This window comes from Myxine glutinosa, chromosome 1, assembly GCF_964187855.1.
Source record: "Myxine glutinosa chromosome 1, kmMyxGlut1.1, whole genome shotgun sequence".
Taxonomy (NCBI): Eukaryota; Metazoa; Chordata; class Myxini; order Myxiniformes; family Myxinidae; genus Myxine; species Myxine glutinosa.
Genome location: NC_136261.1, coordinates 142,810,848 through 142,882,936, shown reverse-complemented (window position 1 = coordinate 142,882,936; position 72,089 = coordinate 142,810,848).

Here is a 72,089-nt window from a genome sequence, read left to right as displayed (position 1 = left end):
ATTTCACCCCATTATCATCAAATTGCAAATTTTAGTATGATTTTATTATTGCCAAACATCAGGAATTTTTCAAGATATCAGATTGAAACTTACAGCTTATTTGCACGTATGTGTCGTATACATTTGTACGCATATGTATATTGTATAAGATCTGGTCAAAATTGGTCCAAGGTCAAGGTCAATGTAATCCAAAACATATGAAACACCTATTAGGTGGAAATTAGAAAATGTATCAAGCAAATTTGTTAAGCACAACATTCCATCACGTAAAACACTTGATAGGTCAAATTTTCGAAATTACCAAATCCCTGTTTCCATGGCAACTATTCGTTTATCTGGATTACGCAAGTATGTGCTGTGCACGACATCTTTACCTCCACCACCAAAGGTTGTGGAGATTATGTTTTCACCCTTTTTATTTGTCTGTCTGTTTGTCTGTTTGTAAACAGTGTATCTCAAAAAAGTTGTGGACAGATGGAATAAAATTGGGTGTACAGGATGGTTATGTGATAAGATAAAAATTATTTTGGTGAAAATTCTGATCTGGATCTGGATCCAATAATTTTTTTTAAGTGGGTGGGTGGTTCGTGTACAGCCACCCGGCTGCTGGTTGCATCATTTTTCTGTGGGCGCGTCTGCCACTGATGCAATGCCTCTCTATAACCAGTTATCTGGTACTCATTTTTACCAACCCCCCAACCCTCTCCCTTCCACAGATCTACCACTGTCCCTGTTCTCCACTGTTGTTGTGTTTCCCTCTCTCTCCTCCTCTTGTCTCCCACTCCCTTAATTATATGTTTTATGTGTTTTCTGTTTATGTCTTTGTGTTTGATGTGTTGCTCTTACACGAGCCTCGACTTTGTGTACAAAAAAAGAAATAAATAAATAAGTAATGTTAAAAAATTAAATTAAATAATTAAAAAGTCCCATAATAAATTAAATTAAAATTTTCATCTTTTCCATGAGTCAGATCTATATTTAACCAAAATATACACACAAATGAAACAGAATCGGGCTGCATACGAAAGACCATAACATCCCTTGCACAGTTGAACTCTGAGCTCTACCCCATGTACGCTTTACCCCCCTGCACATGTACCCAATGACACTGGTGTTTGTGGCGTATACCCATTTGCCAAAGGCACATAATTAAATGGGGTAAAAGACCATTTACGATTATAAGTTGGAGAAACACACACACACACACCCACACACACACATACACACACACATACGCACACACACACACACACACACACACACACACGCATACACACACATACATACATACACACACACACATACATACACACACACACATATACACACACACACACACACACACACACACACACACACACCCACACACACACATACACACACACATATGCACACACACACACACACGCATACACACACACACACACACACACACACACACACACATCTCCCGTATGAGCTCTTTTGACTGGTTCAAGGCAGCACTGCCCGTTCGAAATTCCGTTGCAGTAAAAGCATAAACTCGCATAAATTTCATCGACACGACAACCCCAAGGGACCATAGGTTTATCTTTAAGGAGGCCTTTGTTCGTCGATCGGTGTACTTTCTACATTTAAAGTGAAGGCAATAAATTAAATAGGCTCGAGGCATTGCAGGATGAGAGACACATTCTTTTAATTAGATTTTTAATTTGATTTATTGTGCCTTCCTAACTCCGGAGATTTCCCCACGGAGTATACAGGCACGACTGCGGAAGCCTGGACGGATTTGGACGAAATTTGGTGGACAGGTTGGGTGAATTCAAGGTCGACATTTTTTGTTGACATTTTCATGTTGGCTTGCATTGGACGAATCTATTCAATTTTGGTGAAGATCTGAATGCATATCCAAATATGACAATTTTTTTTTAAATTCTTTCAATGATTCTTCACCATGGAGAGATTGGGCCATAAACGATTTTTATGCAAGATATTTCAAAAAATTGTGAAGGAATTATAACACAACTTGGTGCATGAGTTGTGTAGGTGACGAGAACAAGCCGATTCGATTTTGGTTTAGGTCCAAATCCAGATCCGGCCTATCAGTGGGATAGAAAACATAAACTGTTCAGCGTTGCGGAGGTATGTGCTCTACCAAGTACCCTTTTAGTCATACTTTATCTGGACTTCACGTTTAATCTCCCAGGAGAGTCTAATGGCATTACTAGTTTAATTCCTTTTTTCATACTCAAGTTTATAACTGTTGCACATGATTTGTAAAATGCACCTCGATCAAATATGTAATATTACCAATATTTAACAAAACTAGTGAAACAGCCTGATGAAATTGCAATCAGTAAATAGTGAATGTGATTATTTGTTGATAGACACCAGTATTTTCATGTTGACATATCACTGACCCGAGCTGTTGTACTTTATAGACAGGATGGAAGTTTAGGTTTATTACCTCCGCCACCAAAGGTGGATGGGGGTTATGTTTTCACCCCTGTCTGTCTGTTTGTCTGTCCGTTTGTGAACAAAATATCTCAAAACGTTGTGGACGGATTCGGACGAAATTTGGCAGATAGGTAGCGTATGTGACAAGGACGAAATGATTAGATTTTGGTGAAGATCCGGATCCGGATCCGGCTACTAGAATTTTTTCAGGGATTCTTCACCATTTGGAGATTGGGCCAAAAACGATACATAGCAGGATATCTGAAAAAGTTGTGGACGGATTTGGACGAAACTTGTTGGACAGGTTGGGTGTCTGACAAGGACGATTCGATTCGATTTTGGTGAATATCTGAATATGGATTTGGATATGATAATTATTTGATTTTTAAGTGATTCTTCACCATTGGGAGATAGGGCCAAAACGATACATATAGCAGAATATCTCAAAACGTTGTGGACGGATTTTGAGGAAACTTGGTGGACCGGTTGGGTGTCTGATAAGGACAAACAGATTCGATTTTGGTGAAGATCTGAAAATGGATTTGGATATGAGAATTCTTTGATTTTTAAGTGATTCTTCACCATTGGGAGATGGGGCCAAAAACGATACATATCAGAATATCTCAAAAAGTTGTGGACGGATTTGGACGAAACTTGGTGGACAGCTTTGGTGTCTGACAAGGACAAATAGATTCTATTTTGGTGGAGATCTGAATATGGATTTGGATATGATAATTATTTGATTTTTAAGTGATTCTTCACCATTGGGAGATAGGGCCAAAAACGATACATATAGCAGAATATCTCAAAACGTTGTGGACGGATTTTGAGGAAACTTGGTGGACCGGTTGGGTGTCTGATAAGGACAAACAGATTCGATTTTGGTGAAGATCTGAAAATGGATTTGGATATGAGAATTCTTTGATTTTTAAGTGATTCTTCACCATTGGGAGATGGGGCCAAAAACGATACATAGCAGGATATCTCAAAAAGTTGTGGACGGATTTGGACGAAACTTGGTGGACAGCTTTGGTGTCTGATAAGGACAAACAGATTCGATTTTGGTGAAGATCTGAATGTGGATTCGGATATGATAATTATTTAATTTTTAAAGTGATTCTTCACCATTGGGAGATGGGGCCAAAAACGATACATATCAGAATATCTCAAAAAGTTGTGGACGGATTTGGACGAAACTTGGTGGACAGCTTTGGTGTCTGACAAGGACAAACAGATTCTATTTTGGTGGAGATCTGAAAATGGATTTGGATATGAGAATTCTTTGATTTTTAAGTGATTCTTCACCATTGGGAGATGGGGCCAAAAACGATACATATAGCAGAATATCTCAAAACGTTGTGCACGGATTTTGAGGAAACTTGGTGGACCGGTTGGGTGTCTGATAAGGACAAACAGATTCGATTTTGGTGAAGATCTGAAAATGGATTTGGATATGAGAGTTCTTTGATTTTTAAGTGATTCTTCACCATTGGGAGATGGGGCCAAAAACGATACATAGCAGGATATCTCAAAAAGTTGTGGACGGATTTGGACGAAACTTGGTGGACAGCTTTGGTGTCTGACAAGGACAAATAGATTCTATTTTGGTGGAGATCTGAATATGGATTTGGATATGATAATTATTTGATTTTTAAGTGATTCTTCACAATTGGGAGATGAGGTCAAAAACGATACATAGCAGGATATCTGAAAAAGTTATTGGATGGATTTGGACGAAACTTGTTGGACCGGTTGTGTGTCTGACAAGGACGATTCGATTCGATTTTGGTGAAGATCTGGGTCCGGCTAGTATAATTTTTTAAGGGATTCTTCACCATTGAGTGATATGGCCAACCAGGTGGAGGTGTGCTCTCTGCTGAGTGCCGTTCTAGTTGATGCTGTGATGAGATTAATGTTGATGTGGATTTGATAAGTGATATAAACTTTGTGTTCACAGCAGCCACTCACCACTCCAGCATGTTTATCTTAATGTGCGTCATGATTTAATTTAATCTGAAATGTTCTGTTCTTCAAAACAACTTCCTTTTCTAAATTACAACAGTGATGTCATATGATTCAGATGATTATATGTTTGGGTTCCTTATTTCATCTGGTTCAGTGAAGTCGTGTTTGACTTGTAGCAACATTCGTGATCACGTTTCTCCAAACATCCCAAATCTCTCGCAGAGACAGCTTGGTTGCCGCCTTCACGCCATCCATCCAGCAGGGCTGACAAGATTGCATGATCCAGGTGTGCACTTTCACATCTAAGTCGTCTAGCCTGGGTTTGAATCGTCATGGTGGTGTTTCACAGGCAGGGTGATTCATCAATGTGTGTGGCATCCCTCGGATTTGTTGTTAAACTGTTGTCCCATATCCTGACATTAGTTGGTGGCTTTTCAAGATCCCACAGTGTCATTTACGAATAGTATGTGAGCTATAACTCCGGCACCGTGGCCAAATTCTAAAGTCCTGCCCTTATCTCTAGAGGCCATTGCATCAGTGGTACAACCACAACCCATAATCAATGATGCAGCTTCGCAGCCTTGTGCTGCGTACTAATGAAGAAGAAGATCCATCCAGCACAGATTAGTTCTGCTTCTTCCTCTTCTTTCCGCAACCATTCCCAGCGTGGTTGATTTTTCCAGACTTTCGTTTTCCACATGCTTGATGTGTCCAAAGTATGACAATTTCTGTTTTATCATCAGTGCTTCTAATGTAGGCCGACATGGTGGTCTAATTTCTTCAAGCACTGATTTGTTTGTTCTTCTTGTTTGTTCTTAAGCCGCTGTCACACCTTGACGTTTTAGCCAGCGTATGCCGACGTATGAAAAATTTGGCGAATACGCTGGCACACGTCGAATACGTTATGGGTAAGTTTTGTATACGTTAAGAGCACGCTGAAGCACGCTGGCATACGTCGTAGTTCGCCGAGCTCGTCGACAAATTTTGCGCATGCACAAAATTTGTCGACGTATGCCAGCGTATGACTCACACCAGCACTCAATTTTGATACGTCGGCATACGCTGGCTAAATCGTCAAGGTGTGACAGGGGCTTTACTTTCTTTATTTTTCAATGTCTATGACACATCCATACATTGCAACTGGAAATACTTACTCCGTGATGGGAAGGGAATAGGAAGGCCAATGGTTGGGTTACCTCTTTTGGATCCAGCTTGTTGCCGCGATGCCAACTTTGCTGTTATAAGCAATCCTAGCTTTTGATACATTCAATAACGGTCATTAAATTCATACCGAAACTCTTTACGGCTGCGATTCGTAACAATACAGTAGTTACAAATAATGGCACAAATTAAATATATATATTTTTAATGGAAATGCTGCACAATCCATTGGCATTATTTCTTTATGGAGCAGAGAAATGACATGGAGAGGGATTCATGTATCCACAGTGGAAATACACTTCATGCATCATTTATTGTGTTCTCTCTCTCCCTCCTTTTCATCCTTCATGCCATCTGCCGATGACTGCTGCATTATTTACAAAACCTTGCACAGTCCTCTGCGATCACCTTTTTGAACAATGAATTGGTTACTTTCATGTTTGTGCTCAAGGTGAAACTTCCAATGCACCATGATTACCCTCGCCATCATTGCCTGGAGCACCATATTGCATCTGACTATCCTATTTTTTTACGTTTTCAAATGACGATGAACACTTTCCTTTCAATGAGTATGTGCAGGTGTTAACACCACAGTCTAGTAAGTCGCATTTATTAGATGTAGTTTATTCTCTAATCAATTTAACAGTACTGAAAATTCAAAGTTTCGTGATATTGTTTGTTTACCATTTCCACTGCACATTGGTGTGGTGAGATGTTTTGTACATTTCAAAAGTCCACGTACGAATTCAGTCAAAAGTGTACAGGTGTTTTTGTTGAGATTTTTTCACAACGGGCCATCTATAGATTAATTGCTTCTGTATTTGGGTGCAATTGAGGGGTTGAGACGTCGATTAAATTGAGAAGAGAAATGGATGGGTTAAAAATGGGGAGAAAAGGAAAAGAAGCAAAGTTGAGCATAAGTGAGATAGAAAAAGTAAGGAAGTTCGGAGGTGATGGACAGAAGGGTAGGGAAAGGTTATTGCTGAGAAAATGGAAAATGATTTGAAAAAATCCACCATGAAAGAAATGTGGAACATGATGGCACTGTATATATTGGGGGTTACGCTGGAGTGGTTAATAGCCCGTACCCTCCTGTGCAGTGGGAGACGGAGTTTTACACATCTGTGTCTGTCTGTCTGTCTGTCTGGGCTGTAACGTTTTTTTTAACCATTTGAACTTTTGTCATCAAATTTTGAAACAAAGCTTTATTATGAGAATATTGAGAAGACAAATTAATAATTTGGTCAAAAGGTCAAAAGGTCAAAGGTCAACATCACATAAAATTGTCAATTTTCATCCAATTGACCTGAAATTAAGATTTTGCATACTGGGTCACTGAATTAGTTCACCAATCAAAATATCGAGGCTGATTGTTTTTGTAGATCAAAACGTCAAGGGTCAAGGTTTTTTTTCTTTTGGGGTTTTTTTGTATACAGAATCGAGGCTCACATAAGAGCTGACACATTGAACATGAAAACATGTACAGACACATAAAACATGCAATGAAGGGAGCAGGAGACAAGAGGGGGGAGAGAGGGAAGCACACAAGCACAACAACAGAAGAGAACAGGGACGTCGGTAGATCTGTGGAAGGCGGAGGGCTGGGGGAGGAGGGAGGTGTACATGGTACAAAGCAAATGAACACTTCTAGGAATTTCAGGAAAGAGGTTGGGGATTGAAAGAGGCGGATTTGGGGTGTTTTAACGGGGGTAGAAAAGATCAAGGTTTTGTATGGGGGAAGAGAAGAGATGGTGGTGAACTGCTGTATTAAATACCTGGAGGGAGGAGAGGGATTGAAGATAATGTGGGTGTTTTTCCAGAGGCGGGAGTAAAGAGGAATGAAAGACTGAAGGTGAGCAGAGTCTTGATTTTGGCAGTTTAACCATAAGAGTGTTGCTGGCAGATCTTGTGCGTCCTGTAGGAATATTTGGGGGACAGAGCACAGACAGAGCTGGGGGAGCTAGGCCAGAGAGGAGTCGGTAGAAGACAGAAAGACCACCAACCTGCCTGCAGTGAGTGAGTGAAAGGCCCTCAGAATCAGCTTCATCGCGGGAGATTCCAATGATTCTGAAAGCTTTGGTTTCAACAGCATGAAGAGGAGCTAGATGTGAGGCAGGAGCACCAGCCCAGAGGGGAGAGCAGTATTCCATTGAGCTGCAGATGAAAGCGCTTTGTGTGTGTGTGTGTGTGTGTGTGTGTGTGTGTGTGTGTGTGTGTGTGTGTGTGTGTGTGTTGAGATATGGAGGTTGCATAAAATCGTCAATTTTCATTCTATTGACCTGAAATTTTAAGAATTTGCATATTGCGTCACTGAATTGGATCTCCAACCAAAAGCTAGAAGGCGATTGTTTTTTTGTTTCTATCAAAAGGTCAAATGTTAAGGCTGCAGAAAATATTGTTGCGGATCTCTCGAAACCCGTCGACGTACAGAGGGGGGGTTAAACCCCCTTTCCCCTCGGGTCTTCGAGTCCACGAGGCTGAGTCGCCACTCCCGTAGCGAGCATGCGGAAGGGTATCGGGTCGATTCCACACGTACCTTCGGTACCCACGCTGCCACGAAAATGGGGACTGGACCTCGCACAAGCCACGCTAATCGAATACGCCCGAGCGGTTTGCGTATCACGTGACTCGTGCCGTTACTTTTATTGAACCCGATTCGAGCGGTTTTATTCGTACGATGCTAGGCCAATAGTGAAATGACGGGAACGATCAAATAGAAGAAAGAACACGGGTTTATTTACAACTATACAAGGCGAAGAGACACAGAGCAGGCACTTCGTCAATCTTAACTTAATCCCGGACAAGGGCCCACTCACTCAGACAGGGAAAAGAAGGAAGGACAGTTCGTGCTCCAAACACGCCTTGGCACCAGTCACTCCAGGACAGCTCGCCGGGCGTGGCCCTCGGGTGTTCACGGCACGTGTGCTGGGAGCGCAGGCAGGGAGATCGCGTGTCTGTGGACTCGGAATGGATCGTCTTCACACAGCGCGTTATTCACAGGCAGCAGAGCGCAAGGCACAGGGAGAGTTCGTGCACAGAGAGGCTACACCAAGCAAGGGACTGAATTCACTCGTGAATACAACGTCTCTCTTCTCTCTCACTGAATCGTTCACTGGGGCACTCCCTCTCCGACTGTCTCACAACACTCTCTGATCTCCGACTCTGTCTCAACCACCACGACTTCTAGGGCACACTCCCTCTCACTGACTGAGGGGCTGGGCGACTCTGACTCTCACAGCTCTCTCTGATACTCCGACTGAGGCGGGGGGCCCGGGGCAGGGTTTTATGGCCCCGCCCCAGAGTCTTACCCGAATGTTCCAAGCCCCTCCTCTCGCTGCCGTTGTGAGCCACTCCCCTTGAGCGCTGATTAGCTGCTCGCCGCCTACCGGCCACTCCCCTTCAGCTCCTCCCTTCGGCCTTGCCAGACTTGTTCCAGGCCTAGCACGTGGCATTCCAGCCGAAAGACACCTAACTCACTGGCCTGCTCAACGCAAACTAACACAGGAAAGGAGACTACGCTTACATTTACTAAGAAATAACTGAACTAAAGCGAGGCTACATGTTGTGGTGCAACTACCTATGAGGGGGGTCATCCTTTATTCCGAAAACCACAACAATATCAATGTCAGTGACCCAATTTGATTGTAACCTGTGTTAAGGTCAAGTTGAGCAGGGTTTGCATATTGGGTCAATGAAGCCTAATGCTTTTGAGGTAAAAAGGTCAAGGTCGCCTAAAATCGTCAATGTTTTTATGTTTTTAAAGCTATTTTTGTCATGTTTAGCCAACAGAAGACGTCCGAATACAAAGCAGATGAGGACAAACTTTGCATTTTCAGATGCTTTCTCACTTCTTTTATTTTTTTTGGATCCTTTCTGCAAAATTGTGCAATCTTTCTGAAAATAAATTGCACATACGTGCTCATCAAAAATGTGAAATTTACTTGTCATACAGTTTTATACAAGGAATGCTGTTCTTGTCAAGCTGCTCAAATGGAATGTAAAGTGGTGGAGGGGAAACCTGCAAGTTAACGATATAGATGGCTTCATATTATCGCACTATCACTATATTATCGCACTATCGCACTTCAGGCATTATCGCACTATCAACTTCCGTAAGCTAAACGCTCTTTCACCGACCTCATTCTCATCCACCCTCTCTGAAAAAATGTCCACTTCTCCCTTCGTTGACCTCCACACCCCTTCTGACCTCACTGACTACTACAACCACACTCTCTCCTCCTGCCTTGACCAGCTTGCGCCTATAAAAACCAAAACAGTTTCTTTCACCCATTCTGCTCCCTGGTTTACCCCTGAACTCCACCTGATGAAAACTCGTGCTCGCCAACTTGAAAGACTCCGCAATAAAACAGGTCTCACAATTCACTCCCAAGCCTACAAGGACCACCTACAACACTACAAAGATGCCCTCTCCCGCGCCCGCTCCGCCTACTACTCTCAAATTATCCACTCTGGATAATGTATGTGCAGGTGTTTATCTTTTGGGAAACCCAAAAGCACTCTTCTCTACAATAAACAAACTCCTCAGCCCCCTGAACACCACCACCCAGTCATTCACAGTAGACAACTGCATCGCCTTCCTTTCATTCTTCCAATGCAAAATTGACAACATCTACAACAGCTTAACCACCACCGCACCCGCTCCTCCTCAAACCACCTGCCCCCCATTATCCTGCCAACCCCTGTCTCAATTCTCCCCAGTCTCCCCTACTGACCTCTCTGAACTCCTCATAGGAATGAAAACTGCCACCTGCACTCTTGACCCCATCCCCTCCAGCTTTGTCAAGGCCTCCCTTCCTGCTCTCTCTCCACTTATCACTGCAACAATAAACTCCTCCCTGTCTACAGGCATCGTCCCACCATCCCTCAAAATTGCTGCTGTTACCCCCATTCTGAAAAAACCTGGACTCAACCCTTACACCCTAAACAACTTCAGACCCATCTCCAACCTACCCTTTCTGTCAAAAGTTTTGGAACACGCTGTAGCCACTCAACTCAAACATCACCTCTCTGCCAATAACCTGTATGAAACATTCCAAATCCAGATTCCGCTCCAACCACAGTACTGAAACTGCTCTCCTCAAAATGACCAACGACCTTCTCCTCTCCTCTGACGCTGGCAACCTCAACATTCTCATCCTCCTCGAACTCAGCGCCGCCTTTGACACCATCAATTACACCATTCTCCTCATCCGACTGGAAACCACCTTTAACATTACCGGCACTGCCCTCTCTTGGATCAAATCATACCTCTCTGACAGACGCCAGTTCATCTCCATCAATAACTGCAAATCCCCCACTGCTCCCCTCCCCCAAGGTGTCCCCCAAGGTGTCCCCCAAGGTTCAGTTATTGGCCCCCTCTTCTTCATCCTGTACCTGTCCCCCCTTGGTCACTTAATCCACCGTCATGGTCTCCAATTCCACTGCTTCGCTGATGACATCCAGCTTTTCATCTCCACCAAGTCCATCTCCACCGCCACCCACTCTATCCTGACAAACTGCATCACTGAAATAAAATCCTGGCTTCAAATCAACTTCCTCAAACTTAAACTTCCTCAACTTTCAGATAAATCTGAAATAATCATCATTGGCCCAAAAACGCTCACCAAATCCACCCATAACTTTGCCCTCAACATCGACGGTTTCCCAGTATCCACCTCCCCTCACATCCGGAATCTTGGCATCATCTTTGACCAAACCCTCTCCTTCGACAAATACACTAAACAGATCACAAAGACAGCCTTCTTTCACCTGAAAAACATCGCCCATCTCCGTCCATCCCTCTCCTCCACGGCTGCAGAAACCCTCATCCACGCCTTCATCACCTCCCGTCTGGACTACTGCAACAGCCTCCTCTATGGTTCACCCTCAATAATCACCAATAAACTCCAATACATTCAGAACTCCGCTGCCCGTCTACTCACCCATTCCCGGACCCATGACCACATCACCCCCGTCCTTTACAAGCTTCACTGGCTCCCCATCCCCCAGAGAATCCAGTACAAAATCCTCCTCTTGACCTACAAAGCCCTCCATAACCTGGCCCCATCCTACCTGGCTGACCTTCTCTCCAGACACACTCCCACCCGCAACCTCCGCTCTGCTGGTACCAACCTCCTGACCCCCCCTCCCCCCCCATCCAGACCAAATTCAGATCCTGGGGGGACAGGGCCTTCTCCATCGCTGCTCCCACCCTCTGGAACTCACTACCTCACACCATCAGAGACTCCTCCTCACTCACCACATTCAAAACATCACTCAAGACCCACCTGTTCAACACTGCATTCAACATTTAACCCACAGCATTTAACCCCTGACTATCTCTTCTCCTTCTCCTTCCTTTTGCTTTGATTATTTACCTATTGATTTTTGTCTTTTTGCACTTGTTTTTTGTACTCTGTCAAAGCGTCTTTGGGCTTCTTGAAAAGCGCTATATAAAATAAATGTATTATTATTATTATTATTATTATTATATGTCTAATTACTTATGTGTATACTTTTATCCGATTATAAATACTAGTAAATACCCACCCAGGCAGAATATTTCCTCGTTCCTGCAGAAGGTTTCTCTCCCACCAAATTATCTTCATCTATCTATAATTCCAGTAATCTCTGTGTGTGTGTGTGTCTGTCTGTGTGTTTGTCTGTGACCGCTGTTTCTCGACAACCACGGGTCCGATATACTTGAAACTTGCCAGGTATATTGCTGGGGACCCGAGGATGTGCCTTTTCAAGGTTTCATATTAATCGGACAATTACTTACCGAGATATGTCCAAAAAACGCTTCAACCAATCAGAGAGCAGCGAGCTATCACGTGTGCCGAACCGTTAATGCAATGCAAGCGTTAATGCGTTAATGCAAGGCTTTTCGTTTTTTTCCCTCTTCTCTTTCTACTTTTCCTTGCGATTAAATTGCAAACAGCCAAAATACGTTGGCGCTAATTGAATAATTGGCCATTAACACTAAAATAATCGTAACTGCGATATGCCAACTTCCGGACAGTGCAGCCTTCCATGTTGTTGTTGTTTGCAGCAGCTGTTTGCAGCAAGGGAAGGCTTTTCTTTTTTCCCCTCTTCTCTTTCTACTTTTCCTTGCGATTAAATTGCAAAAAGCCAAAATACGTTGGCGATAATTGAATAATTGGGCATTATGTTTTACAACTAATAAAAACGAATTTGCGATTCATTCGCTTTCCTGCGCGTTTGTGTACGCGATGGCGATTTCTTTACCAAACTCCGGAAGCCGTTCGCTTTGGACCAAACCATTGCATGTAAATAGAGGGGGGGGTTCTGTGGTCGTTGCGAATGGACCAAACCATTCATGTAAATAGAGGGGGGGGATTGTCACTGTACTCGCAAGCCGTTCGCCGTTCGCTTTGGCGTTGCGAATGGACCAAACCATTTCATGTAAATAGAGGGGGGGGATATAATTTTAGATAGATATATAGTACGGGCATATATATAGTACGGGCATGCCCTAGTTCTACATAATTCCAGAGTGGAGTTTTCACACTAAGCACATGACATTTAATTTTGATGGAAGCTTAAATAACAGTAAGATTTGTAGATAGATTACACTCTCACAATCGTACTGTATTCAGTTTTGTTTTCAAATTTGTTTTCTGGAGTTGAAATCCTGATAACACTTCTTTATTCACCTTCTTCTTCAGTTAATTTTTGCTGAAAGAATTTATTTTACAAAAATTAATTTCTCTCTATTCAGATTTTTCTCTCAAAATGAATCTCTCAATATTTTCAACATCGGAATAGCTTCACCCCCATAAAATCAACCATTTCCTGCAACTTTTATTTTGACATCTTCTCAAATTAGGCTTCATCATCATTCTTTTTGAAAAATTGTGACCCACGCCCTCACCCGCAAAGGAAGAAAATGCCAAGAAGGGCAAAAAAAACAAAAACGACGTAATCAAATGAAACTTGTCCATGCACAACTTCAGGGTTCACTCATTAGTTCCAACTTCCAAGGTCGAATCCTCCAGGAGGAGTAGATTTCCTTCATAAATAATACTTTCCTCCATAATATATGGAAATATGTACAGTTGCCTGCAAAAGTATTCACCCCCCTCCAAAGTTTTCACATTTTGATGCCAGCTCAGCTTATTTCATGATTCTTTCAAATCAAACATAATATACAGAGTCCTCACAAACTACTCCATAGTGATAAAGATGCATTACAGATAAAATGGGAATAAGTTAGATTAACAGAGAAAATCAGAGGATTCTCAGTTGCATAAGTATTCAACCCCTCTGCCTCATTAATTGTAAATCGCTTCAGGAGCAAATTATTTATTTGAAAGGTTACAAAATAAGTGTAATAGGTTTCACCTGTATGTAGTCAGAGGTTTAACTTAAAAATTAACTTTAAAAAACCTCAACTCACTTGGAAAACAGCAAGGCAAACATGAAAACCAAGGAGCTTTCCAAAGAAGTCAGACATAATGTGGTGGAAAAACACTGTGCAGCAGAGGGTTATAAGAAGATATCAAAATCACTCATTATGCCTTTGAGTACGGTGAAATCCATGATAAAGAAGTGGAAGGCGTATCATAACACCCAGACTATACCCAGATCAGGTCAACCATCCAAACTCAGCAGCCGGGCAAACAAGAAACTGGTTCGGGATGTCACTGTAAATCCAACAATGACTTGGAAAGATCTGAAAGGCTCTATATCTGGGATGGGGTCAGTGTTCATCAATCTGGCCTTTATGGACAGGTGGAAAGAAAGAAGTCATTTCTGAAAAAGACATATCGCATCTAAAAGCTCGTATGGAATTGGCAAAAAAGCATCTTGATGATATTGCAGGTAGAGATAAGTGTTGTGGTCAGACAAGACAAAATTAAACTTTTTGGTGTAAATTCAAAGCACTATGTCTGGCACAAGCCTAACACTGCACAACACCCAGTCAGCACCATTGCTACTCTCAAGCATGGTGTCGCAGCATCATGTTATGGGGCTGCTTTTCATCAGCAGGGAATGGCAGGCTTTTCACAACGGAAGGGACAATGGATGGTGCAAAGTACCGAAGAATCCTTGATGAAAACCCGCTTGAGTCAGCAGTGAATCTGAAACTGGGTAGGAGATTCACATTTAAGCAGGACAATGATTCAAAGCACAAAGATAAATCCTCACTGGAGTAGCTGAATAAGAAGAAAATAAATGTTCTCGAGTGGCCCAGTCAAAGTCCTGACTTTAACCCAATTGAACATTTATGGTGAGACTTGAAGATTGCAGTCTATTGACAATCCCCATCAAACTTGGCAGAACAAGAACAATTTTCACATGAAAAATGGCCAAATATTTCACCCTCTCAATGTGCAAAGCTGGTAGTGATCTACCGAAAAAGACTCACAACAGTCATTGGTGCAAAAAGTGCTTCCACCAAGTACTCACCTAAGGGGCTGAATACACTTTTGCAACCAGTGAATTTTGATTTGTACGTTTTTGCAGGTATTCCTGACATGTAACCTCCTTCAACTATAACTGTTTTCTTTGATCTCATCAGTTATGAATAAAAAAGTTAATTTGGAAAAAATGTTTCGACATACAGTAATTTATAATTCATCTAAATGTGACAATGGTGGGGGGTGAATACTTTTGCAGGCCACTGTATATTGAAAACATATAAACACCAAGACCAAATCATGGCTCTCACCCATAATTGGGGGGAATAAACAATCGGCTCTCACCTAATTAATTACCCCCAGTTGGCTAAGATTATAAAGAAATTAACGCTCATGCTCTTCCAGCCAAAGAAATCTGCATAAACAACAATGAAAAGCTACACAAGGTAAGCCCTTTGCTATTTGAAACATCACATGTGAACGTCTGTTCCAAAAATGGAAGTAAAGAGGATAAAAAGGTAGAGATCAGGACTAAGCATGGATTTGTGTCCTGGCGAAGCTAGGTAGGTTCAGAGGCCAGAGGGAGCAACAACTGGAGGAGAGGTTGTTTAAAAACAAAAGCCAGCTACTCGTCTGCGACTGGAAAGCAGCAGACCTTGCGCTTCAGCTTCAAATGTTGTTGACAGGTTTTCAGAAACCACATTAACCTTGTACCAGATACCTAAATAGGGTGGATGCATTGGAGGAACATCCTGCTATTCAGCACCTTTGCTGCAAATTGGTGGGAAGGCATATTGGGTCTATGGTTCCTCACAAGTAAGACTTGATATTTGCTATAAATATATTTTCACATCTCACTCACTTTTACTCTCTCCAGCGATATGACGAGAATTGAAAATAGATTTGGACCCAAATCCTGCAATTTTCAGTGTGAAGTAAATAGTTTGTCAAATGAGATGACATTCAAGATTCAATGCAGAGATCAAGGTGAAATCACACTCTTGAGCAGGTGACGTTTGACTCGTTTTAATGTGACTTCACAAGATATACAAATTGCAGGATAAATACAGTATTTTCACATGCGGTTCCTGTCAAGGTTTTCCAGCACATTCTCTGGCAAATGAATTCAGCTCCGCTAGCCTTTTCCTCTCAATCCTACCCTCTTTCCTTGTGAATTGTGTTATGTCTTAAGGTGAGACATGGCAGCAGTCGTGAATGAGACAAACTCACACTGAGATAAACAAAAGCACTTTGAAAGTGACCTTCAAATGAAGAATGTAGACAATGAACCATTGAAGCCTCACTTTAACCATTCTATAAGTCCCACCATGACTTCAGTGATATTATTAATATTAATTAATGCAAATAGTAGTGAGCACTAGTGTATTCGTGTGTATTCGATTTATAGAGTAAGCTTTGGTTTAAGTACGCAGTACACAGTACAGCATATATGTATATACAGTCACGTGAAAAAGTAAGTACACCCCATGTAAAGTTTTGACTTTTTCAACATATTTCGACATACAGCTATTTGATCTTCATTTCAACAATATTGATAGATAAAGGTGATATAATATAACAAATATCATGAAACATTTACATTTTGTAGTCCATTGTATAATTTAAATAAACATAAATGCAAATTTCGCATGTGGAAAAAGTAAGTACACCCCTACATTTATCACAACTTCAAATACCTAAAATTAGAATCAGGTGCACCAGCTCAGGTGCAAATGATTAGAACATCGTTAGAGAGGATCTTGGAGGAACCTCTCTTATTTAAACCTCAGACATTTAGTTTGGTTTGCCCTTTGTTGTTGAAGTGTGCGACGTCACCATGCCGAGATCAAAAGAGCTCTCAGAGGCCTTCAGAAATAAGGTTATAGATGCTTACGAGTCTGGGAAGGGATTGAAAAAGATCTCCAAACAATTTGAAATCAATCATTCGACTGTCCGGAAGATCATCTACAAGTGGAGAAGATTCCAAACAACTGCCAACTTGTTCAGGCCAGGCCGCCCCAGCAAGTTCAGCCCGATAGCAGACCGCAAGATGCTGAAAGAAGTCTCTAAAACCCCAGAATGTCATCATGGGACCTACAGGTAGCTCTTGCCACTGTTGATGTCAAAGTGCATGAGTCTACCATTAGAAAGAGGCTGCACAAATTTGTTCTACATGGGAGGTGTGCCAGGAGGAAACCTTTGCTGTCCAGAAAGAACATCAGGACAATACAAAAGTTTGCCAATAAACACCTAGGCAAAGACCAGCACTTCTGGAACAATGTGCTCTGGAAAGATGAGTCAACGGTAGAGCTATTTGCCCACAGTGCCAGAAGATATGTTTGGCGAAAACAAAAGACAGCATTTGACCACAAGAACCTGATACCAACTGTAAAGCATGGTGGTGAAAATATTATGGTTTGGGGCAGCTTTGCTGCATCAGGGCCTTGGCAGCTCACCATCATAGAATCCGCTATGAACTCTTCATTGTACCAGACGGTGCTTGAGGATAATGTGAGGCCATCTGTTGGAAAGTTGAAGCTCAACCGAAGGTGGACCTTGCAACATGACCATGACCCTAAACATACCAGTAAATCCACCAAGGAATGGCTGAAAATAAAGAAATGGAGGGTTCTGGAATGGCCAAGTGAAAGCACCGGATCTAAATCCCATCGAGATGTTGTGGGGGGATTTGAAACGAGCTGTGCATGCAAGAAACCCCTCAAACATCGCACAGCTGAAAGAATTCTGCATGGAGGAGTGGGCAAAAATTTCTCCCAGTCAATGTTAGAGACTGATAGACAGTTATAAGAAATGCCTACTTGAGGTTGTTTCTGCCAAAGGGGGCAATACCACTTATTAGAACCAAGGGTGTACTTACTTTTTCCACATGTGAAATTTGCATTTATGGTTATTTAAATGATACAATGGACTACAAAATGTAAATGTTTCATGATATTTGTTACATGATATCACCTTTATCTATCAATATTGTTGAAGTGAAGATCAAATAGCTGTATGTTGAAATATGTTGAAAAAGTCAAAACTTTACATGGGTTGTACTTACTTTTGCACGTGACTGTATGTATATATATATATATATATATATATATGTATATTATATATATATATATATATATATATATATATATATATATATATATATACATACATACATACATACATACATACATACATATATATATATATATATATATATATATATATATATATATATACATACATACATACATACATACATACATACATACATATATATATATATATATATATATATATATATATATATATATATATATATATATATATATATATACATATACACATATAGTTACGGTTTTGGAATAAAGGATAATCCCCCTCATAGGTAGACGCACCACAACATGAAGCCTCGCGATAGTTCAGTTATTTCTTTGTGAATGTAAGCGTAGTCTTTTCCTGTGTTAGTTTTGCGTTGAGCAGGCCCGTGAGTCGGGTGGTCTTTTGGCGCTGGAATGCCACGTGCTCGGCCTGAACAAGTCTGGTAAGGCCGAAGGGAGAAGCTGCAGGCGGAGTGGCCGGAAAGCAACGAGCTGCCAATCAGGGCTCGAGGGGAGTGGCTTACCACAGCGACGAGAGGTGGGGCTTGGAACATTCGAGTAAGGGCGGGGCGGAGCAATAAAACCCTGCTCCGAGCCCCCCACCTCAGTTCAGTTGAGAGTCACGCAGCCCATGAGTTGAGAGTTCGGAGTTCGCCTGAGTCAGAGTTGTGAGTTTGAGTTCTGGATCGGAGTCGGGTCGAGGCATTGATTGAGTCAGAGTCGTGTGCACAGGCAGTGGAGTTTAAGTTGAGCTTGAGAACGCGAGTTCTGCAGAACGAGGGAATTGAACAATTGCTTATTTTCGTCAATTGTACACGAACTTTCTCTGTGCCCCGTGCCTTGCGCTCTGCGCTGTATTAATCGCGCTCGGGAAGACGACCGTTCCGGGCCACAGACGCACGACCTCCTTGCCTGCATTTCTCCTGCATACGTGCCGTGATCGCCAGAGGGCACGCCGGGCGAGCTGTCCCGGAGCGACCGACGGCAAAGCGCGTTTGGCGCGTGAATTTCTTCTCTTCTTCTCCCCGTGTGCATGAGTGGGCCCTGTGTCTGGGCATAAGTTAAAACGGTTTAAGCTTCTGCTCTGTGTCCCCTTTCCTTCATCCTGATTATTGTACATTGTAAATAAGTTGTGTTATTCCTCTTATTTGACTGTTCCCGTCCCTTCCATTGATTGGCCTCGCATGGTACGACTAGAACCGCTCGAATCGGGTTCCATAAAAGTAACGGCACGAGTCCTGTGATACGCATACCGCTCGGGCGTACTCGATTAAGCGTGGCTTGTGCGAGGTTCGGTCCCCGCTTTCATGGCAGCGTGGGTTAAAGGTACGTTCGACGTTGACCCGATACCCTTTTTCACGCTTGCTTCGGAAGTGGCGATTCGGCCCCGTGGACACGAAGACCCCAAAAAAGGGGTTTAATCCCCCCTTTGCAACGGAAATGGGCTTCGGGAGATCCGCAACTATATATATACATATTGTAACGGATTTGAGAAGTGTAACGGATTTGAGAAGTGTAACAATTTTGAGAAAGTGTAACGAATGTGAAAAGTATGGTTTTGTTGTGTGTAACACCCTCGTAATGTAAAGAATGGTCGCAGCTCGTCCTCTTAGTTAATTCCATAAACCTACACACAGGACACGATATATCCTTTTAAATAGTTAGTCCCTTATTCTCTGTGTAGGCTAAAGATGTGTTTCCCACTAGTTTGACTCTTCATTGCACTGAATTAAATAAGAGTAGGCCCTCCGATGCCCCATGGCAGCTTCCAAGTGCCAGGTTTGCACTTTGCTGCATTTTCATCTGCCGTCCACTTTGCAGCAGTTGACTCCATTATGCACGAGGCAACGCCGAAGAAGAAAGGCGGGTCTCCACCTCGTCATAGAGGGGAGGAGTAAGTCGGCCCCGCTCATCCAACCCAGAACGAGGGGTTTGGCTTGAGAGGGCGGAGAGAGAACGTTTGGGGAAGGTTCGAAAAGGGTGAAGGGCGGGGCCTATATAACCCGCTGCGGGATGCTCCTAAAAGGAGACAAGGAGAGGAGGGATGAGTTCTGGGTCCAGGAGATGCGCTGGAGACGAGCAGGTGTGACCGAGCCGCCGTGAGACGTGCCGCGCTGCAGGAGAAACGGACCGGGGCAACGCAAGGAGCGCACGAGGCAGTACGGAGAAAGGAACTTCGCCCGCGCAGTTTGGGACCAAAGCTCGGCTTCTTGACGGCGGTGCCTTCTGGCCCGACCGTGCCCAGCACCCGCTGAACCTTCCTTGCCTCTAAAAGCCACCCATCTCCAAGCCATTCCTTCCTGCCTGCATTTCCCTGTGTAAGTGTGATCGTCCGTCTGTCTTTAATGTTGTCCTGGGGTTTATTAATTAAGCTTGAATAGGTAAGCTAATGATTTCACTGTGTGTCTGCTCCTTCCATTTTCTGTATATAACCGACTGCTCTCGTTGCTTTGGCTTGTGAAAATACTTAATAAATCCTGTTATTCCTCCGTACTTCTTCTTCTTCTTCTTCTTCATTCTCGTTCGGTCGCTTTAGAGGTTTCCATATTGAGTAGCTGCGGCGCAATACGGCCAAAGTGTGGGGTGAATCGGGTTTTAGTCGGGGAATAACTGTTCGGCCGCGGTTACACCACCGCTCGGTCAAAATAACATCCAATCCGCGGTCCGTAACAATATATATATATATATATATATGTATATATATATATATATGTATATATATATATATATATATATATATATATATATATATATATATATATATATATATATATATATATGTATATATATATATGTATATATACAGTATATATATATATATATATATATATATATATATATATATATATATATATATATATATATATATATATATATATATATATATATGTATATATATATATGTATATATATATATATATGTATATATATATATGTATATATATATATATGTATATATATATATGTATATATATATATATATATATATATATATATATATTGTATATATATATATATATATATATATATATATATATATATATATATATATATATATATTGTTACGGTCCACGGGTTAGATGTTATTTTTACCGAGCGGTGGTGTACCGCGGCCGAACAGTTGTTCCCTGGCTAAAACCAGATTTACCCAAACGTTGGCCGTATCGCGCCACCGCTATTCATTCGGGAAAAGACTAAGACGACACGGATGTGAAGAAAAGGAAGACGAAGGCAAAGAAATGTTTGAAATACAATTACTATTTATTACTATTTACAGGCTCAAAGTAACCAAGGAGAAGGAAAGACAATAAAATAATATACAGAAGCTTTTAGAGACACAGGGAAAATACTAGCTTATACAGACTTAGTTACTACCCAGGACAGAACAAACAAAGACGACTCACACGGGGAATTGCAGAGTGGATTGGCTGGAAGGAGGTGTGTGGCTGGAGGGGGAGGACGGCACGGAGCTGGCTGGAGCTTGATCCCGCACGGGACGTCGGGCTGGACCTCGACGGCCGCTGATGCCACCGATCCTGTCGTGTGCGCGGGATCACGGGTCGGATCACGGGTCGGATCACGGGTCGGATCACGGTCGGAGCCGATGCGCTGGTGGGGGGTCTGGCGTGACGGGTTCTCTCCTCTCTCTTTCTTGGTCCAACCACTCTTTCTCCACCGACAACTCAACGCAACCAACGCAACCACTCAATGCAACCACTCACCACCCCTGTCAATCAACTCAGCTCTTGTCATGGACCTCTCTACGCGCTCTTGCTCTGACGACCCAGCTCTTTCCTTTGTACTCGTCTCTCCTCTGTAAAAGCTCATCTGCTTGGGGAACGCCCCCGCGGCGGGTTATATAGGCCCCGCCCCTCAACCTTTGCGAACCTCCCCCAAACGCTCTTCCTCCGCCCTCTCAAACCAAACCCCTCGTGCTCGGTTGGTTGTTCGGGGCTGGCTCACTCCTCCCCTCTATGACGAGGTGGAGACACGCCTTTCTTCCCCAACCCTGCCTCGTGGCCAATGGTGGTTGAAGAAAACCGCCCAAAATGCAGTTGGCCATTGAAATGAAACGAAAGGGGACCTATTCATATTTCACTTGGTGCAATGGAGTATTTAAATTAATGGGAGACACAGCCTTACCCTAAGACACATAATAAGATATAAGCTACTGAACAAGGGTTTTATCTGGTCCTGCAATGTGGTGTTTATGGAATAACTACCGAGACGCACTTTGACCTTTACACTACGGAGGTATTTACAAGGAATCATTATATTTTACAGAGGGTGATATTTACAACAATTTACTATACAATAAAAAAAAAAAACCATTCTCATATCCACAACACTGCACCCTCCTCCTCTTAGGCATGACCCGGGCCTACAACTTAAATTTAGTGTGACACGTAGGTGTAGTTCCCTCTACTTTTAACCTGACCCTGAGTGCGACAGTTTTAAAACATAAATAAATGTGTCCCGCTGCTCCATTGCACCCTGCCTAACAGACTTACGCCCACAGTTAACCGAATTGCGGAATGGTCTTCAAACTACACACTGACGGTAGGGAGCATTATTTACAATTGACCCTACTTTTATTTACAAAACTAACCCAGGACCTGTAATTGTTCTTTCTGGGGGGGAGACAGTCTGCTCTGCATCGACGCACCATGAAAGCACCCAAAAACACACCAATACACCCCCAAGCACCAATCGGTGCAGTCACCATTGTTCAATGAAAATAAAAACAACAACCCCTAACCCTGCAGGTGATCTCTTGCTCTTCGGCTCCCTCTACTGGCTATTATTATTTCTTCCAGTTGTCATTTTCTTTGCTGGCGGCCTATTTGTATTAAAACTTGCACCCAACGTGTCCTTTTTATTTATTTATGGCCCACCAGGCCGACTACGTGTGGTTCACCTGTGGGGCATCGGTGCCCTGTGGCCAAGGTCCGCCAGCAAGATTTCGGGCCCTCATGGCCGGTTCCAGCAGAGGGGCCATGCCCCAACCCATGGGGTCCATAAGTGGTGCTCGGCCACAGACATGTGGTCCATCACGTGGTGCATCGATGCAGACAGCTGGTTCTAAGAGTTCCGGGCGCACAATGGCCGACTCACGCACGCTCCCCTCGGCGCCCAATGGCGCACAGGTCATGTGGGAGACAAAAGGGGAAAGACAAATGAGCGAGGGGTAAGGTCACAAGGGTACACATCAATAAGGCAATGCAAGGTGAAATGCGTACGGAGGGCGAAGTGAGAAAGCTCGTCCCTACCGTACGTCACCCCCCTGTCGCCTACACTACCCTTGCACTTACCCCATATGTACAAAATCTACACATTACAAATTCATCACTACTGTCACGTCTTCCCCATATTTCCCTTATACCAAATTCGACACCACAATCCCTCTACTTCAGAATTTGCTATCACCAATTCGTCATCAATCCTCATAAGGAGGAAGAGATGGAACAACAAAGCACAATGTCACACCCACGTCATATGCGTCTCACAATCCAAAACATTTGCACATAAAAATAATTAAACATGGCATGGTGTTGAGGTACGTCATCTCAGGTGAGTGCATGCAGATGGTGCGAGGAGACTTCAATCCTAACTATCCTCTAAATGACATTAACACACTTTACACTACCCGGGGTCTTTCCCTGCCAATCCTTTGGCCAACTTACACTATGGGTTCTAAAAACCAATTCCCATTGACCAAACTGTGGTGCTTCTCAATTTGGGGTCTCACTCCCCTGATTCATCTCCCGGTGCCCTTGCACAATTTCTGGGCTGTGACGTGTAGCTCTCCCAGCAGGTCTACCCACCTGCACACCTCCACCACTGCAGTTGCCACCCGAGCTTACCTAGCTCCTCACCCTAACCTAACTAACTGGGGAAGGCCCCTCCTGGCTCTGTCACCCCTCGGTGCCCTCTGGCACTGGGCTACCTGGGTCCGTCCTCCGGATCCTCGGGCCCCATCCACAACTACCGGCTCCCAGAGCCCACCTGCGGCCTCACCTGGCCGACATCCTCACAGTGGTGGAGTGCCCAAACCAACTACACACACTAACAGGCTACACGCCCAGCCATTTCCACAACACTAATGCACCCATCCAAATACCATTCTTCCACCCGCACCACAGATGCCAATATCCAACCACAATTTACCTATACCCTCTACCTAACACTTACACTACCCGCCCCGGGTATTCGTGATGGGGGTCCATTCTTCCCCCATTCACACCTTCGCACCATCCACTCCACTCCATAGTTTCCACCATACTCACTCCACGACCATCCATTCCAATACTCCATATACTCCACACTACCATTTATTTCACACAACCATTCTCCATACACCTGTTGTTGCACACCTGTGCAATCACACCTGGTGCCACCTGCACCCTCCTCCTCTTCCTGGACCAGTTGGTCAACACAACACACATCACCATCCCTATCACTCAAACACTGCTCCATACACCTGTTCAGTTGCACACCTGTGCAATCACACCTGTTCAATCACACCTGTTCAATCCTCACACACTGCTCAATACACTTGAATACACCTCCAACACTCACACGGCATCATCTCAACTACCTGTTGCCCTGCTAACTTAGTGCTCCCCGTCTTCCCTTTAAACTAAGCACATACCACGTCATTATCATCCACACTAATCTACCTGCGTCCCCACTACAGGTATCCTTGTCACTAACTAATCTTAACGTTACCTAATGTCATCTTCGCTAGATCCCTACACACGATATATCCTAACCCTCCCGGGCTAGTTTTCACTGCCATCAACCCCATAAACTAGTGCTCCTTTGCCCCCCTTCTGTGAGGGATGACAGAGTTGCCATCCCACCACAGCGGGGCATCTCTCACTACCAATTTTGCTCACCAAATTTCAGCCAATCAAAAATTTGCCAATCGTCTGCCAATCACTGTACCATTACCAATCATCACTCTGCCAATCCTTTGCCAATCATCAAATTTTGTTTTTCTAATTTCGGGGCCAAAACACTATCCTCGTCATCACAGTCTACTATATCCTAGCCTCGGTGCGTCATGACATCATTAAACTCGGCTTCGTAAAGCCGAGCAATGAATTCGGGTGGTTTGGTCACCTGCAGGTTGAATCCGTCCGGCTTTCGGTTCAAGGGAGGTGGTTTGGTCGGGCCGAGATTCCACGCACCATCTCGGCGCGGCACCTTGCGGTCCCGGGCCCGATGGCTCAATCTCCCTCGGTCGGAACCCCGTCCCCACGAGGGGGCACCGTTCCGCTTCCTCCCACTCGCCCTTGAACCGTACCGGTCGCCTGGCCCGACAAGGCCCGGACTCGACCGTGCGGGGCGGGGCCAAGCCCGAATCGGCAACGACGCGTCGAAGAGAAACGACGCAGCTTCGATCCGCGCTGGGCCTCGCATCCAACAAAGGGCTCCTCGCACCGAGTGCTCGCATCGGCTATCCGTCGCTCCAACCGCTAACCCGGTTACCGTCGATGCTTCACCGGCATGCTCACACGCATACGCTACCCCTTTCACCCTCACAAAACCCGGCGTTCCAACGCCGTCCGTACATTCCACCAACGCTCTCCCTGTTACACACCACACCTCTCGCGCACACTCTTGCGCATACCTCGGTCCACCCCTCTCCTCCGTTACGTCCTCCGTAACACTCACCATGGGCGTGCACTCTGGCATCCACCCACTAACGCGCTCACATGGGCTCTCCCACACTCGCGCTACCACCAACTCAGGTGTGCTTCCTCGCACACGTTCCACCACCACCTTACTCTCCGTGTCACACTCCGTACACCCCGACGTGCATTCTCGCTCGCACTCGGTTTCACACTCGCGCTCCGATGTGCCCTCTCGCACCTGCGCCATCACCAACTCACTCTCCGTGTCACACTCCGTACACCCCGACGTGCATTCTCGCTCGCACTCGGTTTCACACTCGCGCTCCGATGTGCCCTCTCGCACCTGCGCCATCACCAACTCACTCTCCGTGTCACACTCCGTACACCCCGACGTGCATTCTCGCTCGCACTCGGTTTCACACTCACGCTTCGTTACACGCTCACCCCTTGATGCACACTTTTTATTGCTCTCACTCCCTGTGTCACACTCCGTACACCCCGACGTGCATTCTCGCTCGCACTCGGTATCACACTCGCGCTTCGTAACACGCTCACCCCTTGACGCACACTTTTTTTCCACACGCGTGCCATTTCCACTCACACGGGACCCTTCACCAACGCCCGGGTGCCATATTGACCCCAATCGCGCGACAATTCTTTTGTCGCCAAACATCCTTTTACAAAATCTACCCGCACAATACACAGCACGACTCACCTGGGGGATTCTTTTCTCCACGCGCACCTGCAAACTTCCATTCGGGTTAAGCACAGCATCGTGATTTGAGCAGGGACTTTGTACATATTCCATCTTTTCCTCCCGCCGCGAGTGGTTTTCTAAGTCCCCGGTCTCTTCAATTTCAATGCCCACTTCCACTTTTTCTTTACTCGCCTCGACGACCGTTGGCTTTAATAAAACTCCCTCTACCTCATCGGTCGCCGGCTTTTCCAAACCCCGTGTCGCGATTTCTACCCCCGTCATTGTACCCGCGCTTTCCTCCGCTTCGCTCAACCAGCGCTTCTCGACCCGCGTTCCCTCGTCGTGCACCCCTGGGACCCTTTCGCCCAACTTGCGGTCTCTGTCCCTCTGCTCCCTTTCCTCCCTATCGGCCCTCATTCCGTTTATTATTCGCTCACTATCAGCCCTCATTCCGTTTATTATTCGCTCACTATCAGCCCTCATTCCGTTTATTATTCGCTCACTATCAGCCCTCATTCTGTTTTCCATTCGTTCCATACTGTCGTTTTCTTTCTGTATTTCCACCATGATTTGGGCCATGAAGGCTTGCATTTGGACCACCGTTGGTAGTACAAAGGGTGCGGCCGCAGCCACCCCAACCTCGTGCGCGAGAGCGCCATTTTGTGCGCCTGATCCCCCCCTCAACCACACCTTCTTTACTCTCCTCCACCATTTTCCCCACTTCTTCCCTGGGGTCCTGGGTCGATTCTACCCCGTCTATCTCTCCCACCGACATCCCGTCGCCTTGACCAGCCATGGCGCGATTTCAAAATTCGGGTTTTGCTTTAAAACAACACAAATTTCCAGCAGCTCCAAATTTTGACCAAATTTTTTCGTAGATGTTTTTAAAAATTTGTTTCGGGCCTCGAATCTCACTCCCAGACACCAATTTGTTACGGTAATAACACCATTGGTGTCCAAAATTTGGGCTAAATAAATTTAGTCCCAGGTTCGAATCCCAACTCCTGACTACCAATTTGTTACGGTCCGCGGGTTAGATGTTATTTTTACCGAGCGGTGGTGTACCGCGGCCCGAACAGTTGTTCCCTGGCTAAAACCCGATTTACCCAAACGTTGGCCGTATCGCGCCACCGCTATTCAATCGGGAAAAGACTTAGACGACACGGATGTGAAGAAAAGGAAGACGAAGGCAAAGAAACGTTTGAAATACAATTACTATTTATTACTATTTACAGGCTCAAAGTAACCAAGGAGAAGGAAAGATAATAAAATAATATACAGAAGCTTTTAGAGACACAGGGAAAATACTAGCTTATACAGACTTAGTTACTACCCAGGACAGAACAAACAAAGACGACTCACACGGGGAATTGCAGAGTGGATTGGCTGGAAGGAGGTGTGTGGCTGGAGGGGGAGGACGGCACGGAGCTGGCTGGAGCTTGATCCCGCACGGGACGTCGGGCTGGACCTCGACGGCCGCTGATGCCACCGATCCTGTCGTGTGCGCGGGATCACGGGTCAGATCACGGGTCGGATCACGGTCGGAGCCGACGCGCTGGTGGGGGGTCTGGCGTGACGGGTTCTCTCCTCTCTCTTTCTTGGTCCAACCACTCTTTCTCCACCGACAACTCAACGCAACCAACGCAACCACTCAACGCAACCACTGAACACCCCTGACGACCAACTCAGCTCTTGTCATGGACCTCTCTACGCGCTCTTGCTCTGACGACCCAGCTCTTTCCTTTGTACTCGTCTCTCCTCTGTAAAAGCTCATCTGCTTGGGGAACGCCCCCGCGGCGGGTTATATAGGCCCCGCCCCTCAACCTTTGCGAACCTCCCCCAAACGCTCTTCCTCCGCCCTCTCAAACCAAACCCCTCGTGCTCGGTTGGTTGTTCGGGGCTGGCTCACTCCTCCCCTCTATGACGAGATGGAGACACGCCTTTCTTCCCCAACCCTGCCTCGTGGCCAATGGTGGTTGAAGAAAACCGCCCAAAATGCAGTTGGCCATTGAAATGAAACGAAAGGGGACCTATTCTTATTTCACTTGGTGCAATGGAGTATTTAAATTAATGGGAGACACAGCCTTACCCTAAGACACATAATAAGATATAAGCTACTAAACAAGGGTTTTATCGGGTCCTGCAATGTGGTGTTTATGGAATAACTACCGAGACGCCCTTTGACCTTTACACTACAGAGGTATTTACAAGGAATCATTACATTTTACAGAGGGTGATATTTACAACAATTTACTATACAATAAAAAAAAAAAACCATTCTCATATCCACAACAATACATACATACATACATACATACATATATATATATATATATATATATATATATATATATATATATATATATATATATGTATATATATATATATATGTATATATATATATATATATGTATATATATATATATATATATATATATATATATATATATATATATATATATATATATATATATATATATATAATATATATACATATAACACAATTACAAAACACAATTAGGACAAATAACACAATTACACAAATAACTCAATTGGGACAAATAACACAATTACAAAACTAATCAAATTTGCTTTGTATAGGTTTGTGTGTATATATTATATATATTATATATATATATATTGTTACGGAACCGGAGTACGGCACTCCCCTTAGGGGGGGGGGGGGTTAATCCCCCCTTCTATTTTCACTGGCTGTCTCCGCTCCTGACGCTACACAGCTACCTCCGGAAAGGCAGGTGCGCAGCCCCGTTCGTACAGCGGACAGATGTTAATTGCCGAGCGGTTTTAGCAACCGCGGCACGAAATATTAACAAGGACTAGACCCGATTTTTGAGCGTTGTCCAAAATCGCGCCACAGGTTTTCAATGGGGAAAAGACAAAGACGAACGGATGTCCAGAAGAAGAAGAAGAAGAAGGAGCAAAGTAGGAAATACAAATATGATTTATTTCTACTATTTACAAGACCAAAGAAACCAAGGAGAAGGAAGGATAATAAAATAAAGACAGAAAGAATGGAAGGAGACACAGTGCAAATATTACCTTATCTAAACAGGCTTAACTTATTCCCAGGGACAAGACACACAGAACAAACTCACGTACACAAAAGGATGGAATGGCAGGAATGGGTGGAGCGAAGGGTCCAGGCAGGTGGTCCGGGAGGAAGGTCCGGGGCAGATGGTTCAGGCGTTGAGGTCCATGCTCGCGGTTCACGCTCGAGGCGAAAACCCGGCAAACACGGCCTCGCGTCTCACCGACCGGCAATAGGGCCTAGAGGGTCTCGGCCTATTGCCGCAATACAGGCACCCCCTCACGTCTCTCTCTTTCCTCAATCGTCTCTTCGTACCGCCGTGGGGACGTCGCGTGCTCTCCCAGGACTCCTCTGAGGTGGGGGCGTCCCGCCGCGGGTTATATCGGCCACACCCTCTAACCTTCGCGAACCTCCCCGATCGTTCTTCCTCGGTCCTCTCAAGCCAAACCCCTCGTGCTTAGTTGGTTGTAGGGGCTCTCCTGGCTCCACCCTCTGATGACGAGGTGGAGACACGCCTTTCTTTCCCAACTTGACCGCGTGCGTAATGGAGTTTGGGGTGAAGGTGGTGCCAATAACCCCACCCAAAGTTACTGGCACTTCGAAGATGCCATGGGGGCATCGGAGGGATCTATCTTATGTCAATTCGGTGCAATGCAGTGTCAACTAGTGGGAACAGAGCCTTAAACTAAAACACATAATAAGGAGATAACTACTGAACAGGGAGATCTATGATTTGCTCCGTGATTGTATATGGCCTAACTAAGGGACGACCTTTGACCTTTACACACAACACGGAGGGTGATTTTTACACAAGCTTCATTACACTTACAATGATAATAAAAAAAACACAACACCATTCTCAAATCCACAACACTGCACCCTCCTCATCTTAGGCACGGCCCGGGCCTATTAAACTTTTACCTTAAGTGTGGCACGTAGGTGTAGTTCCCTCTACATTTAACCTGACCCTGAGTGTGACAGTTTTAAAACACAAATAAGTATGTCCCGCTGCTGCATTGCACCATGCCTAATAGACCTACGCCCACAGCTAACCGAATTGCGGAATTGTCTTCAAACTACAACATGAACGATGGGGGAGCATTATTTACAGTTGACGCTACTTGTATTTACAAAACTAACCCCAGGACCTGTGATTGTTCTTTGGGGGGGGGGGGGGGGGGAGACAGCCTGCCCTGCATCAACGCACCATACAGCACCAAAAACGCACCAAAACACCATAAAGCACCAAAAATACCAACCAGTGCACAGTCATTGCAGTTCATAATAAAAATAAACAACCCCCTGGTGCTGGTCTTCCTCTTCGGCTCCCTCTGCTGGCCATTGTTATTCTTCCAGTTGTCGTCTTTCTTCATGTTCTTCTTGCTGGCGGCCTATTTGGACATAATAAAACAAGCACAGAACGTGTCCATTGTTCTTATTTATGGCCCACAGGGCCGGGTAGGAGTGGTTCACCTGTGTGGCATAGGTGCCATGCTACCAAGGTCCGCCAGCAAGATCTCGGGCCATCATGGCCGGTTCCAGCAGAGGGGCCATGCCCCAACCCGTGGGGTCCATAAGTGGTGCTCCGCCACAGACATGTGGTCCATAAGTGGTGCATCGATGCAGGCAGCTGTGGTTGCGAGAGTTCGGGCACACAAGGGCGGACTCCCGCACGCTCCCCTCGGTGCCCAGAGAGCACACTCCTCGGGTGGGAGACAGGGGGGGGGTAGAAAACAGGTGAGTGAGGGGTAAGGTCACAAGGGTACACATCAAACAAGGCAATGCAAGACGAGGTGCGTACGGAGAGTGAAGTGAGAAAGCTCGTCCCTACCGTACGTCACCCCCCCCCCCCCCTGTTACCTACTCTACCCTTGCCCTTACCCCATATGTACAAAAATCTACACATTTACAAATTCGTCACTACTGTCTCGTCTCCCCTATATTTCCCCGATACCAAATTCGTCCCCACAATCCCTCTAACCAAATTTGCCATCACCCAATTCATCATCAACCCTCATAAGGAGGGAGAGATAGAACAGCAAAGCACAATGTCACACCCACGTCATGATGCATCTCACAATCCAAACATTTGCACAACAAATAATAAAAACAACCTGGCATGGTGTGGAGTTCTGTCACCTCAGGTGAGTGGATGTAGATGGTGCGAGGAGATTCTTAATCCTAACTATCTTCTAAATGACATTAACTCACTTTACACTACCCGGGGTCTTTCCCTGCCAATCCATTGGCCAACTTACTCTATGCGGTTTTAAGAACCAATTCCCATTGACCAAACTGTGGTGCTTCATCAATTTGGGGTCTCACTCCCCCGATTCAACTCCCTGTGCCTTTGCACAATTTCAGGACTGGGTCGTGTGGCTCTCCCAGCAGGTCTACCCACCTGCACACCTCCACCACTGCAGTTGCCTCCGAGCTTACCTGCTCCTTATCCTAACCTATCTACTGGGGAAGGCCCTCTGGCGCTCTCCCCACTCGGTGCCCTCTCTGGCACTGGGCTACCCGGGTCCGTCCTCCGGATCCTCGGGCCCCATCCACAACTCTACCGGCTCCCAGAGCCCACCTGCGGCCTCACCTCGCCGACATCCTCACAGTGGTGTAGTGCCCATTCAACTACACATACTAACAGGCCACACGCCCAGCCATTTCCACGTCACTAATGCACCCATCCAAACACCATTCTTCCACCACGCACCACAGATGCCAATATCCAACCACAATTTACCTGTACCCTCTACCTAACGCTTACACTACCCTCCCTGGGTATTCGTGATGGGGTCCATCCTCCTTTCCCCCATCCACACCTTCGCACCATCCACTCCACTCCACAGTTTCCACCATACTCACTCCACGACCATCCATTCCAGACTCCATATATTCCATACAACCATTCTCCATTCACCTGTTCACTTGCACACCTGTGCAATCACTCCTGGTGCTTCCTGCACCCTCCTTCCTCCCTGGACCATTTGGTCAACACAACACACAATCACCACGACTCAGTCATACACTGGTCCATACACCTGTTCGATCCTCAAACACTCAGCATCATCTGATCTAACTACTCCCCTCTGAAACTCGCGCTTCCCCGTCGCCCCTTTAAACTATTGCGCTCCCTCATCATTATAATCCAACTACCCTCTCTATGTCCCCACTACCTGTCCAATGTTGCTACTTAAACATACCGTTACCTATGGTCATCTTCTCTAGATCCCTATCATTTTATCCTAACCCTCCCGGGCTAGTTTTCACTGCCATAAACCCCATAAACCTATAGCTCCTTTGCCCCCGTTGTGAGAGATGGCAGAGTTGCCATCCCACCACAACGGGTACCTCTCACTACCACCCCCACCCCCACCCCCCAGTCTTCTGATGCTATGAGCCCCCGTTGCAAGAGGTACTGGGTCTTGCCTCGGCATCTAGAGCCGAGGCGATCCACGAGGGCGCCTGCTCGCCGGCATAAGGTCTTATCCGGTCGGCATGGACGATCCAAGGGAGGGCCAATGGCCCCATTTTGATCTTAACGACCACGTCACAGACGTGCAACAGGACGACTCCCGGGCCTTGCCAGGTGGAGGTGAGTTTTGGGCACCTGCCCTTCCGCCTCCGGGGATTAAAGAACCAAATCTTCATCCCCAGAGCGTACTGACTCCCCTGGCTCTGGTCGTCGTACCTGCGCTTCATCTTGGCCCCCGCCAGATGGAGCTGGCGGCGGGCGAAGGCATGGACCCGCTCCATGCCTTCCTCCAGGTGACGTGCGTAACCCTCCCTCGGCGGTGTATCCGTGGTGTCTGGCACGGGACCACATAGCAAGTCGTCGGGAGCCCTTAACTCCCGCCCATACATAAGCAACGCTGGACTGCATGCAGTGGCTCCGTGCTGGCTGGTTCGGTAGGCCATTAACAAGTACGGGAGATGTTTGTCCCAGTCATCCTGACGGGTGGTGGTGAACAATGCCAGTTGTTGTATCAATGTTCTGTTGAATCTTTCCACCATCCCGTCAGATTGTGGCTGCAAGGGCGTGGTCCTGGTTTTCCGAATTGACAGGAGTCTGCACACATCTTTTAAGAATTGGCTTTCAAAATTTCGACCCTGATCGGTGTGCAGCTCCTGTGGAATCCCGTGCCGACATACAAATCCTTCCACGAAGGCCTGTGCCACCACCCCGGCTTCTTGGTTGGGGAGGGCATAGGCCTCCGGCCACTTGGTGAAATAGTCCATTACAACGAGGATGTACTTATTACCTTGGCGGGTGCGGGGCAGCGGTCCTAGAATATCCATAGCCACCCGCTCAAGGGGGGCCCCCACCTGGTGTAATTGAAGGGGGGCCCTCATCCTCCGTGCTGGTCCCTTTTTGGCAGAACAGGCGTTGCATCTCCGACACCAGTCCTGTATGTCGCGCCCCATATTAACCCAATAGAACCGGCGGCGGACCCGAGATGTTGTCTTTGTCCTGCCCAAATGGCCGCCGGAGCGGGTACCATGCACCTGTTGTAATATGACGTTCTTAAATTTGTCAGGGACTATCACCAGCCAGGAAGTTCTCTCAGAGGGAACCTCCACCCACTTGCGATATAAGATGTTGCCTTTCAATTCCAGGGTCTGCCACTGAGCCCAATACGCCTTCGTTTGCGCCCCGAGGGGGGTGACCTCTTCCCCCTTTGGTCTTTGCCCCAATTTGACCCATTTGAACACTGGCCCCAGAACGGGATCCTCCTGCTGGGCCGTGCTCCATGCCAAATTTTGAAATTCCTCGTCCGCAGTTAGTGGCAAAATTGGCCCTCTCACCCGGGTTGCCCGGACGACAAGAATCGGGGCAGAATCGCCCAATTGCTCCCTCTCCTCGTGTCTCGCACAACATTTGCAGTTTTCCCCCAGACAAGGACGCCGAGAGAGTGCGTCTGCATTACCATGGGCCTTCCCGGCCCTATGGGTCACATCAAAATCGTACTGCTGAAACTTTTCCAACCACCTTGCAATTTGGCCCTGCGGTTCCTTGAACTGAAGGAGCCATTGCAAGGAGGAATGGTCAGTTCGAACCGAAAATTTCCGCTCGTATAGGTACGGGTGGAAATGGTTCATGGCAGCCAGCATAGCCAATAACTCTTTGCGAGTGACACAATAATTTCGTTCGGGCCTACTTAAGGCCCGATTATAATAACCAATCACTCTCTCCACGCCCTCCTGTGTCTGAGACAAAACTGCGCCCAATCCTTCCTGGCTCGCATCCGTGTCCAGGGTAAATGTCCCGTCGCTAGTGGGGTAAGCTAGAAGGGGTGCGGATGTCAAACACCCCTTCAATTTTAGGAAGGCCTCTTGGCACTCCCTTGTCCAATTAAATCGCGTCCCCTTCTCCGTAAGCCGGTGGAGGGGACGGGCCAACTCCGCAAATTTCGCCACAAAGCGCCGGTAGTAGGAGCAGAGTCGCAAAAATCCCCGCACCTCCTGGATGGTATGTGGTGCGGGCCATTCCTCCACCGCTGTAATTTTGCCTGGGTCTGTTTTTACCCCCTCGCGACCGATAACGTGACCTAGATAGGCCACCTCTCTTGCAAACAAGGTGCACTTATTCGGGTTCAGCTTCAACCCTGCCTGTCTGAGGCACCCGAACACCTGGTCCAAATTATCTAAAGCCTGGGGGAATGTTTTGGCATGTACTAGGACGTCATCCAGGTATACCAGGCATGATTGCCATGGCATGCCGCCTAGTACATGTTCCATTAATCGCTCAAAGGTGGCGGGGGCGTTACACAAACCAAACGGCATCACAGTGAACTGATACAGCCCCTTACCTGTGGAAAATGCCGTTTTCCCCTTCCCTGCCTGATCCATCTCCACCTGCCAATACCCACTCTTGAGGTCCAAAGTCGTGAACCAATTTGAGCCCGCAACGGCATCGAGGGTATCATCAATTCTTGGCAGGGGATATGAGTCCTTGAGTGTCACGTTGTTTAGCTGGCGATAGTCCACGCAGAAACGCGTGGTCCCATCTTTCTTTTTAACCAGCACAACAGGTGACATCCAAGGACTTCCCGAGGGCTCGATCATGCCTGCGTCGAGCATCTTTTCAACCTGCTCATCAGCTTCCGCCCTCTTGCTCCAAGGGAGCCGTCGGGCGGCCTGACGAATAGGCCGGGCCTCACCGATGTGGATCTGATGTTTCACCAGGCCCGTACGTCCAATATCCTCGGTGGACAAGGAGAAGAGATCCAAATGGGATCCAACCAGTTTGTGTAAGGCCTCCCTCTGGGTACCTCCCAACTCTACGCTACTTCGATTTACCATCTCGCAAATGGGATAGGGGCCAATTCCTACTACTTATTGAAGGCTCCCCCTGGGGCCGGCTCGGCTGGACGTTCTCGCCCCTCACTGACGCGACTTCTCTAACTGGGGTGCAGCCAGATACCTTCGTGCCCCTCACTATAGTGCGTGGTTCTGTACTAATATGAATTACTCGGACGGCCACCACCGGCCCGTCCATTTTTACAAGGGTGCGGCCCACGATTAAACCAGGTATGGATTGCGCTGCCACCGGTTCGACCAGACCGCAGGACTCCTGCCATGTCGGGCGAGCTGACCATCGGGCCGGCACTATTGCCTCGGTCCCCGGAGGGATGTTCACGGCCTCAGGAGCCTCCAGCTCCACCCTCTCGGCCGTGCGCACCCCCTCCAATGGTAGCCCTTCCACACCCACTTGCAGGATCCCTGGCTCAAGTCGATTTTACAACCGCTGGCAGTCAACAAATCCAACCCTATTAAGCATGGGTCGCACACCTCCGCCACCCAAACCTCTATCTCCTTCTTCACCAATCCCAACTTGAGGGTCACAAAACCACGCCCTATGATCGGGGGCCGTTACCCCTGTAGCCAGCTGCAAACTATGGTTTTCCAGACGCTGGATTTTACCCCAGCCGTCCGCACTCGAATTAAGGATCACGGGGCTGATGATCGTGGCGCTGGCTCCCGTGTCCACCACGGCGGCTACCCCCACGCCGGCAATTTTGCACCGAATTGTTAAGCTACCTGTTCCAATTTGGCCACAATGAATGACCTGTCGCGTCAACGAGGGCTCCTCTCCATCCCCTACTGCCGAACACCGCCCTGCATGCCTGGCACGTTCTCGGTTCCCGGGCCCTGGCGGGGGGTGTCTGAGGTCGGCTAGACCGATCTATACTGGGCGGAGTTGAGGGCATCGGCTGGTGGGGAACGTCCCGGCGCGGAGCTCGGCACTCCCACGCACAGTGACCCAGCCGAGCACAATTATAACACATCACCTGGTAAGGTGCTTGCCTCCAGTATTCCAAATTTCCCCCCCTATATGTGCGAATTGGGGTACTTTGTCGTGGACTACTGGGTGCCACCGCTGGAGCCACCTGCCATGGTCCAGGTCCCGCTAGGCGCCGATCCACCAGCCTCCGAACCATGCTCTCCAGGTCAGGGCCCCCGTCGGGGGCGGGCCCCCTAGGGGGGCCGCCCCCCATCATGGGCCATACCTGACGCACCGCCACTGCGTGGCGCTCGCCTCCCCGGGCCAGGGGCCTCGCTGCTTCCCAACGGGCTGCAGCGTCGGCCGCCTGACTCATGGTCTGCGGGCGCCACATGGCGAGCTGTTGTCGGAGCTCCAGATCCGGAAGGGCCTGGATAAAGTGATCCAGTGCCAGGCTTTCCTGGGAACTCGCTGCCATGTCTGCGTGTGCAATCCCTACTGCACGGCGAATGTCGTGGGCAAGCTCCCCGATGGTCTCCTGGGGCTTGCGTTTTCGCTGAGCAACCTGCGCTTTAACAAGCTCGCTTTGCTGTTCAATGCCAAATCTGTTAATTAAGGCCGCGCGGAGAGCTGACAGGGTGAGAGCACCCAGTGGTAAAGCTGTCAGCACCTCCGCCGCCGCACTGCGCAGTGCCCCCACAAGGTGTACTCCACCTTCGTCCGGATTCCAACCATTGCCTCTGCACACGTACTCAAACTGCGCCAGGTACGCCCGCAAATCACTCTTGCCGTCGTATGGTGCGAGTGGGACCTTGTGGGCGCCCGAAGGCCGGACCCCGCACGTCACTCCTTGCGGGATCAACGCGGGACCAAACTGTTCGGGCTCCCACAGTACGCTATTCCCGGGGGGCTCCCGCGCATCCCCCGTCCCTCCAAACATGACCCCTCTTGGTGTCGATGCCTGGGTCGCCCTTATGCAACCCGCTACCCACTCCATACCCGCACACCCTTGCTCACCAACACCCCCCTCACTCCCCATAGTCATACACCTCACCATTGGTCCCTCACGAACACCCGGGTCTACACCACCCCCCAAGCCGACTGAATCTCCCCTCACACCATATACATTTCCGAGTATAACGCCACTCACCTCGGCACCTCGTCGTCGCTCCTCCTCCGCCACCTGCAAACTCTTTATTTGGTTAGCAAGCACATCATCAAGATTTGAGCACAGACCTTGAACATATTCCATCACTTCCTCCTTTATCTCCTTCTTAGTTTCCCTCCGTCTCTTCTTAATTTCATTCACCCCCTCTTCCACTTCCTCTAATTTCTCCTTTACCTCCCTCATTTCCCGGTGCGCCCCCTCGATCTCTTCCTCTAATGCCACCTTGACCGTTTCTATGTGCGTCCTCACCTCCCGTTCTTTCGTCTCCATTGCCTCCGTCACCTCGTCCAACCTCTTTGTCAATCCCTCATGTACCATCTGACATTCCCTCTTTGTCGCTATAAGTTCCTTCTTGATGTCTTTCTGCATTGCCTTTAACCCCCCGATTATCACAGTGTTCTTCTCCACTTGATCCACTAATTCCCTCTGTCCCACCATCAGCTGTTCCACTCCCCTCGTTAGATCTTCTATGCCCCCCTGTAACCTAGCCGAACTAGTTCTCACCTCTTTCTCCATACGCTCCTCACCTCGCTTTACCTCCTCGCATACCCCCGAGACCTCCCCGCCCACACCTCGTCTTATCTCCTCCCCCATTTCTCCCATCTCCTTGGTAGATGCCGCCCTCATCTGTTCCAATTCATTCCTCTGAGCATCCAATTTACCTTCCAACCCGATTTTCACCTCCTCTATCTGGTTCCCCATCTGTTTGATTTCCCGGGCGGATTGCTCCCCTATTTCCCTCAATTTGCCTTCCATCTTGTCTTCTAGCCCTGTTAACCCATTCTTCACCCCTTTAATCCCATTGTCTAACCCCTCAAATTTATTGTCTAACCCCTCAAATTTATTGTCTAACCTCTCAAATTTATTGTCTAAACCCTCAAATATATTGTCTAAACCCTCAAATTTCTTGTCTAAACCCTCAAATTTATTTCCCATATGACTTAACCTGTCTCTCAATTGCTCACTGGTACCCCTCGCTTCGTCCCTCATTCTGCTTTCCATCCCTTCGATTTGGTTTCCCAATTGCTCACTATCAGCCCTCAATCCCACAAGTTGGTTTCCCAGCCCCCTATTGTTTTCCCTCTCCTCATCCGCCTTGGCCATGAAGGCCTGCATTTGTAGCATGAATAGGCCCTAGTCCATTGGCGGCGCTGCTACGGTCATGGGCGCGGCAAAATTTGGTACCGCTGCAACCACGTGCGCGAGGGCGCCATTTTGTGCGCCTGAAACCCCCTCAACCACCTCACCATTTCTCTCCTCCTCCATTTCTTCCCGCTGGTCCTGGGTTACCCCTAACCCCTCTTCTAATTCCCCCACCGGCATCCCGTCGCCTTGACCATCCATGGCACGATTTTTAAATTTAGGATGTTAAAAATAAAATCTTGGGGCACTCGAAATTTTGAGCGCGATATTCGCGCTTCATGTCCGAATCCGACACTCCTGACACCAATTGTTACGGAACCGGAGTACGGCACTCCCCTTAGGGGGGGGGGGTTAATCCCCCCTTCTATTTTCACTGGCCGTCTCCGCTCCTGACGCTACACAGCTACCTCCGGAAAGGCAGGTGCGCAGCCCCGTTCGTACCGCGGACAGATGTTAATTGCCGAGCGGTTTTAGCAACCGCGGCAGGAACTATTAACAAGGACTAGACCCGATTCTTGAGCGTTGGCCAAAATCGTGCCACAGGTTTTCAATGGGGAAAAGACAAAGACGAACGGATGCAAAGAAGAAGAAGAAGAACCAAGGTAGGAAATACAAATATGATTTATTTCTACTATTTACAAGACCAAAGAAACCAAGGAGAAGGAAGGATAATAAAATAAAGACAGAAAGAATGGAAGGAGACACAGTGCAAATATTAGCTTATCTAAACAGGCTTAACTTATTCCCAGGGACAAGACACACAGAACAAACTCACGTACACAAAAGGATGGAATGGCAGGAATGGGTGGAGCGAAGGGTCCAGGCAGGTGGTCCGGGAGGAAGGTCCGGGGCAGATGGTTCAGGCGTTGAGGTCCACGCTCGCGGTTCACGCTCCAGGCTCGAGGCGAAAACCCGGCAAAAACAGCCTCGCGTCTCACCGACCGGCAATAGGGCCTAGAGGGTCTCGGCCTATTGCCGCAATACAGGCACCCCCTCACGTCTCTCTCTTTCCTCAATCGTCTCTTCGTGCCGCCGTGGGGACGTCGCGTGCTCTCCCAGGACTCATCTGAGGTGGGGGCGTCCCGCCGCGGGTTATATCGGCCACACCCTCTAACCTTCGCGAACCTCCCCGATCGTTCTTCCTCCGTCCTCTCAAGCCAAACCCCTCATGCTTGATTGGTTGTAGGGGCTCTCCTGGCTCCACCCTCTGATGACGAGGTGGAGACACGCCTTTCTTTCCCAACTTGACCGCGTGCGTAATGGAGTTTGGGGTGAAGGTGGTGCCAATAACCCCACCCAAAATTACTGGCACTTTGAAGATGCCATGGGGGCTTCGGAGGGATCTATCTTATGTCAATTCGGTGCAATGCAGTGTCAACTAGTGGGAACAGAGCCTTAAACTAATCCACATAATAAGGAGATAACTACTGAACAGGGAGATCTATGATTTGCTCCGTGATTGTATATGGCCTAACTAAGGGACGACCTTTGACCTTTACACACAACACGGAGGGTGATTTTTACACAAGCTTCATTGCACTTACAACGATAATAAAAAAAACACAACACCATTCTCAAATCCACAACAATATATATATATATATATATATATATATATATATATATATATGTATATATATATATATATATATATATATATATATATATATATATATATATATATATTTTGTTGTGGATATGAGAATGTTTTTTTGTTGTTGTTGTTGTTGTTGTGTAAATAGTTGTAAAAATATTGCCCTCCTTACTCCAGTGTTGTATAAAGGTCAAAGGGCGTTCCCGTAGTTAATTCCACAAAGCATACACGAAGGACACCATATATCCATGTTCAGTAGTTATATCCTTATTATGTGTATTAGGCTAAGGATTTGTCTTCCATTAATTTGACACTCCATTGCACTGCATTAAATAAATTAGATCCCTCCGACATGGCATCTTCCAAGTGCCAGGTTTAGCCACTTTGCTGCATTTCATCTGCCGTCCACTTTGCTGCAATTGCCAACTGCATTTTGGGCGGTTTTCTTCATTGCCATTGCTGCCCTTTGGCTGGGGCTAGCGCGAATCGCCCCAAAACCACCATTGGCCACGAGGCAAGGTCGGGGAAGAAGGGCGTGTCTCCACCTCGTCATAGAGGGGAGGAGTGAACCAGCCCTTGTCGACCAACCCAGAAAAAGGGGTTGGCTTTAGAGGGCGGAGAGAGAACGTTTGGGGGAGGTTCGCAAAAGGGTCAAGGGTGGGGCTTATATAACCCGAGGCAGAGGCCCCCAGAGAGAGTCGAGGAGGGAGGAGATCAGAACACCAAAAAGCCTGGAATTTGTTGTTGGACTAAGCAAGAGAGGAAGTTGTTGGACTGGGTTGGACTAAGAAAGAGAGAGAAGAGAATCCGTCACGCCAGACCCCCCACCAGCGCGTCGGCTCCACCAAGCAGCTCCGACCCGTGATCCCGCGCACACGACAGGATCGGTGGCATCGGCGGCTGTCGAGGTCCAGCCCGACGTCCCGTGCAGGATCAAGCTCCAGCCAGCTCCGTGCCTTCCTCCCCCTCCAGCCACCCACCTCCTTCCAGCCAATCCACTCTGCAATTCCCCGTGTGAGTCCGTTTTGTTTGTTCTGTCCTGGGTTAAGTAAGACTGCATAGATAAGCTAGCGATTTTCACTGTGTCTTTCTGGTCCGTCCCTCTTTCTGCTTTATTTTATTATCCTTCCTTCTCCTTGGTTTCTTTGATTGTGTAAATAGTAGGAATAAATTTAGTAGCATTTCAAACCTTTTTGTCTCCTTCTTCTTCTTCTTCTTCACATCCGTGTCGCCTTTGTCTTTTCCCTATTGAATATCTGTGGCGCGATTTTGGCCAACGTTCAGGAATCGGGTTAGTCGGGGTAACTGTTCAGGCACGGTGGCCATCCGCTCGGCAAACAACATCCTAGCCGTGTCCGTAACAATTGGTGTCTGGGAGTGAGATACGAGGCCCGAACCAAATTTAAAAAAAAAAAACATCGAGAAAAAATTTGGTCAAAATTTGGAGCGGCCGAAATTTGTTTTGTTTAAATAAAAAAAACCCGAACTTTGAAATCGTGCCATGGCTAGTCAAGGCGATCGGATGCAGGTGGGTGAGCTATAAGAGGGGTTAGGGGTAACACAGGACCACAGGGAAGAAATGGAGGAGAGCAATGAGGAGGTGGTTGAGGAGGTATCAGGTGTACAACATGGCGCCCTCGCGCACGTGGTTGGGGAGGCGCAAAATGGCGCCTCGTACGAGCGTGCGGTAGCCGAGCCCGCTGTACCAGCGGGCTTTAACATGCAGCCGTTTGAAATGCAGCAGTTCATGGCACGGTTCGGCGAATATATGGCAGAGTCGAAGTGCGACAACGAAAAAAGAAGCAGGGAAATGGAAAAAATGGAAAACATAATGGGGGAGCGACTAGGAAATCAAATCGGGGGGCTAGAAGCTAAATTTGAGGGTAAATTTGAGGGGTTACACAATAATTTAAAGGGGTTAGACATTAATTTAAAGGGGTTAGACAATAATTTAAAAGGGTTGGACAATAAATTTGAAGGGTTAGACAATGGGATAAAAGAGGTGAAGAATGGGTTAATGGGGTTGGAAAATACAATGGACGACAAGTTGCGGGAAATAGGGGCGCAATCCGCCCGGGAAATCAAACAGATGGGGAACCAGATAGAGGAGGTGATAATCGGGTTAGAAGGTAAATTGGATGCTCAGAGGAATGAATTGGGATGGATGAGGGTGGCATCTACTAAAGAGATGGAGGAGATGGGGGAGGAAATACGACGAGGTGTAAGCGAGGAGGTCTCGGGGGTACGCGAGGAGGTAAAGCAAGGTGAGAAGCGTATGGAGAAAGAGGTGAGAAATGGAAGGGCTAGTTTACAAGGGGGCATAGAGGACCTGACGCAGGAGGTGGAACAGCTGACGGTGGGACAGATGGAGTTAGTGGAGCAGGTACAAAGGAACACTGCGGTACTAGGAGGGTTAAAGGCGACACAAAAAGAACTAAAAGACGACTTGACAGCGACGAAGAGGGAATGTCAGATGGTACGTAAGGGACTGACAACGAGGTTGGATGAGGTGACAAAAGTAATGGAGACAAAGGACCAGGAGATGAGGACGCACATAGAAACGGTCAAGGTAGCCTTAGAGGACGAAATTGAGGAGACGCACCGGGAAATAAAAGAGGTGAAGCAAAAGTTAGAGAAGGTGGAAGAGGGGGTGAGTGAAATTAAGAAGAGACGGACGGAAACTAAGAGAGAAATACAGGAGGAGGTTATGGAATATGTACAAGGTCGGTGCTCAAATCGTGATGGTGTGCTCGCTAACCAAATAAAGAGTTTGCAGGTGGCGAAGGAGGTGCGGAGACGAGGTGCCAAGGTGAGTGGCGATATTTTCGGAAATGTATATGATGTGAGGGTAGCTTCAGTCGGCTTGGGGGTTGATTTGGGTCCGGGTGTTCGTGAGAGGCCGTTGGTGAAGTGTGCGACAGGTACGGAGTGCGAAGGAGGAGGTGTGCGAGAATGTCCGACTCTGGGGTGTGTGAGGAAAAAGTGCGCGCCGAGGAGTGAGTGTGCCGTCGAGAGTGAGTTGGTCATAGCGCGTGTGCGAGGGGGCACATGGAAGCGCGGAGTGGGGAGTGTTACAGAGGATGCAACGAGAGAGTGTACACCTGTGGTGAGTGTTACGGAGGGAGTAACGAGAGAGTGTGCACTAGAGGATGCACGAGAAAGGTGTGTAACGGACGGGTGCATGAGGAAAGAGTGCGCTGTCAAGAGTAAGCGAGAATGCACACCTGTGGTGAGTGTTACGGAGGGTGTAACGGGAGAGTGTGCGCAAGAGGATGCACGAGAAAGGTGTGTAACGGATGGGTGCATGAGGAAAGAGTGCGCTGTCAAGAGTAAGGGAGAATGCACACCTGTGGTGAGTGTTACGGAGGGAGTAACGAGAGAGGATGCGCAAGAGGATGCGCGAGAAAGGTGTGTAACGGACGGGGGCATGAGGAAAGAGTGCACTGGCAAGAGTAAGGGTGAATGCGCGACCGAGTGTGGTGGTAAGAGTTGTGAGAGTGACACGGAGCGTGAGTTGGTTGTGGCAGGTGAGAGAGGATGTACACCTGGAATGGAAGGATGCACACCTGGAATGGTAGGGCGTGTGTGGGAATGCACACTGGAATTGGTAGTGAGGCACGTGGTTGGGTGTGCAAGTGAGAGCACACCTGTGGTTGTCACAGGGGAGGTGACAGAGGAGGGGGCGCGAAGAGGTGTGTTGGTGAGGTGTGCGAACGACGAGTGTGTGCAAAGGTGTGCGGTGGTCAGGTGTGTGACAAAGTCTGTAAGCGGGATGAGTGTACCTGGGTGTGCCAGGGAAGGTGCAATGACAAAGAGCATGGAGACGGCTTGATGTATGAGCAAGGAACGGGCTGTGGGGTGTAAGCATGCGTATGGAGCATCGACGCTAACGGGGTTAGCGGTTAGAGCGACGTATAGCCGAATCTGGCCTTCGGTGCGAACCGGGCAGCTTTGCGTGCCGCTGGGATCCGCGGCGGTTTCAAAAGAACAGCCGTGCGAGATCCACGCCGGGCCGCGCTTTGAACGGCCACGTCCGTGCTCCACTAAGCGGAGCGGGTGGCCCTGTAGGAAGGGTCGTCACGACAACCCTTTGTGGTTGAGGCGTTCCGGCAGGTCGAGATCGGGCCATTGGACGGCTCCGTGCCGAGGTGGTGCGTGGGCTCTCGGCCCGGGTAAGCGTCCTTCCCTGCACCGAGTGCCGGACGCATCCAGCCACCGGCACCAAACAACCCGCATTCATTGCTCGGCTTTACGAAGCCGAGCTTTGGAGATGAATTGGCGCACCAAGAGGCACTAGTGAGTAGACTGTGATGATGAGGATAGTGTTTTGGACCCGAAATTAGAAAAACAAAATTTGATGATTGCGAAGGATTGGCAGAGTGATGATTGGCAGAGGATTGGTAGTGATTGGCAAATTTTTGATTGGCTGGAATTTGGTGAGCAAAATTGGTAGTGGAAGATACCCGATGTGGTGGGATGGCAACGCTGCCATCTCTCGCAGCGGGGGCAAAGGAGCAATAGACTTATGGGGTTTGGCAGTGAAAACTAGCCCGGGAGGGTTAGGATATTGTGTGTAGGGACCTAGAAGATTGACCTTAGGTAACGTTAAGGTTAGGTAGTAACAATGATACCTGTAGTGGGGACGCAGGTAGATTAGTTTGGATTATAATGACGAGGGAGCGCAATAGTTTAAAAGGGACGACTGGGAAGCGCAAGTTCCAGAGGGGAGTAGTTAGATGAGATGATGCCGTGTGTGTGAGGATCGAAAGTGTATTGAGCAGGGTATGAGTAAATGATTGTGATTGTGAGTTGTATTGTGATTGCACAGGTGTGCAACTGGACAGGTGTATGGAGCAGTGTATGAGTGAGTGATAGTGATGTGTGTTGTATTGACCTAAATGGTCCAGGAAGGAAGGAGGGTGCAGGTGGCACCAGGTGAGATTGCACAGGTGTGCAACTGCAGGTGTATGGAGAATGGTTGTGTGGAATATATGGAGTGTGGAATATATGGAGTATTGGAATGGATGGTCGTGGAGTGAGTATGGTGGAAACTGTGGAGTGGAGTGGATGGTGCGAAGGTGTGGATGGGGGAAAGGAGGATGGACCCCCATCACGAATACCCGGGGAGGGTAGTGTAAGTGTTAGGTAGAGGGTACAAGTAAATTGTGGTTGGATATTGGCATCTGTGGTGCGTGGTGGAAGAATGGTATTTGGATGGGTGCATTAGTGACGTGGAAATGGCTGGGCGTGTAGCCTGTTAGTGTGTGTAGTTGGTTTGGGCACTCCACCACTGTGAGGATGTCGGCCAGGTGAGGCCGCAGGTGGGCTCTGGGAGCCGGTAGAGTTGTTGTGGATGGGGCCCGAGGATCCGGAGGACGGACCCGGGTAGCCCAGTGCCAGAGGGCACCAAGGGGTGACAGAGCCAGGAGGGGCCTTCCCCAATTAGATAGGTTAGGGTGAGGAGCTAGGTAAGCTCGGGTGGCAACTGCAGTGGTGGAGGTGTGCAGGTGGGTAGGCCTGCTGGGAGAGCTACACGCCCCAGTTCTGAAATTGTGCAAGGGCACAGGGAGTTGCATCGGGGGAGTGAGACCCCAAATTAAGGACGCACCCCAGTTTGGTCAATGGGAATTGGTTTTTAGAACCCATAGTGTAAGTTGGCCAATGGATTGGCAGGGAAAGACCCCGGGTAGTGTAAAGTGTGTTAATGACATTTAGAGGATAGTTAGGATTGAAGTCTCCTCGCACCATCTACATCCACTCACCTGGGATGACGTACCTCCACACCATGCCATGTTTTATTATTTTTATTGTGCAGATGTTTGGAATGTGAGACGCATCATGACGTGGGTGTGACATTGTGCTGGTGGTCCATCTCTTCCGCCTTATGAGGATTGATGATGAATTGGGTGATGGCAAATTTTGGTTAGAGGGATTGTGGTGACGAATTTGGTGGAGGAGAAAAATGGGGGAGACGTGACAGTAGCGACGAATTTGTAAAGGTGTAGATTTTGTAAATATGGGGTAAGGGCAAGGGTAGAGTAGGTGACAAGGGGGGGTGACGTATGGTAGGGACGAGCTTTTCTCACTTCGCTCTCCGTACGCACTTCGCCTTGCATTGCCTTGTTTGATGTGTACCCTTGTGACCTTACCCCTCGCTCATCTGTCTTTTCCCCCCTTTTGTCTCCCACATGAGGACCTGTGCGCCACTGGGCGCCGAGGGGAGCTTGCGGGAGTCCGCCATTGTGCGCCCGGAATTCCCAGAACCAGCTGTCTGCATCGATGCACCACATTATGGACCACATGTCTGTGGCTGAGCACCACTGATGGACCCCATGGGTTGGGGCATGGCCCCTCTGCTGGAACCGGCCATGAAGGCCCGAGATCTTGCTGGCGGACCTTGGTCACAGGGCACCTACGCCCCACAGGTGAACCACACTAGTCGGCCCTGTGGGCCATAAATAAATAAAAATGGACACGTTGGGTGCATTTTATTATTGCAAATAGGCCGCCAGCAAAGAAGATGACAACATCTGGAAGATAGCAAATAGCCAGCAGAGGGAGCCGAAGAGCAAGAGACCACCAGCAGGGTTAGGGGTTGTTTGGTTATTTTTATTGAACAGTGATGACTGTGCACCGATTGGTGCTTGAGGGTGTTTTGGTGCGTTTTGGGTGCTTCATGGTGCATCGATGCAGAGCAGACTGTCTCACCCCCAAAAGAACAATCACAGGTCCTGGGTTACGTTTTGTAAATAAAATAGCGTCACTGTAAATAATGCGCCCCCACCGTAAATGTATAGTTTGAAGACCATTCCGCAATTCGGTTAGCTGTGGGCGTGAATCTGTTAGGCAGGGTGCAATGGAGCAGCGGGACATATTTGTTTATGTTTTAAAACTGTCGCACTCAGGGTCAGGTTAAATGTAGAGGGAACTACACCTACATGCCACACTAAAAGTTAAGGTAAGAGGCCCGGGACGTGCCTAAGAGGAGGAGGGTGCAGTGTTGTGGATATGAGAATGTTTTTTTTTTTTTGTTGTTGTTGTGTAAATAGTTGTAAAATATCGCCCTCCTTACTCCAGTGTTGTATAAAGGTCAAGGGGCATTCCCGTAGTTAATTCCATAAAGCATACACGAAGGACACCATATATCCATGTTCAGTAGTTATATCCTTATTATGTGTATTAGGCTAAGGATTTGTCTTCCATTAATTTGACACTCCATTGCACTGCATTAAATAAAGTAGATCCCTCCGACATGGCATCTTCCAAGTGCCAGGTTTAGCCACTTTGCTGCATTTCATCTGCCGTCCACTTTGCTGCAATTGCCAACTGCATTTTGGGTGGTTTTCTTCATTGCCATTGCTGCCCTTTGGCTGGGGCTAGCGCGAATCGCCCCCAAAACCACCATTGGCCACGAGGCAAGGTCGGGGAAGAAGGGCGTGTCTCCACCTCGTCATAGAGGGGAGGAGTGAACCAGCCCTTGCCGACCAACCCAGAACGAGGGGTTGGCTTTAGAGGGCGGAGAGAGAACGTTTGGGGGAGGTTCGCAAAAGGGTCAAGGGTGGGGCTTATATAACCCGAGGCAGAGGCCCCCAGAGAGAGTCGAGGAGGGAGGAGATCAGAACACCGAAAAGCCTGGAAGTTGTTGTTGGACTAAGCAAGAGAGGAAGTTGTTGGACTGGGTTGGACTAAGAAAGAGAGAGAAGAGAACCCGTCACGCCAGACCCCCCACCAGCGCGTCAGCTCCACCAAGCAGCTCCGACCCGTGATCCCGCGCACACGACAGGATCGGTGGCATGGGCGGCCGTCGAGGTCCAGCCCGACGTCCCGTGCGGGATCAAGCTCCAGCCAGCTCCGTGCCTTCCTCCCCCTCCAGCCACCCACCTCCTTCCAGCCAATCCACTCTGCAATTCCCCGTGTGAGTCCGTTTTGTTTGTTCTGTCCTGGGTTAAGTAAGACTGCATAGATAAGCTAGCGATTTTCACTGTGTCTTTCTGGTCCGTCCCTCTTTCTGCTTTATTTTATTATCCTTCCTTCTCCTTGGTTTCTTTGATTGTGTAAACGTAGGAATAAATTTAGTAGCATTTCAAACCTTTTTGTCTCCTTCTTCTTCTTCTTCCTCTTCACATCCGTGTCGCCTTTGTCTTTTCCCTATTGAATATCTGTGGCGCGATTTTGGCCAACGTTCAGGAATCGGGTTAGTCGGGGTAACTGTTCGGGCGCGGCGGCCATCCGCTCGGCAAACAACATCCTAGCCGTGTCCGTAACAATATATATATATATATATACACATACACACAAACCTATATTATATATGATTCTGAAAGCCTGATGGTGCATTCATAAGCCTGCACTTCAATGGCAGATTCTACAAGTGGAGTTGTATCATCTGCATATCTATTATTCCAACACAGCAATGCCATTAGTCCAGTGTTTGAGTGTTCTTCTCATGATGTTGTATTAAGCATGGATCACAAATACCTAACACTCTTCAAAAAATTTGTACACCGCTCCTTTCCTATTCCATCCCCAGGTGCTGCATGACGTCATCACCAGGCACCGGAAAGGGGCCCGGTGAGGACGCACGCTGAAAGGGAGAACTCAGTTTTCACTCGAGTTGCTTTTATTTCTTGCTTGTTTGTTTGTTACTTTCGAAAATCGAAGAATTTTCAAGTATATTGGTTGGTCGTGTGCGTTATTCTGTCTGTTTTGTCTGTCTGTCTGTTTGTCTGTCTGTCAGTCAGTCGCCTACAGGTCACAATTTTCAACCGATCTTCAGGAAACTTCAACAAATAGTGGAGTTGGCCATAAGCAAGAAGCCAATTGTTTTTGGGTTCAAAAGGTCAATAAGTCAACAGAGGCCAAAGGTCACCAACTTTGCCAAATTTCTAAAATCCTAAATTTTCATCCGATTGACTTGAATTTTGAAGAGGAATTGCATATATGGTCACTGAATTAAACCACCAACTATTTTTGAGGTCAACACAGGCCAAAAGGTCAACATAGGCCAAATTTCCAAAATCCTCGATTTTCATCCGATTGACTTGAAATTTTAAGAGGATTTGCATATATGGTCACTGAATTCAACCATCAAGTATATTTGAGGTTAACATCGGCCAAAAGGTCGACATCGGCCAAATGGTCAACATAGGCCGAATTTCTAAAATCCTTAATTTCCATCCGATTAACTTGAAATTTGAAGTGGATTTGCATATCTTGTCACTGAATTCAACCACCGGGTATTTTGAGGTCAACGTAGGCCAAAAGGTCAACATAGGCCGAATTTCTAAAATCCTTAATTTCCATCCGATTAACTTGAAATTTGAAGTGGATTTGCATATCTTGTCACTGAATTCAACCACCAGGTATTTTGAGGTCAACATAGGCCAAAAGGTCAACATAGGCCAAATTTCTAAAATCCTCAATTTTCATCCAATTGACTTGAAATTTGAAGAGGACTTGCATATCTGGTCACTGAATTCAACCACCAGGTATTTTGAGGTCAACGTAGGCCAAAAGGTCAACATAGGCCAAATTTCTAAAATCCTCAATTTTCATCCAATTGACTTGAAATTTGAAGAGGACTTGCATATCTGGTCACTGAATTCAACCACCAAGTATTTTGAGGTCAACATAGGCCAGATTTCTAAAATCCTCAATTTTTATCCAATTACTTTGAAATTTGAAGATAACTTGCATATCTGGTCACTGAATTTGACCCCCAAGTCTTTTTGAGGTCATCATAGGCCAACAACTTATTTTAGGGATTTTGCAAGTATCGTGCTATGCACGACATATTTCTTTGTTTGTTTGTTTGTTTGTTCGGGTGATATCTCAGTCATCCTTTGAGGTAGGATGCTGAAATTTGGACACAATAGTGTGCACGTGCTTTGGCAAAAACAGCATTTTTTGTTTTTTGATTAATCAATTATTTGATTAATTAATTAATTATTATCGATTAATTAAGTACTTATTTATTTCCTTTCTCATCTAGGAAAAATCTCAGGCACCTTTTGAGCGAGGAAACTGATATTTGGACACGACAGTGACCAGTGTGATGTGGCTATGAAGGGTATTTTTAATTTATTGATTAATCAATTAATCGATTTATTATTTATTGATTAATCAATGAATTTTATTGTTTTTGGATTAATGACTTATTTAATTAATTTTCAAAAGGTTACAGCTTTGGATGAAACACTGGTGGTTGAGGTATGCTATTAACCAATTGTTTAAGAAATTATTTTACGATTACTATTTATTGATTTTAATTACGCAATTAATCAATCAATTATTGTACACCTCTCCCTCCCAATACCGTCTCTATGTGCCGAAGGTGCCCCGGCAATGCCGTGCTGGAGGATATTTATTTATATGGCATGGGGGCGGTGTATTTTGAATGTATCTGTACTTGTTTTAATTTGTTGTCAAAATCTACACCAAGCAGAAGCTTTTCTTGAATGTGAAGTGTAGTCAGACTTGTGCTAGTGAGAGTGGAGTGTCTGCATCCTTGATTGTATTTGCACGTGGCAGATTCTCAATATGCTGTGTGTTTGTTTCCCCCCACAATCTTCCTGCATTTGCTGAATTGATAGCCTCAGGAAGGATGCAGATAAATCTGTTGATATAAGTCCAATGCTAAGACGGAATTGAAAATGGAAAGCAGAACTAAATCACCACTGGACACATTTGGTAGTGCAATAAAATGGACATAAATTATTTGAGTGCCTTCCAGGCAACCTGTCTCCACCTTAAAAGACAATGGATAGTTAGTCTTAACCTCACGCCCCCCCCCCCCCTTCTCTTTCCTGCAACTCTGTTGATTCACCTTGTTTGTTGGATGCTCTGCCTCTTTCATATTCAAATTTGTCATTCAAACAGTTCATAATCAAAGTCACTTCTGCCTTCCTTTTCCACTGTTCAGAATTCAAATTAACTATTGCTTTGCATTTGAAACACGTGAAGAAAGCAGCACACAAATCGTTTACAGACTAAAACATTCACAAAAGTGAAATTTCAAAATAATTGAGTTAATAAATTGCACTTTTCAATGAAAGTGATTCGTTGAAGGGTTAGCGGCCTAAATATAATGATGTCAATAGAATATTTATTTAAATATAAGGGAACCAAAGAATTGTCTTTATTATAAGAGCTCTTACTAGAAGCCTTTTGATTGAATTTTGTGAAGGTGGAGTGGGAATGGTATATTTCTGTGCTTTCACTTCACCAATGAAATTAAAATGACATGTCAGGAGACGACGATGGTTCACGAGCGAGCGGTATTCAATGACAAAGGACGGACTATAACCGAAACAGGCCCGGACTGGGGGGGTCGGGGGCCCACGTGGCAGGTGTCAGCCCCTGACATACGGGCCTCTGTCAGCCCCTGTCAGCCCTGACATATGCAATCAAATCATGCCTATTTACAAAGGGCCCCAATGCGCTGCGTGCGCAGGCCTTTAAGAGCCAGCTGGACGTAATTGTGTGTGGTGCTGGCCTGGAAATGTCAAAACGAAGGTTACTGACCTTGAAATGAGATAGAAAATAATGTATGATCAGTTATGAGGTTAGTTAGCTACACAATACCGAAAATTCGGTTAGATTCCGACAACTTTGAAAATTTGACCTTTGTGACCTTCAAAGGTCAAAGGTCGAAGATTTTGAAATCTGTTGGAAAACTTGTATTTGATGATGTATGTGATAATATAAGATCATGTCCGGCATTTCCCCCTATCAGGAAGCAAACAATGTCATAAAATCATCAAAAATCGACTTTTCTAAATTTCGTGACCTTGTGACCTTGACCTTGGGGCGAAAATGAAAAATCGAGCTCCGTGGGGCTAGACACGTGACATTGGCCTAACCAAATATCAAAACCCCTATCAGATTCCACAAACTCCTCGGAGAAGATGTAGCTTGAACTCGATTACCCCCTAAAAAGACATCTTTTTCGGGCGTGGCTCCGCCCACAATGGGCGTACTACGCCCACTCTAGGCAGGACACAACTAGATCATGATATCAACCTCCCACCCAAGTTTCATCAAGATCGGATGATATCATCGGGTAGTTATGCTGCGGACAGACAGACAGACAGACAGACAGACACACACCCCTGACGATAATAGTGGTCACTCTGTTTGATAACTCGTGAAACAAAAGGAGGAATTGGTGTTAGATGAATTTGTTAGTAGGGTGTAATGCCAACCCATGGTTAAGGAAACATGGAGAATAAAACAGGAATGAATTGTGATTTTTCAATGTCTTGTAATATCAGTCTATTTTGATAAAATGCTTGTTAAATGGAATCACATCTTTTTGAAAGTGACAAATTTCGTTCCACTGATTTGTTAAAGTTAATTTTTGTTAATTAGCCTGTCCCCCGCACATCAGGCGACTGGGTTTCGCAATCACTGCTGTGTGTGTGTGTGTGTGTGTGTGTGTGTGTGTGTGTGTGTGTGTGTGTGTGTGTGTGTGTGTGTGTGTGTGTGTGTGTGTAAGTGTGTGTGTGTGTGTGTGTGTGTGTAAATCTGTGTGTGTGTCGGTGTGTGTGTGTGAGTCTGTGTGTGGCTTTTGTGTGTCTGTCTATCTGTCTGTCTGTCTCCGTCTGTGTCTGTCCGGGCCATAACTTTTTTTTATCATTTGAGATTTTTCTCATCACTTTTTCAACAAAGATCTATGAGAATATGCAGAAGACAAATTAATAATCTTGTCAAATTGTCAAAGGGTAAAAGGTCATTGTCACATAAAATCGTCAATTTTCATCCAGATGACATGAAATTTTAAGAATTTGCATATTGGGTCACTGAATTGGTTGAACAATCAAAATCTAGAAGGCGATAAAAAAGCTTGTTTTTTTATATGAAAAGGTCAAACGTTGTGGTTGCATAAAATTGTTAATTTTCATCCAATTGACTTGATTCGGTCACCAAAGCCGTTTGTTTTTGTGGTCAAAAGGTCAAGGTCGCCTCAAGTCATCAATGTTTTTGTATTTTTTTTAGCTGTTTTCGTCATGTTTTGCATACGGAAGAAAAATAATTCTGAATACAAAGCCGACGTGGACATGCATTGCATTTTCAGATGCTTTCTCGTTGTTGTTGCATTTGGTTGTTATTGGAATACATTTTATTAGATTTTTATGAATCATAAATATTGTGATTATTTTCATTGTTGCTATTGCTAATAACATTATCATCTTTTTTTCATTCAGAATTATTATTGTACGAAAAGTTTTACATCTCTTTACATTAATTTGTTTAATTTCTCAAAAACAATGACATAATTTCTGTTGAACACAATAATTTATAATTGACATTCGAAATGACTGATATCCTGACATTTTGGCTCATTGATTCCATTGTGATGGATGTGTAGTATTTTAGCTTCTGCAAATCCACCAAATCATATTGAGATGTACTGAGATTACTGCAGGGAGGATTGGTCAAAACCATGATGAAAGACAGCTTTGAGCTGACGACTCAGCCAGAGCTTTATCCAACAGTGTTTTGTTGTGTAGAAGTATAATATACAGTGCATTCAGAAAGTATTCAGACCCTTTCACCTTTTTCACATTTTGTTATGTTGCAGCCTTATGCTGAAATCGTTTAAATTCTATTTTTCCCTCATCAATCCACACTCAATACCCCAAAGTGACGAAGAGTAAACAGGATTTTAGAAAGTTTTGCAAATTTATTAAAAAGAAAAAACTGAAATATCACTGACATAAGTATTCAGACCCTTAACTCAGTACTTAGTTGAAGCACCTTTGGCAGCGATTACAGCCTCGAGTCTTCTTGGGTATGACGTGACAAGCTTTGCACACCTGGATTTAGGGATTTTCTGCCATTCTTCTCTGCAGATCCTCTCAAGCTCTGTCAGGTTGGATGGGGACCGTCGGTAGACAGCCATTTTCAGGTTTCTCCACAGATGTTCGATTGGGTTCAAGTCAGGGCTCTGGCACGGCCATTCAAGGACCTTCACAGAGTTGTCCCGAAGCCACTCCTGCGTTGTCTTGGCTGTGTGCTTTAGGTCATTGTCCTGTTGGAAGGTGAACCTTCGGCCCAATCTGAGGTCCTGAGCACTCTGTTTCAGGTTTTCGTTCAGGATATTTCTGTACTTTGCTCGGTTCATTGATCCCTGAACGGAGCAAAGTCCGACCAGTCCCCCAGTCCCTGCTGCTGAAAAACACCCCCACAGCATGACGCTGCCACCACCATGCTTCACCGTTGGGATGGTATTGGGCAGGTGATGAGCGGTGCCCGGTTTCCTCCAGACATGACGCGTAGAATTGAGGCCAAACAGTTCAATCTTGGTTTCATCAGACCACAGAATCTTGTTTCTCACAGTCTGAGAGTCCTTTCGGTGCTTTTTTGCAAACTCCAAGCGGGCTTTCATGTGTCTTTCACTGAGGAGAGGCTTCCGTCTGACCACTCTGCCATAAAGCCCAGATCGGTGGAGTGTTGCAGTGATGGTTGTCCTTCTGGAAGTTTCTCCCATCTCCACACAGGATCTCTGGAGCTCAGCCAGAGTGACCATCGGGTTCTTGGTCACCTCTCTTACCAAGGCCCTTCTCCGCCGATTGCTCAGTTTGGCCGGGCGGCCAGCTCTCGGAAGAGTCCTGGTTGTTCCAAACTTCTTCCATTTAAGAATTATGGAGGCCACTGTGCTCTTGGGAACCTTCAATGCAGCAGAGATTTTTTATTGTAGGCTTCCCCAGATCTGCGCCTCGACACAATCCTGTCTCTGAGCTCTGCAGGCAGTTCCTTCGACCTCATGGCTTGGTTTTTGCTCTGATATGCATTGTCAGCTGTGAGACCTTATATAGACAGGTGTGTGCCTTTCCAAATCATGTCCAATCAATTGAATTTACCACAGGTGGACTCCAATCAAGGTGAATAAACATCTCAAAGATGATCAAGAGAAATGGGAAGCACCTGAGCTACATTTCAAGTGTCATAGCAAAGGGTATGAATACTTATGTCAATGTGATATTTCAGTTTTTTCTTTTTAATAAATTTGCAAAACTTTCTAAAATCATGTTTTCTCTTTGTCATTATGGGGTATTGAGTGTAGATTGATGAGGGTAAAAAATGAATTTAAACGATTTCAGCATAAGGCTGCAACATAACAAAATGTGAAAAAAGTGAATGGGTCTGAATACTTTCTGAATGCACTGTACCTGATGAGGTCAACATTGATGAAGAGATTCCAATTTATTTCTCAAGAACCGCCATGAATATTGCCACTCCCTTCTATTGAGCACTCTTCCAGGGTAGCCATATCAATGAACTTTGATCCAGTTCCGGGTTGCTCCATGTTTAGGTCGAATCTGAACTGCTCCTTCCACCTCAATCAAAGTTAGGTTTTCTGAACCAGATTGGTTGTGTTTTTACCCCGCACTTGCAAAACTTGGGGTAAACAATAATTGATTCATGCCTATGTCTCTGTCTGTCTTATCAGTTTATGATCATCAGTTTATGATCAAGGAACAACCTATTTGAATTTAATCTTATATTTTGAACATGAATCGTAGCATGATTCGGATATAAGTTTGCTGTTTTACAGTATACTTTGTCTTGGAATGTTGCAAATGTGCAGAGAGGAGTGAGATCATATTTTTACTCTGGCTGCCTATCTGGTAGTCAAACAAAATAAATAAATCATTCCATACCGGAAACTTACTGTTTTTAAGGATTTTATGAAGAACACAAACAACAGGCACAAATAACTAATATAACGTGTTGTCTACTGTGGTCTGATAACCCCTATGTCAAACGGCAGTAAAAGCCAGAATTAATTTACTGATGCGACCTTTACAATATTTATTTTATTACCTCCGCCACCAAAGGTGGTTATGTTTTTACCCCTGTCTGTTTGTCCGTTTGTTTGTTTGTTTGTTTTCATTTTGCAGGTATCGTGCTCTGCATGACGTCTCCTTGTTTGTTTTATTTGTTTTCCAGGTACGGCTTCCGAATGACAGACACCAGTGAGTACACGATAGAAGAGAGACTGATTACTTGTGTTTGGTTCCATGACCGCGTGTGAGAAGGAGCAAGTTTTGAAGACATAAGGACAAGATTTTCACAGAGGTTCGATAAGCCAGCTCCGAAGCGCGACACGATGCGGGCATGGGAGAAGAAGGCTTTTTCAACAGGGAGTGTCCTTGATTTGACTGGATTTAGAGCAAGGCCTTTCTGCAACGATTTCCCACCATTACATCAAGATGAAGTGTATTTTTTTCAGATTAATGTGCTATTTACCTCAGCAATCGATCCAGGAATGTTTATTTTTGGTGCAAAGAAAATCCTCGTTTTCATGACGAAATTGCACAGTATCCTCCTCATGTCATAATGTGAGCAGCAATTACAGAATATCACTTCATAGGGCCATATTTTTTCGATACAAGTGTCAATCACACTGCTTATTTGAACATGCTTCAGACATGGTTTGTTCCACAACTGTGTGAGAGAGGTCTTGAGGCAACAGCTATCCTGCAACAAGATGGTGCACCAGCACATTATGCTCTCACAGATAGAGAATATCTCGACGGCAAATTCAGTGGACGATGGATTGGACATGGATCTGAGATAGTGTGGCCTCCTCGAAGTCTGGACTTAACACCATGTGTCAACTCGCTTTGGGCCATTGTGAAAGAGGAAATTTCTCATTTCCACCTAACAACTGTTGAAGACCTCAAAACAGCTGTCAGTGGCTGCTTTTATGACCTCCAACCGTCAAATTGGAAGAAGATGTCCAGAGGAATATGGAGAAAAAAAATCAAATTTGTGTGGAGAATGAAGGGGAGCATACAGATAAATTCTAACTCAATTCTAACTGTGTGTATAGAACCCAAATAACTCAAGTGGACTTTGTGGCCACTCTGTAGAACCCAAATGACCTGTTGTAATACTTCCAAGCACCTCCAGTTTTGCAGTACTTGGACATGTTATATAATAGGGTGGTGTATAAGGGTGGTGTATAACAGACTAACACTGCTTCAATATTAATAAACTTCTGGATTTTTCAAATGATCTTAAAAATCAATATTTTATTAAAATTGAAGTGTATACTTGAACACTGCTCGGGCTATCATATATAACTCTCGAGTTCTGTTGCATTTTTGTCCTGAGCTGTGTTGCTGTTTTGTGTTTTTGTCCAATTTTCTATGTTAAATCATACCTTTTCATGCTGTACTGTCAAATTAATTTTCAGGTAGATCAGACCTACTCCTGGGATAGCCAGCAAGCAATTTCTGTCTCACTTTTGAGGTTTTCTTTTTCTTTTTTTCCCTTTCTCCTAAAGTTTTGTCCTTTCAGCCTCTTAAATGTAATCCTATTCCCCGTCCTCACTTCAAAAAACATAAAAACAACCAAAAAAACAATTGTTTTTCACTTCATAACACAATCTTGATTGGCCTTCCACCTGTACTAGGTCTCCAAGACAGCTGTTCTCCACCATCTCAGATCATCCCCCATCCAAAACCATGATCCGCTGTTAATCACTCTACTCTGGACATGCTGCTTCTGCTTTCTCAACAATGGATGGAGGTCCTCAATGCCAAACAGGAACTTAGAGCTGTCTCCCTTGACATATCACGTGCCTTCGATACGGTCTGGCACCCCGCTCTGCTCAACAAACTCTCCTCCTTTGGTATCCATCGAAATCTCCACGCATGGCTGGCGGACTTCCTCTCTAGTCGTAGTCAACGTGTGGCCCTGAATGGGTTTCTCTCATCTCCTCTTCCTGTTCAGGCTGGAGTTCCCCAAGGCAGTGTTCTGGGCCCTGTGCTTTTTCTGGTCTTCATCAATGATCTCTCTGACTCTCTTGAAAATCCTCTCTATCTCTTTGCTGATGACTCTACTCTCTGTCGCTCCATTCCTCATCCCTCATATCGGCAGTCTGCAGCCTCCTCACTCTCTGCAGACCTGGACAAAATCACAGACTGGGCAAACATGTGGAACATGTCTTTCAATCCTGACAAATCTCACACTCTTACAATGTCTCTCCAAAAAGACCAAATGGACAACCCTCCCATCCACTTTCTGAATAACCCTCTCCAAGAAGTTCTGTCACTCAAGCTTTTGGGTCTCACTATCTGCCATGATCTTTCCTGGGAAAACCACATTTCAAATCTGGCCTTAAAAGCCAGTCGCCGACTGGGCATCCTCCATCGTGCGAAGTCCTTCCTTGGCACACCTGAGCTCCTCACCACATAAAAGGCTTTCATCCGCAGCTCAATAGGAATACTGCTCTCCCCTCTGGGCTGGTGCTCCTGCCTCACACCAAGCTCGTCTTCACGCTGTTGAAACCAAAGCATTCAGAATCATTGGAATCTCCCGCGATGAAGCTAACTCCAAGGGCCTTTCACTCACCCACCGCAGGCAGGTTGGTGGTCTTTCCGTCTTCTACCGACTCCTCTCTGGCCTTGCCCCCCCCCCCCAGCTCTCTCTGGGCTCTGTCCCCCAAATATTCCTACAGGTCGCATAAGATCTGCCTGCAACCCTCTTATGGTTAAACTGCCAAAATCAAGACTCTCTGCTCACCTTCACTCCTTCATTCCTCTTTTCTCCTGCCTCTGGAACAAACTCCCTCACTCTCTTCAATCCCACTCCACCCTCCAGGTCTTTAAAACAGCTGTCCACCACCATCTCTTATCTTCCCCCATCCAAAACCTTGATCTTTTCTACCCCCGCTAATTTCACCCCAAATCCACTTTTTTGAAATACCAACTTCTGTCCTGGAAGTCCTTGGTGTTCTTGTGTTTTATACTTCTCCCCCCCCCCCCCCGACTTCCCACGCCTCCTCCCCCTAAGCCCTCTCCCTCCCACTCATCTCCCTGCTCTCAAATGTGTTTGAAATGTTGTGTGTTTGTTGTGCCCCCTTCTCTCCCTATCTTGTCTTCCGCTAACTCTTCTTATATATTTTGTTTGTCTGGTTGATTTGTTTGTGAAATATATGTTAGCTCTTTCACGAGCCTCGATTCAGTATACAACCCCCCCCCCCCCCCCAAATCTGAACCGATCTCTTTCCGAATTTCCTTTTTTTTTCCTTCCTGACGGTTGGATTCTATATCCATCTTCTTCACTCCATGAATCCTCCCATACTCCTCATTCATTCCTCCTCACACCCATTATTTGTCTAAGTGCCCCTCTTTTTTGTCCTTCAACCCTGCCTTTGGTGTTTTCCCTTTATTTATAAGGTTACTTCTGTTCTGTTGCTTCCTGATCCGTTCAGTGTTCCTACTTTTCCACTAGCCTAGACTTTTTACACAATTTTTATTTTTAAAAACCAAATCAAACAAGTACAGATACATTCAAAGTACACTGCCCCAAGCCAAATAATTAAATATCCTACAGCTCATAGAGAGTGCATTGGGAGGGAGAGGTGTACAATAATTGATTGATTAATTGCATAATTAAAATCAATAAAAGATTATCATAAAATATTTTCTTAATCAATAGGCTAATAGCAAAACTAAACCACTCGTGCTTCATCCGAAGATGTATCTTTTAGAAATTTAATTAAATAAGTCATAAATAAAAAATTAAATAATTAATTGATTAATCAATAAATAATTAATCAATGAAATGATTAATCAATAAATCAAAAATATCCTTGATGGCCACATCACCTGGTCACTGTCATGTCCAAATATTAGCTTCCTAGCTCAAAAGGTGCCTGAGATATTGCCCAGATGAGAAAGAAAATAAATAAATGATTAATAATGAAAATAAATAAATAGTAATCATAAAAAATTAAATAGTTAATGAAATGTCTGATAGAATACATAAACCACCACCATTTCATCAGAATCTGTAACTTAAAAAAAAAAAAATTAGTCATTAATCGAATAATTAAATAATTAATCGATTAATTAATTAATTGGTTAATCAATAAATCAAAAATAGCCTTTGCAGCCAAATCACCTGGTCATTGGCATGTCCAAATATCAGCTTCCTAGCTCAAAAGGTACCAGAGATAATGCCCAGAAGAGAAAGGAAATATATAAGTACTTAATTAATCGCTAATAATTAAATAACTCATCAATTAATTGATTAATCAAAAATCAAAAAATGCGGTTTTTGACAAAGTACTTGCTCACTATTGTGCCGAAATTTTAGCTTCCTTGCTCAAAGGATGGCTGAGATATCGCCCGGAAAAACAAGAAAACAAACAAACAAACAAGAAAACAAACAACTAGAGTGAAAACTGAGTACTCCCTTTCAGCGTGCGTCACTGCCGAGCCCCCTTCGGTGCCCAGCAATGACGATTTGCAATGCCTGGAGATGGCATAGGAAAGGAGCGGTGTACAACAAGAAAACAACCAGAGTGAAAACTGAGTACTCCCTTTCAGCGTGCGTCACTGCCGAGCCCCCTTCAGTGCCCAGCAATGACGATTTGCAATGCCTGGAGATGGCATAGGAAAGGAGCAGTGTACAACAAGAGAGCAAGAAAACAAACAACCAGAGTGAAAACTGAGTGCTCCCTTTCAGCGTGCGTCACTGCCGAGCCCCCTTCGGTGCCCGGCAATGATGTTATGCAGCGCCTGGAGATGGCATAGGAAAGGAGCGGTGTACAAGAAAGAAAGAAAGAAAACAACCAGAGTGAAAACTGAGTACTCCCTTTCAGCGTGCGTCACTGCCGAGCCCCCTTCGGTGCCCGGCAATGACGATTTGCAATGCCTGGAGATGGCATAGGAAAGGAGCGGTGTACAAAAATATATGAAAATAGTTATTTGATTAAATGCAACTGATAATGTTGAAGATCAATGCAACCCGTTTCAGAGTAGGTGCTGCACATGCATTTGTAGTTGAGAAAATGAATGTTTTGTGTAAATAATATCACATTGATCACAGAAGCGGTTTGTTTAAGCATCACCCAACAAAAGCTCTCACGTTTATTCAATAAAACCAATAAGAATAAAATGTTTTTCAGCGAAACTTACCATTACACACAGTAAGTGATGTCACATGACCTGCCGCAAGACTTATATCTATTATTTTCCTTTATTATGCGCACTTTGCTTTGTAGTTTGTGTTGAAAATAATTACTGTAAGCCTGGGCTGTAAAGAGCAGCACCATGGGAAAAGGCCTTGGAGAACCCAAGGCTCAGACATTTCACTCGAAATCCTTTGATCTGTGTTAGAGCGCAGGACGGATCTTTTCCCCAGGCTTCAAAGCACCAATTACTTTGTTAAAACGGTTCTTGGATGGCTGCAACCATGTATTGAACTAGGTCCCTGCTGGAAATGGCAATTCGTAGTCCGTGTTGCGGTCGTTCAGGGCACACAATTGTTTAGTGGAACACACTGAGGATTTGGAATGTTTTTGCTTGAATACTTGGAAGAAAATTTATTTGGGTTTTTCTCTTCCTTGAGGTTCTTGAGGCAAGATCAATGTTAATTATACTCATCTCCCAAAACTGTAACAGTGCAATGAACGAATGTAACGACATTATTATAGTTGCTGTATTTGGAAAACTATACGAGTTAAATAAAACTCGATTTCAAGGTGAAAACTTGACATTTACTGGTCCTATCATTTAGCATGTATTATGACATTATGATGTCATGTTAATTCTCCTTTTTTTTTTTTTTCCAAACGTTTAGTAATAACGATGTAGCTTGTTTTGAAGGTATTACTTTAGCAAGCCTTAGGAATTTGACAGATGTATTCTTCCAAGACGTGTGTTTCGACATTTTTCAGTTAAAGTAAGGACAACACATCTCTAACATTTAAGGACAATGGCAGAACCGGTATCCCTCAATGCCAACTGACCGGTGTTTTGGTGCAAATAAAGTACCTCGAGGTTCAAGTTCAACGTTTGAAGGTGACCGTTAACAATGTTAGGACCACCGATGGTTTGGAAAGCAATTGAAAATTTGCACTGTGTGCCAACACAGAGAGGCCTATTCTTTGCAAAAGCCACAGTGGGATCCCGCCAAAATGAAAATGCTGCTAAACAGGACAAAAAGCTTAACGTTCCATCGGAGAGATGGCACGCCCATTATGCAATGCCCTACCTGCAGAGCATCAAGGTGACAATTTATATTTAGGACAGGGATCGAACCCTTTTCCAAGACAATTCGTAGTTATAAAGTCTAGGACTATTTATTTAACGCCCCCTGCTAATATTTTTGTTGGAGGATTGTAATTGATTCCCATCTGTGATTTGGTGGATTAAGCGCTCCTTACAGTTGAGTGTGATGAGTGCTATTTTGTTGTTGTTTTTTGTGTTCTTATCATGATTTAGTGCAAGCTGTGGTGTATTTCATTACTATTGCTTAAGGTTGTGCAAGATTTGGCAGGATTCGTAGGTAGCTCAGATATGGATGAGTGATTGCTTGTGTTGTGTTTGCATTGTCTGTCTCGTGAGAGGTTGAATGTACCAGCGTGACTCGGCGTGCTCCACGTGCCTCACCACACGTCGTTTCAGAGGGATAGATATCTTTGACCATTTCGGTGTCTTTTGGGTCTTCATGGTGTTTTGGGTCTTCAGGGTCTTTTGGATCCTCTGGGCCTTTAAAGGTATTTTGGGTCTTTGAGGTGTTTTGAGTCTTCAGGGTCTTTTGGGTATTTGGTTTCTTCAGAGGCTTTTGGGTCTTAAGGGTCTTAAGGGTCTTTTGGTTCTTCTTTGTCTTTAAGGGTCGTTTTGGGTCTTCGGGGCGTTTTGGGTCTTCGGAGTGTTTTGGGTCTTCGGGGCGTTTTGGGTATTCGGGGCGTTTTGGGTCTTCGGGGTGTTTTGGGTCTTTGGGGACTTTTGGGTTTTTGGGTATTCAGGATCTTTTTGAGCCTCAGGGCCTTGAAGAGTATTTTGGGTCTTTGGGGTCTTTATATATACATATATATATATATATATATATATATATATATATATATATACTAGCAGAAGTACCCGGCATTGCCGGGCGGGGGAGGGGAGGGGAAGGGGGAAGGGGAGGGGAGGGGAACGGGGGGGGGGGGCGAGCCCCTTGGCAAAGCGAGCGATTTCTTTTTTCATAGCATCATAGCGTCATAGCGTTCATAGCGTTTCATAGCGTCATAGCGATTATTTTTTTTCATAGCGTCATAGCGTCATAGCGTCATAGCGTTCATAGCGTCATAGCGTTCATAGCGTCATAGCGTTCATAGCGTCATAGCGGTCATAGCGTTTCATAGCGTCATAGCGATTTTTTTTTTCATAGCGTCATAGCGTCATAGCGTCATAGCGTTCATAGCGTTCATAGCGTCATAGCGTTCATAGCATCATATCGTTCATAGCGTTTCATAGCGTCATAGCAATTTTTTTTTCATAGCATCATAGCGTTCATAGCGTCATAGCGTTCATAGCGTCATATCGTTCATAGCGTCATAGCGTTCATAGTGTCATATCGTTCATAGCGTCATAGCGTTCATAGCGTCATAGCGTCATAGCTTCATCACGTGCGAGCTCTGAGCGTCATAGCGATTTTTTTTTTCATAGCGTCATAGCGTTAATAGCGTCATAGCGTTCATAGCGTCATATCGTTCATAGCGTTATAGCGTTCATAGCGTCATAGCGTCATCACGTGATCGCTCTGAGCGAATCAGCGCCCACCTGCTCTGATTCCGTTGATTCCGTGCGCTGAAATGCGCTGAGGTAAATATGAATTTAAAATATGGATCGTCAAATATTTTGAGTTTGGCCATGTTCGTCCCAGGCTCAATGGCCATGTCTATGCCAAATATCAAGCACGTAAGCCTCTCCGTTTAGGAGTCTATCGGTAACATTACACACACACACACACACACACGCACACACACACACACACACACAAACTGTGTTTTATATATATAGATAGTCACGTGAAAAAGTAAGTACACCCCATGTAAAGTTTTGACTTTTTCAACATATTTCAACATACAGCTATTTGATCTTCATTTCAACAATATTGACAGATAAAGGTGATATAATGTAACAAATATCATGAGACATTTACATTTTGTTGTCCATTGTATAATTTAAATAAACATAAATGCAAATTTCGCATGTGGAAAAAGTAAGTACACCCCTAAATTTATCACTACTTCAAATACCTAAAATTAAAATCAGGTGCACCTGCTCAGGTGCAAATGATTAGAACATCGTTAGATAGGATCTTGGAGGAACCTGTCATATTTAAACCTCAGACATTTAGTTTGGTTTGCTCTTTGTTGTGGAAGTGTGCGGCGTCGCCATGCCTAGATCAAAAGAGGTCTCTGAGGCCTTCAGAAAGAAGGTTATAGATGCCTACGAGTCTGGGAAGGGACGTAAAAAGATCTCCAAACAATTTGAAATCAATCATTCGACTGTCCGGAAGATCATCGACAAGTGGAGAAGATTCCAAACAACTGCCAACTTGTTCAGGCCAGGCCGCCCCAGCAAGTTCAGCCTGAGAGCAGACCGCAAGATGCTGAAAGGAGTCTCTAAGAACCCCAGAATGTCATCACGGGACCTACAGGTAGCTCTTGCCAATGTTGATGTCAAAGTGCATGAGTCCACCATTAGAAAGAGGCTGCACAAATTTGATCTACATGGGAGGTGTGCCAGGAGGAAAACTTTGCTGTCCAGAAAGAACATCAGGGCAAGACTAAAGTTTGCCAATCAACACCTTGGCAAAGACCAGCACCTCTGGAACAAGGTGCCCTGGACAGATGAGTCAAAGGTAGAGCTATTTGGCCACAGTACCAGAAGACATGTTTGGCGAAAACCAAAGACAGCATTTGACCACAAGAACCTGATACCATCTGTAAAGCATGGTGGTGGAAATATTATGGTTTGGGGCAGCTTTGCTGCATCAGGGCCTGGGCAGCTCACCGTCATAGAAACCACTATGAATTCTTCATTGTACCAGAGGGTGCTTGAGGATAATGTGAGACCATCTGTCAGAAAGTTGAAGCTCAACCGAAGGTGGACCTTGCAACATGACAATGACCCTAAACATACCAGTAAATCCACCAAGGAATGGCTGAAAAGAAAGAAATGGAGGGTTCTGGAATGGCCAAGTCAAAGCCTGGATCTAAATCCCATCGAGATGTTGTGGGGGAAAACGAGCTGTGCATGCAAGAAACCCCTCAAACATCGCACAGCTGAAAGAATTCTGCATGGAGGAGTGGGCAAAAATTTCTCCCAGTCGATGGCAGAGACTGGTAGACAGTTATAAGAAATGCCTACTTGAGGTTGTTTCTGCCAAAGGGGGCAATAACACCTATTAGAGCCAAGGGTGTACTTACTTTTTCCACATGCGAAATTTGCATTTATGTTTATTTAAATTATACAATAGACTACAAAATGTAAATGTTTCATGATATTTGTTATATTATATCACCTTTATCTATCAATATTGTTGAAATGAAGATCAAATAGCTGTATGTTGAAATATGTTGAAAAAGTCAAAACTTTACATGGGGTGTACTTACTTTTTCACATGTCTGTTTACACATTATTGTGTGTATCCAAATCCAAAACGTTGATCTTCTCTACCCCCGTTAATCCACCCCAAACCCACATCTTCAAATTGCAGGTTTTCTTTTCTGAAAGTGCCTATAGTGTCCATCTTCTTCATCCCGTGTACCCCAACCCTGCCCTCTCCCTTCCCCAGTCTCCTCCCCTGTCCAATACTGTTGTTGTGCCTCCCTCTCTCTCCCCCTCTTATCCCTTGCTCTCTTTGTATATGTTCTGTATGTTCTGTTGTATGAGCCTCGATAATGTACACAAAAAAAATCACCTTTATGTGCTGTAGTTAAGGGTGTTTCATCATAATACACACTGGTATTTCAGTCATCTTGGGCAGGACTGTGTTGCCCGCTTGCACTTGCTTGTGTGTTAAATATGTCATGGTGACTTTTAAAAAAACACTCTTATATGCCAACACACCGCACACTGGCCAGATTCCAACTTCCTGCCACCTGGGAGGAAGTGAGTTATCCAATGGCAGCATTACTTATCCAATTATCCATGGTAATTCGGGTTTACTTGTTCTTCCAAAATATTGCAAGCGATTTTGAGTGCAGTTTGTGTCACTTAAATTGCCCTTCCAGATTGACAGCAATTGATCGGGTCGATGGAGTAGCAACAATAGCAATCTGTAAGTAGCAGTAGCTGTGTCTGTGTGAGCATAATCAATGGATTCTCCATGAAAGGTGGAATGAGCTTGTACTCCATGTGGCAGTAATTATATCCCTGCATTTATTTGTATAAATAATAATCAATTGAAAGTTTTTTTTTAAACTAAACAAGTATTTATTCTACTTTGCACAGTCTGCCAAATGCAATTTGTGCTCTAGTTGGATGGAATGCAATCATAAATTGATGCTTGGCAGGTCCAGGTTTTGAAAAGGCAATTATTTTGTTCCCATCTGGATGTTTGCAGTTTGTTTGTTGTTGTTTATGGATGCTCGTTTGTGTGACAGTATGTGTCAACCTGATGAAAAGCTGCAAAACATTTCGAATTGTTTTCTTCTTCCAAATTTTTTGATTGAATAAAAAAATTATTTCAAAATATAGAACACATCTCCAGTGCATTCAGCAGTTTGGTTTCAAAGGTATTTAGTTGTCAGTCAGTAAAAATGTACCGTACACTTGGGGGAGCATCAGTGCTGCGAAAGCACCTGCCGGGCAAGGGTTATAGATCTTCAATGTCCAGCAATGAGCAGTACTGGCAGATGGTTCATCAGACTAAATACGCACCCCAAGGATGGTGCATGCATTAATGCATTGCCCTGCTTTCCAAACAACAGGGTGACAGCATTGTCGTTTGAACAGCCCCTTGTCAACCGCTTTAATTGCAGCTGCATGAGACTGAACATGGCAGAGATCCCCCAGCTAATTGCAGCTGCATGAGACTGAACATGGCAGAGATCCCCCAGCTAATTGCAGCTGCATGAGACTGAACATGGCAGAGATCCCCCAGCAAATTGCAGCTGCATGAGACTGAACATGGCAGAGATCCCCCAGCTAATTGCAGCTGCATGAGACTGAACATGGCAGAGATCCCCCAGCTAATTGCAGCTGCATGAGACTGAACATGGCGGAGATCCCCCAGCTAATTGCAGCTGCATGAGACTGAACATGGCAGAGATCCCCCAGCTAATTGCAGCTGCATGAGACTGAACATGGCGGAGATCCCACAGCTAACGTCCAACGTCAGGGACGTCCAAGGTCCGCCTCAAACATTCCAGCAGCTGCATGAGACTGAACATGGTGGAGATCCCCCAGCTGGTTGACAGTGTTCTTAGCAATTTAGGACAAAGCGCATCTGCGCGGAAGTACCGCCTTGTTCTCCGAATGAGGTCGAAACCAAGTTCAATTACTCTGCTTAAATCCACAAGAGATACTTAAGATGAATCGTCAGGTCAGCATGGTGGAAAAATGGCAGGAAGAGCTCTAATAATATAAATAGATATTTCATGGGCAAGGGACAAAACAAAAATGTAATTCTGGAAAGAGACACAATATATATAAGCACAAGATAATACAATAATTAATGAAATCCCAGCTAAGGGCACACACACACCACATTCTGTCATTCACACTGAACCGAATGGGTGAGGGAAACAGCAGGTATTTAGAGAAAACCCCTAAGGTGAATAGCAGGTGAGTAAGCCCTGGGAGGGAGCAGGAGAGTAAGCCCTGGGAGGGAGCAGCAGGATCAGGCAGGCAGCTCACAAGGGCCAAACATCCCAGCAACAAGAGCAGCAGACAACTCAGTAGAGAGATCGAGATAGAGCAGAGTACAGTAACGTGCCATTTCTGCAGTCACCCCACTGTGCCGACTGATCACACTCAGCCACTCACAGTGCTCCCAGAAACAGCCATGGCACTGACACACTCCCCTCCACCTCACCCCCGCTCCTCACTTCCTCCCCCGAGGCTAACCAATCACCAGCTGTAGGGGTGGGGTGGGCGGGAGGTTATATGCCCACAGGGGTACCTCAATTACGATCCAGATGTTCTCTCTGCCCTAGGCAAAGGACACCAATTACTGACTGACATCCAACTAATCACAGCTCAGGGACGTCCAAGGTCCACCTCAAACTTGTTGATGGAGAGCTGAGGGGCTGTCCATCTTTGTTGGTGTGAGGAACAAATGATGTATCGCCCCTCCCAGCACACCCAGCCTCACCTAGTTCGACATGGGGGACACATGGCAGGACATCCTTAACATCTGCTCCTATATAAAGGTTACAATGACGTTGTCCAAGGGCACACAAAGAAGCCGGATGACTTATCCCTCTTACAGTTGTCCTTAATACAAGCAAGAAAATGTCTATAAACTACGTGAACACACACAGGGATCTCTGCCTTCATTCCGCTAACTGACCCCACCACACCCGCTTTCCTCACACGCCCCAGGAATGCAACACCATATAATGGGTCAAGATTCAAACCCAGGCAAGACAACTCAAATGTGAGTTAACATACATTTAAGCTAAACTCGGTCGGTCAAATTAAGAATGTTTGGAATTGGTATGCTATGCTGTGAGAATCTGATGGAACAGGATCCAGCTGCAATGGGTGTGCAAAAAAAAAAGGTTTCCAGTCTGACAAAAAATGATCTTTAGTTTCAATGTCAAAATCACTGTAAACTTTTGAATTAAGATAAAGAAAATTTTTAAAAGAGTATTGTTGAGTTTTTCCCCATTGGAAATTGACTACACCAGTAGCCTGGTTTTGGCTTTGCGGTTAAGGTGCCGGCTTGGGATCCTAGGATCCTGGGTTCGAATCCCGGTCGTTGGCTTAGCGGTTAGGGTGCCGGCTTGGGATCCTAGGATCCTGGGTTCGAATCCCGGTCGTTGGCTTAGCGGTTAGGGTGCCGGCTTGGGATCCTAGGATCCTGGGTTCGAATCCCGGTCATTGGCTTAGCGGTTAAGGTGCCGGTTTGGGATCCTAGAATCCTGAGTTCGAATCCCGGTCGATCGTTGAATGGATGCCAAGGGGGGTTGACTCAGCCTGTCATCCTTCCGAGGTCGGCAAATTGAGTACCAGCTTGCTGGGATGAATGATCACGGTGTGTACCCCGATTTAGAATAGGTACACCGTATCCCTGCGCATCGTAAGAGCGTGACCAAGGGTTGGCGTCAGGAAGGGCATCCGGCCATAAAAACATTGCCTCAAAAAGGGAGCCTTGATTGTCATAGGGCCCGCAAGACTAACCCCCGCTCCAGCGGGGAAAAATGGCCTTAAAATGATCATTCATTCCGGCTGAAATTTGTAGCACTTCATACAGTCTTTCTGCCGATTCATCACCAAGCATCATATAATTTAACCAGGGGATTTCATCACCAAGCATCATATAATTTAACCAGGGGATTTCATCACCAAGCATCATATAATTTAACCAGGGGATTTCATCACCAAGCATCATATAATTTAACCAGGGGATTTCATCACCAAGCATCATATAATTTAACCAGGGGATTTCATCACCAAGCATCATATAATTTAACCAGGGGATTTCATCACAAAGCATATGATGTCCTATCGAAGGTGATGTTAAGTCAGCTCTCCCATGTGTTAACACATGCTCAAGAACATAAAATTTTTCACACATTAAAAATGTTCCAGTGTCTTTGGAAAGAGTTGGCCATTTTGTGTTGTTACATTGGTCCCTGGCCAAGCTTCAATGAATAAACTTAGAATGGAGATGGGCAGCAGCAGAGACATATTTCACAGAAATACCTAAAGGCCTTTTACACTCGATTTAGACCATAGAAATCGCTCCGGGGAGACCGTGGAGCGGCCCCGGTGCCGCCAAAGATTTTTCACCCGCCAATTTTTTGTTGTTGTTGTTGTTGTTGTTGTTGTTGTTGTATACAAGATCGAGGCTCGTGTAAGAGTTAACATTAATCATAAAAAAAAAATTAACAAATAAAACATAAAGGGAGCGGTAGACAAGATGTGGAGAGAGGGGGAAGCACACAAGTACAACAACAACAACAACAACAAACAGAGAGGGGGAAGCACACAAGTAGAGAACAGGGAAATCGGGAGATCTGTGTGAGGGAGAAGGCTTTGGGGGAGGGTGCACGGGAATGGAGGGAGCAGTGGGAGAGGTATAAAACACATGGACACTGACTGCTAGGGCTTCCAGGAAAGAAGTTGATATTTCAAAAAAGTGGATCTGGGGTGAATTAACGGGGATTGAAAAGATCAAGGTTTTGGATGGGGGAAGATAAGAGATGGTGGTGAACAGCTGTTTTAAAGACCTGGAGGGAGGAGTGGGATTGAAGAGAGTGAGGGAGTTTGTTCCAGAGGCGGGATTAAAGAGGAATGAAAGAGTGAAGGTGAGCAGAGAGCCTATATTTTGGCAGTTTTGCCAGAAGAGGGTTGCAGGAAGATCTTGTGCCACAAACGTTTCACTACAAACGCTTTACAATTTAAGGATTCAAACCGGGATGAGAGTGCGCATGCATTTGAAGGGCTGACCGCACTCGAAGCTATTCTTTTCTTCTTGCAACACTATACACCTGTGATCCTCAATTATGATTTCTTGTAGGTTGCGAAGGCCAGAATCGCAGGCTATTTGGGCGTAAAATTAATCAAAAAGACCATTGCAAAGTTGAGCTATAAAACAGCACATGCAAAAGTGAAAAGGGAACAATGCAGAATTCAAAGCCACAGACAACTTGTGTTATGTTAATTATGGTCTACTGATGACTCACGTTATATATATATATATATATATATATATATATATATATATATATATATATATATATATATATATATATATATATCTGAGCTACCGCTGTGAATTCAACCCCTTTTTTTGTTCACACTATACTTTTGGCCCTGGGCCTGGTTGCTAGAAGCCCAGATACGCCTATCCTGTGGATAAATCACATATTAAAGCAGTACATATTTATCCACTGGATACCTTCTAGCAACTGGACCTTGGTTGAAAAATCTCACTCCTGGTCCCAGGGCGAGACCTATTCGCGGGGCTGACCTCGGGGCAAAAACAGTGAGTGTAAAAACTCGAGTAATGTTTTTACCTCCAGATTTGGTCCTTTGTAAAAAAGGGCTAACATGGCTGAAATGTGATGCCTGTAAGACCTATCAGGTCAAGGGATAGAAAAAACAAGCATTCTGAGTATTGCGCTGCAATACATGTCCCCTACCGGCAGTCTGTCGTCCGGAAAACTGTTGGGGAAATTACCAAGGGTTATTCACCCACAGGTTCTGAATCGTTCCCAATCGCTAATTACCTCAGGATGGGCTCACCTGTGATTCGCACTCGGGACTTCGATTTATACACCTTGCAGACAGTTCAGCAGAAGCACGACAAAATAAGTTGTTGATAAAGAACCTTTCGAGTCGCTAAATATCAGTAATTTATTATATTTTCCGGTTCACGATCAATGATCGATGTGTATATATATGTTGCTCGGATTGGCTCCACCCCTCCGGAAAGCGCGCGATGTGTCGCGCTTTTGACGTTCGCGAGACGAGGCTGAGGGCGCACGGTGTGGCTTGAGGATAACTAGAATAAACAAGAGATATCCATTTATTATTATTTTTTCGTTTAATTAACGAT